Source organism: Miscanthus floridulus, chromosome 9 (assembly GCF_019320115.1).
Source record: "Miscanthus floridulus cultivar M001 chromosome 9, ASM1932011v1, whole genome shotgun sequence".
Taxonomy (NCBI): domain Eukaryota; kingdom Viridiplantae; phylum Streptophyta; class Magnoliopsida; order Poales; family Poaceae; genus Miscanthus; species Miscanthus floridulus.
The window spans coordinates 133,571,485-133,640,822 of NC_089588.1; the positions used below are offsets into that span (position 1 = coordinate 133,571,485).

Sequence of the window (69,338 nt, forward strand, 5' to 3'; positions counted from 1 at the left end):
TGGAAGGAATCATAAGCAATGTTCCTTAATTACCTGCATGTAGATGTCCTTGGCAACGTCGGTCTCAGGGTAGTGGAGCATCTTCTTGGCGTCCGCGGGTGGCAGCCTCTCAAGCTTCACGTCAGCGTAGTAGGTGACGAGGACTTGGACGTGCGCCTCGTAGTACATGTCCTTCACCCGCGCCATGGCGGCCCGGTCCTGCACCACCGACGCCCGGTCCTCGTACCCCTCGTCACATGTGAACCAGTCCTACATGTTTCATTAGTTCAAAAACGTCCAGCGAATGTGTATCGACAAAGCAGTGCAATAAGAACTCACCCAAAACTCCATCTTGATCTTTGTCGCGATGGGGACCTCGTGTGCGTCCTTGACTTTGTAGAAGTCCGACCAATGCCAAGGCACCACCTTGGTCCCGTCGTCGAGTTCGATAAGGCCAGGGTAGTGCTTCTTAATCAGGAGGCCCAGCATGCCATTCGGACTGCGTGCACCACCCCCGCTCACAATCTGCCAGCCTCTGCACAAGTCAGTAAGAAGAATTGTTAGTCTGAAGTTTTAATGTTAAACATGTCATATGAATAAGTCGTAAAAACATAAATGGTTACTTACTTAGAACCTTCAGGTCGAATCACAGGACGGTGCTCCAAGGCGATCGTCGCTCTAGGGAGACGTGTGATCCCACGCTGGTAGACCTTGCGCGAACCTGAGGAAGTCGAATCCCCTGGTGTCTCCTCCTCCCCCTCCTCCTCCTCCCCCTCCTCCTCCTCGCTGTCGTCTCCGGTCTCCTGCACGTCGTCTGAGGGAAAGAGCTGCTGCCTCGCTGTCCTACGACGTGACCGAGTCTCCTCTGACGTCGGCACCTCCAACGCCTCGTCATCGATGCCTGTCGGTGTCGGGGCCCGTGCGTAGATCGACTTTGTGTTTCGCCGCGGTCTACTTCCGCCCGGCATTTTGTCCTATGCCTGCAAAAACAAAGACAGAGATTAAACCAATTAGCACATGAATTAGAATAATAACAAAGTAATAATAACAAAGTAATAATTGCAAAAACAAAGTAATAATTAAACAATATAGTATATACATGAATTAGAATGCATCTCCACGAACGATAGTGGTTGGCTCCACGTCATCGCTATCATCATCATCATCATCATCATCATCGCTATCACTCCACTGGAAATCCTTGCGTGCCTGAGCTGTACTGTCCTCAACACCTAGTTCGCGACAAGCCCTCCATTTCTCTAGCATGATTATGTCTTCAGGATCTTGCACTACTTCACCCTCATCCTCATCAACCTCGTTGTCTACTTCCATGTCCATCAGCGATTCAATGTCTATCGACAAATGGCCATTTAGGCCCTCAGGAATATAGAACTCTCCGTTATCTGCCGTTGGGTCAAAGTTGTAATCATCATCAGTTGGGACAGGCAATTTACCGCGTGGCGATACCGAGTGCACAAGGAACCAACCCTTAAGCCTCTTATCGTCCTGGCACGCCCATGGGAGATAGTAAACTTGCGTGGCCTGTTGAGCCACAATGTAGACATCTTCACCAGCATAGACGGAATCCTGTCGAATTTCAACTTGCCCAATGTCATCTTGTCTTCTAACTTCATTAGGATCGAACCATTGACATTTGAATACCACTGGTTTAAGTTCTTTCATGCCCTCAAAGTGGAGCTCATATATTTCTTCGACTATGCCATAATAGTCGAGATTGTCGTTGCCGGACGTACGAACTCCTGAGCATGTGGTCTTTCGGGTGGGCCGACTATCCTCATAGCTCCTCGTGCGAACAACCGGGAGGTGCAACCGAAACTACGACTCAGACATGAGCAAGACATGGAAGCTAACCCATCTACGCATCCGTGGGCTGTCCAAAAAACGTGGACAATCCGAAACAGATACGGTTGGAAGTACTACTTCCAACTGTATCAATTTCGGACGGGAGACACCTAACTTGGTGACGCGACCTAGACCATGATACGGGAAGAGGGGTTATACCTAAGGTGCCGAGGTGACGCTGTGCAGGCCGACGACCAAGGCACGGGGCTACTTCGGATCCGCGCTTTTCTGAAACACAACAAAACAATATAAGTACAAATTTTCGGCAGAACCTCCCTTGTACGGAGAGGTTTCCAGAACCTGCAAAAAGAATTCAACATCACATACACGGCTCGATGGCCGACATCACATACACGGCTCGATGGCCGACATCACATACACGGCTCGATGGCCGACATCACATACACGGCTCGATGGCCGACATCACATACACGTTGACTGAATCACTAAATATTCAAAATCGAAAATAGAAGCTGATCTGGATCTCAGTAAAACAGTAGGCAGTAGCTCACCGAGATGTGCAGCTGCAGCAGAGATGACAGATGCAGGACTGCAGGAGCCAGGAGCAGGGGGGGCAGCCGGCCAGTCGGGAGCAGGAGCCTGGGCGTGGCCGCCGGCCGGGCCACGGCGGAGGGCAGCCGGCGGGAGGCGGCTTGCCGGCTTGGCCGCTTGGGGAGGAGACCAAGAGAAGGCAAGGAGGAGAACGGGCGGCGCCGCAGCGGGCAGCGACAGGGAGAGCCCGGAGGACGAGCGCCGGAGGCCGGACGGAGTAGCTGGGAGGGGAGATGGCCGGCGGGAGGGGGGGGTCTGGCCGGGCGCAGGGGGGACGAGGCCGGGGCAGGGCGGCGCTGCCGGCCGCGGCTGGCCACGGCGGGGCGGGCAGCGCGCTGCGCGCGGCAGCGGCCGGCGGCGGCCGTCGGGGCGGCCGGCGCGGCCTGGGAACGCGGCGGGGCGGGCAGCGGCTGCCTGCGGCCGCGCGCGGGCGCCGGGGCGCGGCGGATCTGGCCGCGGCCGGCCGCGGCGGGGCGGCGCAGGGCGGGCGCGCGTGCACGCGGGGGCCGGCGGCGGCGCGGTGAAGGCGGGGGTCGCGGGGGCGGGCGCGCGGGTCGCGGGGGTGGGCGGGGGTGTGGCGGGCCGGCGCGGCCGGGGGGAACCGCGGCGGGGCGGGGCAGCGGCTGCCTGCGGCCGCGCCGCGGGCGCCGGGGCGCGGCGGATCTGGCCGCGGCCGGCCGCGGCGGGGCGGCGCAGGGCGGGCGCGCGGCCACGCGGGGGCCGGCGGCGGCGCGGTGACGGCGGGGGTCGCGGGGGCGGGCGCGCGGGTCGCGGGGGTGGGCGGGGGTGTGAGTGGATAGGGTTATCCCTTCCTTTTTTTTATTTTTTTAAAACAACAGAGCCTTTCCCGACTGCCGTAAAGCGGCAGTCGGCAAAGGCTTTACCGACTGCATACAGTCGGCAAATCCTTTGCCGACTGCCTCCCCACGGCAGTCGGCAAAGATTTTTTTTTTTTTGGTTTTTTGGTTCCAATTTTTTCCTGTGGGCTAAACATATTGTTTCAAGTACAATGTACAAATTTGGGACCTTTTGATGATATTTTGCTATATTTTATACAATTATTTTATTTCCTTGCATTTTCTCGCATAGTCCAAATTTAAACTGCAGGTGCATAAAATAATCAAACGCAGCCATTCGAAAAATAATATTCATGTTGAAGAGTGTATTTTTAGACCATGTACATGAGCCCACCCAAAAATTAGAAGGTCTTGTCCACGCGAGATGACAATCCCGGTGCGGTAGAAGTATTTTTCAATTATAAAAAATTCAAACGTAGTCTGAAAATCACGAAACTTGGCAAGACATCATGATATCGTATGTGGAGACTATGGTAAAAAATTGAAAATGTTTCGAATAAGTTTCGTCGTCTGATGTCCAAAACTCTGATATCTCACATGTGATCACATATGATATCACATGTGAGATATGGGAGTTTTGGACATCAGATGACGCAACTTGCTCCAAACATCGTCCAATTTTTACCATGGTATCCGCATATGATAACATGACACCTCGCCAAGTTTCGTGATTTTCAGACTTCGTTTGGATTTTTTATAATTAAAAAATACTAATACCGCATCGGGATGGTCATCTGTCGTGGACAAGACCTTCAATTTTTTGAGTGGGTTCATGTACATGGCCTAAAAATACACTCTTCAACATGAATATTATTTTTCGAACGGCTGCGTTTCATTATTTCATGCACCTGCAGTTCAAATTTGGACTATGCGAGAAAATGCAAGGAAATAAAATAATTGAATGAAATATAGCAAAATATCATAAAAAGGTCCCAAATTTGAACATGAGATTTCAAACAATATGTACTGCCCACAGAAAAAAAACTGGGATAAAAAATAATAATAATAAAAAAATCTTTGCCGACTGCCTAACATGGCAGTCGGGAAAGAGCTTCTTTGCCGACTGCCTTTCCTTGGCAGTCGGCAAATAGGGCAGGCCTTTGCCGACTGCTAACGGAGGGCAGTCGGCAAAGCCGACGGCCCGGAATTCCGTCCCGTCCGACCACTTTTGCCGACGGTCTGTCTTTGCCGACTGTCTTTTGCAGTCGGCAAAGACCTCTTTACCGACTGCCAGCCTTTGCCGACTGCCTTGGAGAGGCTTTGCCGACTGCCAGGCTCTTTGCCGACTGCCAGAGAAAAACAGTCGGCAAAGAGCCCCTTTGCCGACTGCCTGGAGAAAGGCAGTCGGGAAATAGACTGGCAGTCGGCAAAGCCTGATTTTCCTGTAGTGTACCTAACACATGTTCCGGTGGCCGACGACGGCGATGTCATCACGATTGACATGATCTGGAAGCACGATGGCAAGCTTTTGAGTTCTATGGATGAACGGGCACGTGCACTTAAGGACACGTGTCTCTCGTTCGCATTGTTCAAGCTGCTCAAGCGGCGCTTTTGCAGCCTTGAGATCGCCGAGGCAGGCCACCCAAAGACAAGGGACTTCGTTCTACATGGGCTCCTCGCCGACAACAATGCACCTCCAAGCCGTCGTCAACATCAATGCGATGACAACCCGGAGGATCAACTCCGACGAGGCGCAGAGCGCGCCTTCCATATCATTGAGGTCGAGCTGTCCTTCCTGTACGACTTCTTCTACACCAAGTACCCAGTGCTCTTCCCCACCAAAAGAGTTGTCGGTGTCATCCGTTTCTTCTTCCTCCTTGTGTTCCTCGTGGTGCTCCTGTATTTCACCACCGACGCCATCTGGGTGGCTAGGCATCCTCGATTCGTAGCCCCCTACTACGCCTTTACCATCTTCAATGACTTTCTCTTTGTAGCCATGATCTTTGCCATAGACGTGTTGCAGCAGCTAGCCACGAGTTACTCCAACTGGGCGGTTGTTCACTTTGTGTGTGACTACGTGAGGACCAAGAAGAAGTCACGTTGGCATTGCTGGAGCTGGATCCGCCAAGAACTCATCAAGTGGGTGGCGAATTGCCGCTATCATAAGGTGAGGCACTGGGATCACAAGCTCGGCCAGTACTCGCTCCTCAAGTCCCTAGAGTACGACTCGTTCTTGACCAACACACTCTCTTTGCTCACCTTACGCCTAATGGATCCCAAAGGCATTGGTCGGAAGCGCGAGCCGGATGTCGAGCTCCCACCTGCTGTCATGCATGCGGTCGCGACTGCTCTCCGCCGTTCCCTCGAGGAAGGCAATGGCTGTCTCACCAATGGCACGAAATCCATAAAGGATGGGGAAGGCGAATTGCTCTGGGCATGCACGCAACCCACAACCACGCACATGGTCCTCGTGTGGCACATTGCCACCACATTGTGCGACTTTACCAAGGACAAGGATATTTCTCACGAGCTGCTCCCACAGTTGCATCGCCACCGCCTCATTGCAACATGTCTTTCTGGCTATTGTGCCTATCTGCTTGCTTTTGTCCCGGAGATGCTACCGGACCACAGCTACACGACCAAGCAAATCCTGGACGCCGTTGTGCGCGAGGCTCGACAGAATCTCGTCAACACCGAGAACAAGTCAAGGACCAAGCAGATTCTGGAGGCTAGTGTGCGCAAAGCTCGGGAGTATCTCGGCATCACAAAGGACATGTCGAAAATATTCGACAAGATGACAGAACTTGGTGGCATAGTTGGCGGCAGCAGAGACGAAGAAACGCCGATCCTAATCCTCGGAGCCAGGCTGCATAGATGCCTCATGGCGATCACCATGCCGCGGCGGTGGGAGCTCCTCGCGGAGTTCTGGGCTGAGCTGTTGCTCTTCCTCGCACCGTCGGACAACACGGACGTCCATGCCGAGCATCTCGCAGAAGTGGGGGAGTTCATGACGCACCTTTGGGCACTGCTCATGCACGCGGGCATTCTTAAACGACGGGACTTCACTGAAACCGCTGTTTGAGCTAAGGGTCGAGCTCATCACAAAGTGTATTGCATTGTTCCTCGGTACAACAGCTACTATTGTTGCTCCAACTATCCAACTTGGTACTTGTTTTATTTCCTTTCTCTTTTGTGTTTGTGCGTACACGCCCTGTTAAGATATGCTATAGTTGGATAGGGATCGGTTGCCTTATTTTGTAACCTCAGAATAATTAATTCAGATATATTCCGTGTATATCCTATATCATCTTGTTGTACCAGCCGTGTTAGGGGCTCTTCCCGGCTATATTAACACGCAACTTGCATTGAGCCCTCCAATAGAGTTAACTCATTCACCAAATTTCACATGGTAATCAGAGCCTCTTTCCCCAGGGAACTTTTCCAAGGTGCTCCCATCATCCTCTTTTGCACCTACCGTTCCATCTCTCTGTTCTCCCATGACCGAGAATAAAAGGGATGAACTAGATGCTATTAGAGATCAATTATTAGAGATAAGAAAGACTAATTCCAAATAATATAGATGCTATTAGAGATCAATTATTCAAAGGGAGAGCAAACAAGAAAACAATAAATACATTTAACTAGCTAATTAGAGGGTGTACTGTGAGGATGAACTAGACATTTGCTAGGTATAATAGAAAGAATAAAAGGGATGGAGAAAATAATAAGAAGACTAATTCTTAGTTGTATAAGATGATCAGAGGGTGTACTGTAGGGTTGAACTAGACATTTGGTAAGCACTAATAGAAAGAACAAAAGAGATGGAGAAAATAATAGGGAGACTAATTCTTAATTTTACAAGATGATATTAAAAATTAATATAGAAAGAGGATAAAAAACAAAAAAAACAAATAGCATTTTAACTAGTTAATTAGAGTATTATATGTAGCTAATTAAGGAGACATATTGTAGGAGGTATAGTAATGTTGGGGGTGCCAGGCCCCTCAGCCCTCCGTTCCCTCCGCCAATTCAATCTACTACTACAGTACAATAAAAAATAAAAAAAATAGATTCAATGGGTGCAGTTCTGCTTCGCGGACAGGTAAACGAGAGCACCAGCGATGCTAATGCTTACAAGCTGTCAAGTAGCAGCACGGCGGCACGTCGGGGATGAGAGCAGCCCCGCCGCTGGCACATGTTGATTGCACTCTTTCTCCGGGTCGGCCGGGTGTCGTGCTACCGAGCCACGCAATTGACCGCGCCCGGTTCGCTACCGCCGCTCCACCTTTCCGTTCCCCACACTACTCTGCCACTCGCCATCCCGCCGCAGTCGTCGCAGGGAGGACGGATGGCACTCGGCGGCAGTCCCGGTTTGTCTGGTCCCAATGATCATTGGGGTTCAACCCATCTGGATGCTGACAAGTTATTGGTAGTATGTCATGGCTCGACCTAGCGGGAGGCCCGCTTCGGCGCTGAAGGGATCAGACCGAGCCCGCGACCCATTTGGGATAGGAAGACCAACCTGAAGCAGACAGCCCGGAGTGGTGCAATTGAAGGAGGGCCAGTATCCAGCCCCGCACGGGAGCAAGATAGAGAATATAACGGCTTTGTGCTTTTAATTGTGGGCAACGTTTCCATCGACAGTGAGGCGTCTATGGTGACTTCGTCAATCTTGCGGATTTACTGGCCCATTCTTCAAAAGTGCTTACAGGGGTAGGATTTGCGTACGTGCATTCATAAGGGTGAGTGTGCGTGCGTTGTAAGGGTTTGCGTTATACTGTGTAATAAAAAAAAAACTACATCCTCAAAGATAGAGAATACAGCTACATCCATAGGTTTGACAAAGCAACAATTGTGGGTTATAGTGGAAGGAAGAAAAGAATCTGGCATGACACCTAATGCATATAAGTACGAGGCAGGCAAAGATCTATTGGAGCACGCGGAAGAGATCACACAATTACCGACAAGTTTGCGTTGACTGCATGAATGTTACAAAATAGAGACGGGTAAGAAGGAGCAAGAAATGTTCGGATTTAGTCGCAGCATGGGTACTTCATTTTAAAGAAGAAACAGTGTGGATCTACTTGGACTGCTTGTTTAATTTATACCAGAGGCGCCAACTCAACATTGAGAAACTTTCCTTGTTGACTATGTAAGTACGCTCACCACACATTATGTGACACCGTGTGCTGTCACTACCCCAGATCTGTACATCACTGTCGGTTCAAAAACCTCCTTCACTGTCGGATTTTGAACCGACAATGGCATACCGACAGTGATGAGGGGTTGACATCACTGTCGGTTCTTAAAAACCGACACTGATCTATAGGAAACAGTGTCGGTTTCTGGCTCCACCCGACAGTGTCTAGTTGAACAACACTGCCGGTTTGTAGTGCCAACCGATAGTGATGGTTGCTTCAAGAGTGTCGGTTCTTGGCTCAAGCCAACAATGTTGAGCAAGCCTACACTGTCGGTTCATGGCTCAAGCCGGCAGTGTTGATCTAGACAACACTGTCGGTTGATGGCTCAAGCCGGCAGTGTTGAACAAGACAACACTGTCGGTTCATGGCTCAAGCCGGCAGTATTTTGCAAGACAACACTGTCGGTTTGTTGATAACCGGTAGTGTTTTGCAAGACAACACTGTCGGTTCGTGGCTAACCGGCAGTGATGGTCCATTCGCATTTTATTATTTTATAATTGATTTTAATTTATATTTTTTCGTGGAATCGGGTTTTGCTTTATATACGCTACGTAGGCGATAGGTCCATCAATATTAAACATTACAAATGTTACGGTTATAGTTCAAATGTTTTTATCCAGATCTCGATCCCTAAAAAAAATTGTTCTCGGACTTCCCAGATTGTGCAATGCTTCTCAGACTTCTTACAATAATCTGGCGATCCGCTCTGGGTCATACTGGTCCTTGTACCTCACGGATTCTGCAATGGAAAATACTCCACCTTTTTCCAATACCTCGGCTAAGATCAATTTTGCGAGCTCCGATTGCAGTGCGACGATCTCCATGTCTAACAGCCTTTGGTGGTTATATTTTTTATGCTGTCGTTCAAAAAAGATGATATCCAAAGAGGAACATTAAATCATTTTGTTGAATTATTAACAGACATAAATGAAATGGGGGTTATACACATCAACTTATCGGCTTCTTCCGATTTTCCACCGATTTGTAGCGAAGCATTGCCCACATTACATAAAACCGCATTCATTGTTTCCCGCCAGCTGTGACAGGTACTTCCCCTCCATTTCGACAACCTTGAATGGGACCGGCGTCCCACCGATATGTCTTCTTCGGACACTGAGCAACATTAAAGGGAGAAACATTAGAAAGTTATGTGTGATTAGAAAATAATATGTTATTAGGATCGCTTAATAATTCAGCACTACCACCAGTGCATCTAGATGATGAAATGTTTTTTTCTTCGAGTCCCACACCTCGATCAGATTTTTGGCAAGATTGACACAAATGAAGACGAAATGGTTGCTACAATCACAGAATCCTAATTATCGAATAATCTTAACGAAAAAGAAGCATAAAATTAAAAGCCGAGAACACATACTCGTAGTTGTAGGCTAGAAGTATGTGGGTTTTCTTCTTTATTGTGAATTCATCGAAAATAGTAATCCATCTCTGTTTTAGGTCTTCCACATCACAGCCATAGAGGTCTAGACATGTCCTCTCATTGACTCGCAAGGGGTCTAAGAAGCCTATGTAATCCCATTTGCTTTTTAGAATGCAAAATTTTGCTATACACCTACATAAAAATCATAGAAAGTGCTCAAAAGTTAACAATTTGTCTCGAGAGAGTAGTTAATTGTAATATCGTGCGTGTAGGGTACTAACATAGTCCACAGCGTCAATATTTGAACATCGAGAGAGCGTTTCTAGTATAGCTGAAACAAGCACTCCCACTCGACATCGAACTTCTCTTTAGAATAATGGAAAACATGTGGCGAACGAATAATAACCTCAAAACCAAAGTCGTCCGTCTCTGTTGCTTGAGCCATGTAATATTCATGCAATTGGCGCATATATGTTGTTAGATTTTTATACTCCTCATCGAGAACCAAAAGATTACCCCTTTCATACTTCATTGCCGGTGTTGTCGTCCCTTGTACATCATAATAGATGGTCGCGGCCTCTTCCATGGTTAATCACGGGTTGTCTTTGACGTACTTCTGTATGTTCCTTAAATCTTTATTATGTATTTCTTCATCTCTTGTTGTAGCGTATTTATTCTGTGTTTGCCTTTCGAATTCGGACTTCAACAAATACGAAGGCAGTGAGGCACAAAGATTGAAGAAACTAACACAATCTTCCTTCGAGATGTGTGCTGTAAATTTTTCTTTCATCAAGGTGGTAACGCTGCCACTGAATGACCTTTTTCTTTTCTATTGGTCCACTTTGGGAGCATTAGCGATCGAATCCAAGGACCTTTTCTGCGACTACGAGGATGTCCTTGATCTTGTTTTGGGCTGAGGTGGAGGAGGAGGAGGAGGATGACGATGAGAATTTTTTTTCTCGGCGCTGATGAAGATGGAGGAGGAGGGGGAGCAGGAGTCTCTTTTCTCGGGGCAGATGAAGATGGAGTTGGACGAGGAGGAATAGAAGGAGACCTCTTGTTGATGCAAAACATGGATCTGCTACACAAAGGGCTAATACCCGAATCGATATCCAAAGCGTGCCAGTCGATTTGACCAGTTAATCGACAAGGATGAAGATACGAGCACTTTGGTCCTGACAACAGCGATACGCCCGGAAGTCACGGCCAAGAGGTACTCACGCGGAACTCGAGAATCACCGAAGGTCGCACTGAAGCTATGCAACTCGCCGAATCAATGAGAACTCGTAAAAAGGAAAAATATGCAAATTGACGAAGTCGCCGAAAAGTAAGTAGACGCAAATAGGAGTAAAAATTGGTTTTGATATTGATTGATATATATCTTATTACATTGCCCCTCACTCCATATTTATACCCTGATCTAAAGAGACACAACCAAAGACAACTAGGACACCAAGCCCATATCTAGGGAAACACGTGACTCTTACATGAATCATACTCTAACAAATATAGAAAAGGAAATCAACTCCTATCTATTTCCCTGTCCGCCTCAATTACGATGGAAATCTCACCGTCCTCCTTTCCATCGGCATACTCCCTGTTTCATCGGCAGTGGTCTTCAAGCCTTCCTTCATCGGCATCGATAATAACATCTCCAACCTTATCGGCAACGCCCGAGTCTAAATCAACCTTTCCATCGACCACCACCATTCATCGGCAACCATCTCTACAAGCTGATTTTCATCGGCTGTCAGCGTACACAGTAACTTTCCTCTGCCGATTAGCCCACTCTGATCATTTTGACACGTGCAAAAAACGGTGTCAACACATGCCCCCCAATTTCGGAGTATAAAACCATTAATGCTCCGAAATTTACTCCAGATAACGTTTGCCTTCACCCAATTACCGTAACTCATCCTTCAAGCCAAAACTTGATCTGTTATCAAATCTAATCCTGATTCACGCACCTCAGTAAATATCGCACAATTGCCAACCACTCTTGCCTTGATTAGGGTTAAGATACCGAAACAATAATCCATCGACAAGATCCTAACATAATAATGCCGCCACTTTTAGAATTAAAATATCCTGTACCGATATCTCTTCCAAGTCATGATTACTTGCCATCAAGTCATCTGTACAATCCCTTGATTATCGTGCGAACAGTTACCATATCCATCTGAACCACCTCGACCTACATGCGCGCTGTATAGAGATAAGTCCAAAATACCCCTACTCCAAGCGGCTTATAAATAGATTTCTCCGGAACGCTCATCTTCTACCCTCAGACCCTAATCTTTGACATTCTCTCTTTCCGGCGGCGGCTCCGACAAACAACTACGCGACCTCAACCAACAAGAACTTTTTCTCCAGTGTCAACCTCGAGTCTCCGGCTCGTGCCCCCACCTACCTCAAGATAATGGCAATCAACTTCGACGTCCATGTGGTTCGTTCCTCTTTCGTTACCTTTTACCTCGATTCCTCTGGTCTTTGCGAGTTCATACAGTCGGTAATTTTTCTTTTCTTTTGTTCTTTGGATTCTTTAAACTTAGGAACTGCGCAACAAATTAGTTATTCCAACTGATCAGCCACATGTCCAATGCCTAGGACCAATGGGTAACCCAGATACAACCGATCTGATTAATGCAGAAGTCAATAGAATCCCCTTTAGAGCCCAAAATTTCTCTCTGAATTTATGGAAAGATACATTCCGATCTTGGCCCAAAACCACCAAAGGGTGGAAAGATTGGTACTTAAGGGTCAATAGGTCGATGCAAGTATACTGGGCAGAACAGAAGCTAGACCAATGCATTAGGCTATCTATTGCCGATATGCAAAAGAATGAGTCAATGATGATTGCAGCTGCTTACTTCTGGTCAGACACAACAAACACTTTTATGTTTGGATATGGCCCAGCTACTCCCACACTTGCCGATGTCCACACGCTCACTGGCTTGGATATTTCAACTGTCGATGAAGGCTCCATCTATGGTAGAAAATCTGAACATAGGGTGAATACCCGCAACATCGGCGGTTGGACGGGATACATTCAAGAATGCCAGAAGATTGGGACGGTTAACTAGAGGGAACATGCCACATTCTTGAATATGTGGTTAGAAAAATTTATCTTCTGTGGTCGATCAGTAGGACCAACCAACGCCTTCCTCCCCGCAGCTGAACTCTTGGCTAATGGTGTAAGGTTCCCACTTGGCCGATACCTTCTGAGCTCCACTTATCATCTTCTTCATCAAGTGTCTCAGAAACTTTTGCTTGGCGAACCCATCGGCAACTTAGGAGGCCCGTGGTGGTTTATCAACATGTGGCTGAATGCCCATATGCACAAACGTTTGCAATGGGACTTCTTTGCCCAACAATTCCCACGAGAAATTACTGAAGACCACGTGCTTGGGGATGAGGAATCGGCAACACGCTCACCCCTCAATTTTGGTGAAGCCATAATTGTCCTCCCTGGAACAGAGGCCAATGAAGACCAGATTGGCAGATTCTTCCAAAGCTTCTACAATGGCCTTTCTCGTGATCATAGGGCCTGGGTACCTTATATCGACGAAGAAAACAGATTCCCCCTTCTTTTCAACTTTGCCGATGACACTCTGAATCAGGATAATGAACTCATGATGGCCATCATTACTCCCAGGGCAATCCCAGTAAACACATTCGGTAGCGGGAAAAACACCAATATCACGTATGAATTTTACAATCCATCGGCAGTATCCCGTCAATTGGCTTTTGGGCAACTGCCAATCAAACTTTGTTTTGCCGATGTGATCAAACCCAGAGAAACAATCACTTGCGGAACAGATTGGAACAGGGTAGTGCAACTCTCCCCCGATGCCGATACTACATATGTCGATCTATCCATCTGGACGCCAGTATCTTTCATCACCGAATCATATAAGCAATGGTGGCGAGAATGGAGGGAACAACTGTTCGCAACATCTGCTCACACATATCGGCACATGATCGACCCTGAATACGCCATTCCCGATGACGCAGTAAGTTTCTTTTAACTCCCTTCTGCTTTTTCCTTTCATACATCAGTAACTAACTTTCTCGTGATAGGTTAACAACCCAGCACCATCTATGAGCAAAAGTGGGAAACCCTTCGATCTTCGGCCTGTTTCCCCGATATCACCGATCAGCTACAACGCCCCCACCTTAGCTGCTTTGGCTCACCAGAAGACCCGTGCCAAGACCATCACCTCCAAGTCCAAATTGGCTACAGCTAGGGCCACTCCATTGGCTGCCGCTACAACCCTGGTCAAGGCATTCAAGGTAACAACCCTGTTTATTTCTATTCATGCCGATCACAAACTCTATTAACATTAATCATCAGGGTGTAAGAGCTGCTGCTGGATCGTCATCGGCAATTCCTCCAACATCAAGCACCACTACCTCTGGCAAACCTTCAGAGGTATTCCTTTGATTTTGCATTTTATCTGTTAAATATCATACCTTACACTTGTTTTGCAGCAACAAATGAGTACATCGGCAAGCGTACCAGATGTTCAATCTCCACAACCAACAAGTGCCGATGCCCCCCAGCCAACCGTTGTTGAAGCCCAAGCAAAGCGCAAAGCCTTGACAGATGCCGAGGCACAGCCAAAATGACAAAAGTCCATGCCGATCCCCACATCTGCCCCAACATCTGCAAGCCGGCCAGAATCAGCCGATGCAACTGAGCAAACAGTCAATCCTCCTGTACAGGACATACCACCGGTCATCATACCCCAAGGGCCAACCACCGATGAAGCCACAGAGGATATCCCATCGGCAAACTCAGCTGATCCTCCACACGGCATACTCCAGGCTGCTTCCTCCAGCCAAGTACAGGAAATTGCCTTGAAACAGGTAAGCCAATTGACCTGGTCGATTTATAATATTCATACTTATCCTCAACTGACCTCTTTTTCTTTTTCCCAGGAACAAGACTCCCCAAACAGCCTGTTTTCCTTTGCCATCGACGTTTCTGATGATGATGGAGAGGAAGCAAGTTCTTCCCTTGCACTGGGAACAATATCGGCAGAAATTAAGTCTAAGTTGGAAGCTCTCCTGGACTTGTTACAGCAGGATACCGCCCAACTGGTAGATGACTCGGACCCCGCAAAGGCAATTTTCAAAACAATCCGTGGCCAGGTCCCTGCCGATGTTGAAGAAGCACTCTTCCCAGCAGCCCATTTAGAAAGCTGCCAACTGCAATATCAACGGGCTGCTCAACGCATTGCCGATAGAGCAGCTCAGGCTCAACTCAAAGAAGAGATGCTACAACTGAAACAGATTGCCGATGAGAAGCACAAGGGCATCGGCAACTTGCAGACTTCGGGCGCTGAACTTAAACAGAAAATCTTAGATTTATCGGCAAAGAAGATGGCTCTATTGGCTGAATTGAAAGAAGTCGAGGCAGCCTTAACTCATGCCCAACAAGAAGAAAGCCAGCTACTCGATGCCATCAAGGCCCTTCAGCAAGAAAGAGACATCTAGGCTCGCAAAGCCTTGGCCATGAAGAAAAAACTCAAGCTGGTGGAGGGTGTTGTCGATGAAGACATAAAAGAAATGAAGGAAGCTGACCAGATTCACCTGCGTGCGATATTGGCTATCCAATCCTTGTTAAACTTATAAATCTTATCTATTGCATCTGCACTTTTATGAGATATTGACATCCTTATATAATTTTAGTCGATAGGACTGTTATCGGCACTTATACTTTTATGCATCCATCCAGATACTAGGGTAATATTTCTTTAAATATTTTCCATTTAATGCTCTGGGAAACACAACCCCTTCAAGGGTTTCTAGAATATATGTGTTACCAGGAACAGACTGATTTATCCGATATGGACCTTCCCAATTAGGAGACCACTTTCTAAACTTTGAACTTTTAGTCCCAATCGGTAAAATCAATTTCCAGACCAGATCTCCATCGGCAAACTCCTTTACCTTCTCCTTCTTGTCATACCATCTGGCTACTCTTTTCTTATTTTCTTCGATGCTAGCTAAAGCCCTTAACCGATGACCCGCCACATCTTCCAACTCATCCTTCATAAGAATATCATAATCATCGGCTGTCAGCTGATTTTGAGAACGTATTCGCCTAGAGCCAGTTTTAATCTCCCAAGGCAATACCGCGTCGTGTCCATACACTAACTGATAAGGCGTTACTTTGGTTACGCCATGACATGACATCCGATATGACCACAAGGCTTCATTTAATACTGTATGCCACCTCTTAGGATTTTCTTTAATTTTGCGCTTAATGAGTTTGATGATCCCTTTGTTAGAAGCCTCAGCCTGACCATTAGCTTGAGCATAATATGGAGAAGAATTTAAAACTTTAATCCCCATACCTACAGCAAACTTATCAAATTCTCCCGATGTAAACATAATACCCTGATCGGTAGTGATAGTTTGAGGAATACCAAATCGGTAAACAATATGCTCTTTCACAAAATCGATCATATTAGCCGATGTCACCTTCTTTAAAGGAATTGCCTCAACCCATTTTGTAAAATAATCGGTAGCAACCAGAATAAATTTATGTCCTTTGCTCGATGGCGGATAAATCTGACCGATGAGATCGATAGCCCATCCCCGAAACGGCCAAGGTTTAATTATAGGGTTCATAGCCGATGCAGGCGCTCTTTGAATATTACCAAACTTTTGACACCCCTGACATCCTTTAAAATATCTAAAATAATCTTCAAGAATAGTCGACCAATAGTATCCATTCCTTCTGATCATCCACTTCATCTTGAAAGCCGATTGATGCGCTCCACACACGCCTTCATGAATTTCACCCATCAAACTTTTCGATTCATCACTGCTAACACATCTGAGTAAAACTCTATCTATAGTTCGATAATATAATTCATCATCGAGGAGCACATACTTGGTAGCTTGGAACCTTATACGTCTTTCAACCTTTTTATATGGATCCTTTAAATAATCGACAATCTCCTTTCTCCAGTCATCGGTATCGACTGCCGATGTTAGCACTTCCTGAATAGGCTGATACCCTGAAGCATGTTGAGCTAGTCGATTAGCCTCCTCATTATGCAGTCGAGAAATATGTTCAAGACGAAAATCTCTAAACCCTTTCAATAATTGCAAACATCTTTCGTAATACGAAATTAAAACTTCACTTCGGCATTCATAAATCCCAGCCAATTGATTTATAACTAGCATAGAATCACCAAAGATTCCAACAGCATCGGCACGTATCTCCTTCAGCAATTCTAACCCTTTTATCAAGGCTTGGTATTCAGCCTGATTGTTTGTTGATGTAGCAACAATCGGCAATGAAAACTCATACTTCCTTCCTTGAGGTGAAATCAACACAATGCCGATCCCTGCTCCTTCACCACATGTGGACCCATCGAAGAAAAGTGTCCAAGGAGCAACCTCCAGAGAGTCCACTGTATCACAATGCTGAGTGACAAAATCAGCCATAACTTGCCCCTTAACTGCCTTAGTCGATTCATAACGTAGTTCAAATTCTGATAATGCTAAAATCCACTTGCCGATTCTACCACTTAATATCGGCATCGACAACATATACTTGACTATGTCGTCTTTGCATATGACCGTACATTCGGCAGATAACAAATAATGTCTTAATTTGACACAAGAAAAGTATAAACACAGACATAATTTTTCGATGGCCGAATACCTTGTCTCAGCATCCACTAATCTTCTGCTCAAATAATAAATAACACGTTCTTTCCCTTCAAATTCTTGAATAAGAGCTGAACCGATAACGGTATCATCAGTTGACAAATACAACCTGAAAGGTTTCCCGTGTTGAGGTGGAACTAGCACTGGAGGATTCGTTAAATATTTCTTAATTTCATCTAGGGCTAACTGCTGCTCAGCTCCCCATACAAATTCCTGATCAGCCTTCAATTTAAGTAACGGACTGAAAGCCTTGATCTTACCCGACAGATTAGATATGAATCTTCTAATGAAATTAATCTTACCGATCAAAGATTGCAATTCAGTTTTATCGGCAGGAGCAACCACCTTGTTAATTACATTAATAGACTTCCTACTGATTTCGATGCCCCGCTGATGCACCATAAAACCCAAGAATTGACCTGCCGATACACCAAATGCACATTTATTAGGATTCATCTTCAATCCATGCTTCCTTGTGCACTCTAGTATCTTTCGTAGATCGGCCAGATGTTTTGTGATATCTCCAGACTTAATCACTACATCATCAATGTAGATCTCCACTAATGTGCCGATGTATTCATGAAAAATAAAGTTCATAGCTCTTTGATAAGTAGCGCCGGCATTTTTCAAACCAAACGTCATGACTATCCACTCAAACAACCCTACATGACCTGGACATCTGAAAGCAGTCTTGGGAATATCTTCTTCAGCCATGAATATTTGATTGTAACCTACATTACCATCCATGAAGCTGATAATTTGATGTCCGGCTGTAGCATCAATCAATAAATCAGCAATCGGCATTGGATAACCATCCATCGGTGTGGCTTTGTTGAGATTCCTGAAATTAATACAAACATGAAGTTTTCCATTTTTCTTATAAACAGGAACCACATTAGAGATCCACTCTGCATATCGACACTGCCGAATAAACTTTGCCTCAATTAATTTAGTTATTTTGGCCTTAATGTCAGGAAGTATATTAGGGTTGCATCGGCGCGCTGGCTGCTGATGTGGCCAAAATCCAGATTTGATAGGTAATCGATGTTCAACTATCAATCGGTCTAATCCAGGCATCTCAGTATAATCCCAAGCAAAACAATCTTTATACTCTTTTAACAAATCAGTTATTTGCTGCTTACACTTGGAATCTAACTTAGCACTATTAAAAGTAGGTCTTGGCCTATCGCCATCACCAATATCTACTTTTAGTAAATCATCTGCCGATGTGAACCCTTGACCTAATTTTCCATCATCGGCAAACCTATCCATTAAAACTCTTCTTCAGAACCGACTGCTTGGATCGGTAGAATTTCATAATCAGCAACTCTAAGGAACTCTTTTTCCCAAACTTCTCCTGATATGCATTTAGTTCGCTCATAAGTATCTGATTCTGCTGATGCAATGATATAAGAAGAATCACCAGGGACAACCTCAATCTTATCCCCAATCCACTATACGAGGCATTGATGCATTGTAGAAGGAACACAACAATTAGCATGAATCCAGTCCCTCCCTAGAAGCAAATTATACGCACCCTTGCCATTAATGATAAAGAACGTCGTTGGCAAGGTTTTACTGCCGATGGTCAGTTCAACGCATACTGCCCCTTTAGCCGGTGACACATTGCCTTCAAAATCCTTCAGCATCATATCGGTTTTGGTCAAGTCTTGATCTCCCTTACCAAGTTTCCGATACATTACATAAGGCATAATATTAATCGCAGCCCCTCCATCGATAAGTATCTTGGATACAGGCTGCCCATCAACTCTGCCTTTCACAAACAAAGCCTTAAGATGCTGTCTCTCGTCATCGGTAGGTTTCTCAAAAACAGCCATCATTGGATCTAGTGTCAACTGAGCTACTTGATCAGAGAGAACAACTTCTTCCTCATTATCAGATAGTGCCAAAAACTCCATTGGCAACATGAATACCATATTAACATCTGCTGATGGACCCTTATTTTTGTGTTTTACCTGCCACTGCTGATGACCGGACCTCTCATTGGAGGAATTTTCCTCTTGGTATAAATCTTCCTGACGCTCACGTTGCATCCTCCTTCTCTGTGTCTTTGTCAGACCCTCCGGGCACCATCGAGGAAACTTGGTTTTCCAAACCGGCTGATAACAGGTCCTAGTTGACTCTACACGGCGTATATTAGGATCCCTGTAGAATATTTCCTCATCGGGAACTCTTGCATTTGCCATTTCCTCAAGCTCCTCTTGATTCCTTGGAAAATACCCAGCGCGTTTACCAAGCCTTTCATGTACACTAAGTCTGCCCCCCAGCCGATCATGTACTGATGCTCTACCTCTGATCGGCTCATTGATAAATAATCCCTGATTGCCAGGTTGAAACCTCCTTTCTGACCGATTGACCCCATAATAACCATTGCACTCAGGGCAATTTTCAACAGTTGGCAATTTAATACCATCTTCCTAGCAATGGATGAAAAACGGGCACCTCCAATGATCTTTATGTCGATGCCATTCTTCCCAACATCTCTCTTCTTGCTATTGTCGATATCGGTCATTTCGCTGACGCCAACTCTCCTGCTGCCTTCGATGAGTAATCACAATGCCAGGTCGAGGATGATTTTTGGAACTACTGCTTTCTCCCAGCAAACCCTTACTTTTTGCATCATCGGTAGTTATCCGATGTTGGGGATCCACTGATGCGTTTTTCTCAGCAGCCTCTGACGTCAATACCTTGGTCTTCCCCTTTGGCCTCCAACATATTTGCTGGAAAAGGGTGTTGATCAATTTTCATTGGCTTCTGGGCCTTGGAAGTACCAAACTTAATTCTCCTAGATTCAATAGCCGATTGTAACTGTTGCCTGAACACCTTGCACTCATTTGTACTGTGTGAAGTTGCATTGTGCCATTTGCAGTACAAGATCTTCTTCAACTCTTCTGCCGATGGGATCACATGGTTAGGTGACAGCTTAATTTGGCCCTCTTGAAGCAGAAGATCAAATATCTTGTCGGCCTTGGTGATATCAAAGGTAAACTTTTCTGGTTCTTTCTGACCAAAGGGACAAGATATCGGCTTTTTATTTTTAACCCACTCAGCTAAGCCGATAACTGGTTCTTCATCAGAATCAGAATCTCCTACTTCTTCAACAAATGATAATTTTTACTCCAATTCTTCTTAGGTTCAAAGACCCTAGTATCTTGATCAGAGATCCTTTGCACTAGATGACTGAGGCTTTCAAACTCCTGAGAAGCATATCTGTCTTTAATATGTGGCAATAACCCTTGGAAAGCCAGATCGGCAAGCTACCGATCATCCAGCACCAGGCTGTAGCACTTATTTTTTACATCTCGTAGCCTTTGCACAAAGCTTTCTACCGATTCATCATTACGCTGTCTCAATTTTACTAAATCGGTAAGCTTCTTTTCATGGATTCCAGCAAAGAAATACTTATGAAATTGTTTTTCTAGATCAGCCCAAGTAATAATAGAATTTGGTGGTAATGAAATGAACCATGTAAATGCTGATCCAGACAAAGATGATGAAAATAATCGAACTCTTAATTCATCTCTGCTAGCTGCCTCTCCACATTGAATAATGAAGCGATTGACGTGTTCCATTGTTGATGTATCATCTTGCCCAGAGAATTTAGTGAAATCTGGTACCTTGTACCGATTTGGGAGAGGAATTAAATCATATGCAGGAGGGTATGGAGTCCGATAAGAAAAAGTATTGACCTTGGGCTTTATCCCAAACTGATCCTTCATAATTTCTGCTATCTTATCGGCCCAAAAAGCATCAGCCTCCTGCTGACGAACTGGCTGAATTTCTACAGGAGGTACCTGCTGATATCCCTCCACATATATTTGTGGCCCACGATCTCCAGCAATTGGCATATTTGCCGTTACTTGTGGTCCATTAACCTGTTGGAAAGGATTCATCGGCTGAGCTGCCGATGCTTGATTCTGAAAACCAGCTTGCATATGACCTTGTTGAATCCCTGCAACCTGCTGATTTTGCTGAACTGTATGTTGAACAGGTAACTATCCTGACCAACCATTATTAGAACTCATCGGTACAAAACTTACCGATGGCTGGTAATTTGCTGACATTGTTGGATAATTATAACCAGCTTGAGGCATGAACTGAACCCTAGTTTGACTCATAGCAGGGGCTTTCTGCTGCATCAGCAGTAAACTTGCCAATGGACTTGAATTGGGTGTTTGAACCAAAGGCATCTGGAAACCTCCTGGAGTTGATTGCACAGTAGTTGCTGTGGCATATTGAGGCACTTGAGCCATCGGCGAAACAACCGATGGTATAGGAGCTTTTCCTACTGCATCAAACACTTGAGGTAATCCAGGATTGAAAGCAGATGACTCCGGAGGCATACCATATCCCCACTAATTAGCAGGAATCTGGCTATTCTGAGACACAGGGCCTGACATAGCTGATGCCGATAGATCTGTATTAAGCTGAATTCGTCCTCCTGGTAGTACCGGATCTGATCGTATCGGTGTAGATTGAATATTAGGTAAGCCTACCGATACTGGAGAAGAAGTAACTTCTGTACCCACAACGGCCGAGGGAGCCGATGGAGTATTGATAGATGCCGGCTCTGGTTGGTGATAGGCAGGCTGAAAGGTCCTTGTTTGGTTTTGGTAATTGAGTGACAACCTAGGTGGACTAATTGTGTTTATGTGAGATACACAGGTGATTAGTCCACAGGTACATGTGTGTGAGCAACATATGCCATGAAGGTGAAAATGGCTTGGAAATGTTGCAAAGCTCACACATGTGATGATGAAGGAGCTTAAATGCACATGAGACATGACATTGAGTCATGTGATCAAGGTGGAGAAGATCAAGACAAGACTTGGCTTGATAGACCGGTTGCAAGCGTGAAGGGCAAGTCGAAGGCTTTGGAGTGATGGACCGCGTGGCGGTGAAGCTTGAGCAAGACTTGGCGCCGATGGATGATAGCAACGGTGAAGAGCAAGTAGAGTCAAGATCGATGAACCAATATGATCATGTGATGATATGAAGTGGATCATATCATTGTTGATCGTGTTGGTGCATGTGTTGCATCGACATTGAAGGAGATGGAATGGAATGCGCAAGGCAAAGGTATAACCTAGGGCATTTCATTTCACCGGTCATAGGTGTGTAGAGAAGTTTATGACCGGGTTTAGGATAGATGGCCGTACTATCAAGAGGAGCAAACTTGTTTGCATATCGGTCATCTAGTGCCACTCGAGTGATCTAACTTTGCATTGTCGCTAGGATCGAGTGGCGTGGCAAGTTGAGTGGCTAACATCCTTTGGGAAATGATTGTGAAATGCTAACACACATACACATGGTGATGTACACTTGGTGGTGTTGGCACATTTACAAAGGAGGTGGTGCTTGCAGGGTTGAGATGGGTTTGGGTCCTTGGGGCTTTCGGGAAAATAGAGTGCCTATTTTCTATTGTGCCGGATGCAAATTCTTGTGGTTAGCACACTTGAGCAAGGGTGAAGAAAATGGAGAAGATGCCAGCGTCGGTCAAGTGACCGGACGCTGGATCCAAAAGCACCGGACGCTGCCTGCCTGCGTCCGGTCGCGCTGACGTGGAGTGACGCTGGCGTCGGTCAACTGACCGGACGCTGGGTCTGAAAGCACCGGACGCTGGCTGGCTGCGTCCGGTCAGGCTGACGTACGGTGACACAGAAGCTGGAGTGTGACCGGACGCTGGCTGCGTCCGATCGCGTTCGACCGGACGCGTCCGGTCATGCTCGGGAGCTTACTGGAAACGACCGGACGCTGAGGGTCCAGCGTCCGGTCAGTTGAAGCTGCTGCATCCGGTCAGGTCAAGTGACCGTTGGAATCGGGACATGTGGTCGTCTGCGGGCGACCGGACGCTGAGGTCCAGCGTCCGGTCAACACGACCGGAGCGTCCGGTCGGCCCGACCGTTGCCCAGTGAAGGGGTAACGGCTAGTTTAGCCCTTGGGGCTATAAATAGAAGTGGCCCTCGGCCATGGCTGGTGTGGAGCACCTCAAGGGACTTAGTGTCCATGCTTGTGAGTGCTTGGGAGCCCTCCATCACACATATACTTGATAGTGATCATCCGATTGTGTGAGTGAGCGATTCTAGTGCGATTGCATCGTGAGGTTGCATCGAGTGGCACTAGGTGATCGAGTTGCAAGCCGGTGGTGCTTGTTACTCTTGGAGGTTGCCACCTCCTAGACGGCTTGGTGGTGGTCTCCGTTGAAGCCCGCAAGAAGTTTGTGCGGTGCTCCGGAGAAGAGCTTTGTGAGGGGCATTGTGCTCGCCCCGCGGGAGCCGCGAAGAGCAACTCTAGTAAAGCGAGACGTGAAGGGCGACAAGTGGTCCGGCCGGGTCAAGTGCTAGAGCTTGTGGTAAGCACTCCACGTGGGAGAGTGTGACTTGCGAGTCACCACTAGCAAGAGGACCGGCGGCAACCTTGAAGCTTGTCTCAACGGGGACTAGCGTGTTGGCAAACACGTGAACCTCGGGAGAAAAATCATCGTGTCAACTTTGTTCTTCCCATTGGTTTGCAACCCCCTTACACAAGCTTGTAATTACTTTCACATACATTGTGCTTGTGTAGTTGCTCTTGTAATTAGTTAGCTTGTGTAGCTCACTAGTTACCTTCTAGCTTGTGTAGCATAGAAGTAGCTCCCTTGAGTGGCTAATTTGGTTTTAGTAACCTTGTTAGTCACATTGCTTAGTTTATGTAGCTAAGTATTTGCGCTCTCTAATTAGGCATTGGTTGCCTTGTTATTGAGCTTTGCTAGTGAGCTTAGTTGGCTTTGTGCTTTTGCTTACTAGCATGTGTAGGAGCTCCCTTGTTGCTTAAAGTACTAGTGGCACAGGTTTGTGTGACCTTGCTCCTAGAATTGTTTAGGAGAGCTCTAGCTAGCCCGGCACCTTAGTTGCATAATTAGTATCTTTGCAAGGTGCTAGTAAACATATATAGAGGGGTGTAGTCTTGGCTAGACCGATTGTTTTTATTCCGCATTTATATCGGTTAGCCGACGCGATTAATTTTAGAAAAGACTATTCACCCCACCTCTAGTCCGCCATCTCGACCCTTCACAGGCCCAACGTAATGCGGTGACGCTTGTCCTTCTTTGAGAGTTCGAACCACAGCATTATGAATAGTATTGGACAGTACATTGGAATGATTAATCAAAGCATGATTTACTGTAGAATTAACCATCTCTTGAAGTTTACCAGGATTAGAGTCAAAGGTAACTTGCCAAGACAACGGCAAATCTTGCTTCTGGATGATTTGTCCACTCTTGTTTAGGCTAAACGATTTCAGACAAAGCTGCCTGTATTCTTCTACAGCCTTTTCCATAGCCTGCCTCTGCTCTTCCTTAAGATCTTCTTCTGATACCGCGATAATGTTCCCCACATCGATCTTGGAATTGAACATATTGATCGGATTGATTGGTCCCACTGGGCGTGCCAAAAGATGTGTTGATGCAAAACGTGGATCTGCAAACACAAAGGGCTAATACCCGAATCGATATCCAAAGCGTGCCAGTCGATTTGACCTGTTAATCGACAAGGATGAAGATACAAGCACTTTGGTCCTGACAACAGCGATACGCCCGGAAGTCACGGCCAAGAGGTACTCACGCGGAACTCGAGAATCGCCGAAGGTCGCCCTGAAGCTATGCAACTCGCCGAATCAATGAGAACTCGTAAAAAGGAAAAATATGCAAATTGACGAAGTCACCGAAAAGTAAGTAGATGCAAATAGGAGTAAAAATTGGTTTTGATATTGATTGATATATCTTATTACATTGCCCCTCACTCCATATTTATACCCTGATCTAAAGAGACACAACCAAACACAACTAGGACACCAAGCCCATATCTAGGGAAACACGTGACTCTTACATGAATCATACTCTAACAAATATAGAAAAGGAAATCAACTCCTATCTATTTCCCTGTCTGCCTCAATTACGATGGAAATCTCACCGTCCTCCTTTCCATCGGCATACTCCCTGTTTCATCGGTAGTGGTCTTCAAGCCTTCCTTCATCGGCATCGATAATAACATCTCCAACCTTATCGGCAACGCCCGAGTCTAAATCAACCTTTCCATCGACCACCACCATTCATCGACAACCATCTCTACAAGCTGATTTTCATCGGCTGTCAGTGTACATAGTAACTTTCCTCTGCCGATTAGCCCACTCTGATCATTTTGACACGTGCAAAAAACGGTGTCAACACCTCTGTCTTCTTAGGGGTGATGGCTTCGAATGAGGAGGGGAGTGATCTCTGTTGGGAGATGGTGAGTGATCATCACGGGTGGGCGAAGACTCGCTGTTGTCCTCATCATCAGAGGACAATTGATGGTCAAGCTTAATGAAGCGCTTGTGCTAGGCCACTTGAGAGCCCTTATTTTGACCAAGTTTTGGCCTGTCTTCCGCTACGGGGTACTCAATGGGTATCTTGTTAAACTTCTTGTCAAGTAATCTATCAATGGTGATGTGAGCGTACCCCAGTGGAATTAGGCGGCCATTAATTGTCCCATCTCCCGCAGGCCATGCTTAGCCGAGCGCCACCTTGTCCTTTGTCCATTCCTAACGGATGTACAACATGACATTGACGGGTTCAGTGATGTTGTCCACCGGATGAGGCACATTTACCTCTTCTTCGTCGAGCGGGGTCAATCCACAGCTACTGCGACCTTAAACTGTGGGCTAAAGGCAGTAGGAGTAGGGTTTTGTGGTACTACTGACCTCTTGGACACCAAAATTTGCTCGACTCGCGCTTCAACGGTCGCCTCAATCCGTGCTTCCATTCTGTCTTCCATTTCTTTTAGTCTCCTCAAATACTCTGCCTCCTGTTCCGCTCTACCCCTTGAGCGGCTCTGGTAAGTGTAAGATTCTTGGGGGAATGCTAGTTTACAAGGAACAACACCAGTTCCTCTAGTGCGACTAGGGTGCTCCTTTGTTCCAAGTGCTTAGGTGAGCACGTCTTTCTCCCTATTAGAAGTGTGAGTCCCTTGCCTCACCTCCTCAGTTACCTGGGAGATCCTCTAGATGAGTTCGCTCATGGGTTGATTTGAGGAGCTAAAGCTCCCATCCTTAGCGTGCCGTACATTTCTCCCCATACAGTATAAGACCGATCTGGGCTCCCAATCGATGGTCTCAACCTCAACGCCTTCCTCAATAAGGCGATCCATCTTTTAAAGTTCTGCTTCAAATTCTGGCATCTTTTTAGCGTAGCCACGAGAGCCGAGATGATGAGGATTCATCGCTTTCTGTGAATTCTCCTTATTCTTCCTGCTCAGTTCTAAGTACTCCTCGGATAACCTATATTTCATGAAATCCTACCAGAAGTCCTTTTGCTTGCTAAACTGCCCACCATTGAAATCTAGTTCGTTATTTTGGAGGATAAAATTCTTGTACAATGTCCCCTTGAAATTCTTGAAGCATGTCCCTATGATTTCTTTTGCTTTTTTCTTAACTAACTCCCTGTCATACTCGGCTGGGAAAGTGAAATACTCTGGGATCTTGACATCCCATATGTAATCCTTCTCGCTTTCGGGAACCCTCCACTGGTCATCATCTTTCCCAATCCACTTCCTTTACTTAATCGGGATGAAGTCCCTAACCAGTAACCTAAGGATAGTCAAAGCTATAGGCGGTGAGAGTGGGTCCCTGAATTCATCGAACTCAGTAATGTGCTAGTGTGCATTCCTACCAACAGGAATCTTTGACATGCCTCGCTTGGATCTGGCCTTCATACTACTCGAACCCTCTGGCTCCTCGGTCGGCGGAGGCTCCTACTAGAGATGCCAAGTAAGCTATGACCCTCTCAATTGATTAGCATATGTGGCTACATAGTCACATGATACCAAAGTTACCTAGCCATCTTGGTCATTTTGACCCAGATAGAGCAGGCCGAATGGGCTCCATGGCTACTCGTTCTCGCCGACCTGATTGACACCGTCACCGTTTGTTGGATCACGAGGCTCTCCCGTCCCAGCGATATCAGTCGCTTCTTGTTGCCGATCTGTTCTTCGGCGATGGGGTAACAGGCGACGATGAGTCATGGCTGCGACACGATCATGGTTAGTTTTGGCCGCGGACAACCACTAATATCATATGTTCATATATATATATATATAAAATATGTTTAATGCAAAGTCTAATAATAAGTCAACATACAACAAAGTTAAATAATAGCATATGTTCACCTAGAACAAATTCATTGTTTGATTGACCACATACAACAAAGTCCACCTACTGTTCTACGAAACTAAGCCTACATCAACTTCCAAATAAGAAAAGCGATGACCATAGCCATAAAATAAAGCATGACATCTTTCCAAGACCAATGAGCAATTCTCCTAACCTTCACATCTCCGGCGGGTAGCTTCTCTTCGATCTCCAGTGCCAGCGGATGGCCATGGTTTGCATTCATTGGACAATAGAAGGCTGGTTGCCCATGGTTTGTAAGGTAGGTCGGATGACTATAGCAGGCCCTCAAAGCTTTAGCTTCTATGTTGTATTTTTTGTGCAAATTACCAGGGTAGCGATTGACTTGAGCATAGCAATCTTCCCAAGTTCGATAAATCCCTGGCATGTGACCAACATGCACAACATACCATGCCATGGTTGCCTATACATTTAAGTAAATTAGGCATGTGGTAAGTGGTAATGGTAACTCACTGAACCAGAGTTATTATTCAAGTTATATGGCCAAACTAAATCTATTTAATATTCTTTATCCTTGACATGATAAAAAATTACCTCAATAATTGGAATGTTTATTATTCAGAGATCAATATGGTTTAGTAATCATACCTGCTGCTGCTGCCGAGCCAATTTTAAAAGTTGTTTTTAACTTTTTTTACAGAACAAACATCTATAGATGCCTTTTTGTAAGCATGCTATACATTCCATCAAAATCAATTAACACTCTACCTATAGCGATTATACCTGTACACATTTGACAAGAATCCATCATTGCTTAAGCAAGAGTAGAAATTCTTATCTAACTCTTACACAAACAGAACACTTCCTACCGTCACAAATAAGATGTCCACAGTCATTAACGTGTACCTTTGACTGCTAGTTTCCATTGCTTGCAATAATTACAAAGTAGAGAGATATCATAACATTATGCAACTACTATTCGAGATAGATATGCTCATATCATTATCACATATTCAATCTAACTATGTCAAGAGGTGTTGATGATCAATGTTTAAATACTTAGACTGCACACAGCGCAAAAGGTCACTTGGTTGTGACTCGAGGGAATAACTTGTTGCGACAACATGCAAATAACACCAATGGTTCTTAAACAGTTTAGGCCCATGATTACTAGGTCCTCAACAAATCTGTAGGTAGCATAATTTCTTCAGGAAAAAACTAACTGGTTTATGTAACAACATGTACATACAAGGATAGCTAAACCAAGGAGTAACAGAATGTAACTCAATCGAATAGGAATCGACTGCTATTGGGATGACAACAACTGTGGGGCATTTCATCAAACACTTAGCTGGCGTGTGAGCCATGCACTCACCATGAGGGTGGGAAAGCAGCTGTCCGCGCGCTCCTAAAGGCCTCGGTGGTGCTCCGGCGTGGGGCGGTGGACGACGTGTGGAGTGCTTTGGCGTGGGGCGGTGCCTGGGTGTCGGCGTCGAAGAAGAGGAGCACGGGGCTGGGAACGGCGGCGTGGGGGCGGTGGACGGGTGCTCCGGCGTGGGGCAGTGCATGGGCATCGGCATCGAAGAAGAGGAGCACGGGGCTAGGAATGGTTGGCGCGGGGTTGCCGCATCGGGCTTTTATACAAGACCTCATCACTACCGGTTCTAATTATAAACCGACAGTGATGGGGATACATCACTGCCGGTTGTAAGTCTAAACCGATAGTGATGTTGAAATATTACTGGCGGGCCATTCTTTAAACCGGCAGTGATTGCCGTGTAGCGGTTCCAGCATAAGTAAGTTATCTTTTCCACTTCTTTCGAATACCTCCTACTGGCTCAACGGTTAAGACCCCGCAACTTAGCCCCCGATACCCGTGTTTGAATCCCGGATGGCTCAATTTTTTTGGTTTAATTTTATAATTTATTAAGCGGTCTAAAGGTCAAAAAGAAAAAAATAAATAAACCTTGACACACATCTTATACTAGCGCAGTGGTTAAGTCTCTAAACTCTACAGCCCGAGACTCGAGCTCAAACTCAAGGGCTGGCACAATTTTTTTAATTTTTTATATATCACTGCCGGTTTTCAAAATAAACCAACAGTGATAACCAGCATAACTGTCGGTTTCTTCTCATCACTACCGGTTTTTTGAAACCGATAATGATGTTTATATATATTAAAATTTTTTTATATACTGAATAAATAAAAGCATATGTATTCCTATGTCGAAATGGCTTGAAATTTTTTTGGCATGCTTGTACACCCAAATTAAGATCTCACAAAGGATCTTAGGTTATTCTAATCATTTTTTTATTTGTTATATTTTTCTGTGTGCTGAATGAGACAAAAGAGGGTGAATTTCATCTTAGACCCTATAGATTTTTTTCATCCACCTTCACAAAATTCTTATCCCTAGGGCATATTAGAGCCTATGTAAAAGTTTGGCACCATTCCGGATCTTTTCATGGGTAGACTCAGTTCAACCTATAATTAATGGGTGTCGTTGCGCGAAAATTTAATTAAACCTTAGAAAGTAGCAAACCATCTCCGAAAATCCCAAACTAGGTGTTTCCTTCGCACTTGGCACATGCCAGCCTAAAAAAAGTTTGAGACCAATACGACACCGGAATGCGTATGAACCACAGAAACCTTGATAACCTATGTGTATAGTCATTGTTCGATGAAAGGGCACATGTACCTCTATGAAGCATGTATACTCCGCTTATTTCAAAATGGCTTGAATTTTTTTGACAAGCATGTACACCCAAATTAAGACCCCACACAGGATCTGAGGTTTTTCTGGTCATTTTTTTATTTTTTATATTTTCTCAGTGCCGAATGAAACAAAAGAGAGTGAATTTCATCTTGGACCCAATAGATTTTTTCAACCACCTCCACAAAATTTTATTCCTAGGGCACATTAGAGACCGTGTAAAAGTTTGGCACCATTCCGGATCTTTTCGTGGGTAGACTCAGCTCAACCTATAATTAAACGGTGTCGTCGCGCGAAAATTCAATTAAACCTCAAAAAGTAGCAAACCATCTCAGAAAAATCCCAAACTTGATGTTTCCTTCACACGTGGCACGTGCAAGCCTGAGAATAATTTTGTGACCAATACGACACTGGAATGCATATGAACCACAGAAACCTTGATAACCTATGTGTATAGTCATGGTTCAATGAAAAAGCAAATGTACCTCTGTGAAGTATGTATACTCCGCCTATGTCGAAATGACTTGAATTTTTTTTGGCAAGCATGTACACCCAAGTTAAGACCCCACACAGGATCTTACATTTTTCTGATCATTTTTTATTTATTATATTTTTCTCTGTGCCAAATGAGACAAAAAGAGGGTAAATTTCATCTTGGACCCAATAGATTTTTTCATCCACCTCCACAAAATTCTTATCCCTAGGGCACATTAGAGCCTGTGTAAAAGTTTGGCACCATTCTGGATCTTTTCGTGGGTAGACTCAGTTTAACCTATAATTAATAGGTGTCGTCACGCGGAAATTCAATTAAACCTCAGAAAGTAGCAAACCATCTCCGAAAAATCCCAAACTTAGTGTTTCCTTCAAACGTGGCACATGCAAGCCTGAGAATAATTTTGAGACCAATACGACACCGGAATGTGTATTTCTAGTTGCCCAACAAATGTTACACGAATTACATGCATGACAATAATTAAACACACAAAGCTGTACATATTAAAATTAGAACCCAATTAAACTATGACCTTGAAAACCTAGCTAAATAAACATTAATTACTATCGGAATCACTGCCAGGATCAATCGGGCCACGCATACTAACATGCCTCTATAGCCATATGTGGTAATTGATGTTACGGATTATGTATCCGCTTGTATCGATGAAGTCCAATGCCCGTATGAGTGCACTCTCTCGTGCCTCACAATACCGAAAGAATGGTCGGCCATAGATGTAACCTACTAAACGACAACTGCCCCTATTAGTAATCCTTATGCAGTACTAGCGTTCTTCTATAGTGAGCTGACCGAGGTTTTCATTACAGAAGTCCCAATCGTACCCGAGTTGCTTCGTAGCTTGGTCTAGAACAGCCCACAAGCCACATGCAGCATAGGTAAGGTCCTGTAGCGCAATCTGCATACTGAGAAAAAGAAAAAAATTAGAGAATGTTATTACAATAATAAACAACAAATAACCACGACTCAGGTATAAGTGACTATTTTACCACATCCGCATGGTTATAGCTCGCAAACCATTCGCTTGCTTACGGGACGGGGATATCACCAGCACTCAAAGCAAGTGCCTTGAAGTGTGAGAAATCAGGCACATCATAGCAAATACGTCGAAGTGCCTCTAAACAGATGCGCATGACACTTAATTGGGCGCTTATCACGTCCGGGCTCCTAATTCCCGTCCCGTGGATATGGTTTCGATGATTTGAACCCCTCACAGGGATGAAAAAACTGAGTTCACACGTCCATAGCCGACCACTTGCATTAGATGCCATGTTCTCGACGATGTCCGAGATAAAGAACCAGCTAAGTTCTGATCGTAGCCAATCTATTGGGGATATAGTCTGCGACATATACGCATGCAACAATGATATTAAACTAATTACACTTATTTGTTAGCAAAAGATGCTCTATGAGAGGAGAGAGGAGAGAGAAAAATAGCTCCTATGAATAGTGTAACAGTGAATGCGCCAGAGAAGCTAGAGCCGGTAGAAGCTCTACCAAACGGGGCCTAAAATAGTAACTTCACTCAACTTCCTTGCGCTCCGTGGGTCCAGCGCGCGATCGTGGCACGATTTGCCCTAATTGGCGCGAGGTGGGGGCAAGGTGGCTTAGAGCGGAAGCCAGTAAAGCATAGAGGCAGTGCGAGGCGGATAGGCCGGTAAGGGGTTGAGGCGGTGCGACCACATGAGGCAGAGAGGCTAGCGAAGGCGGTGGCGGCGCGAGGCGAAGAGACCGGTGAGGGGCAGGGGCAGCATGATGCGAGGCTGTGGCAGAGGAGATCTGGCGACGGTGTCCTAGGAGCGGAGGTCTGCTGCCGGTGTTGCTCAGGCAAAAGCATGGTATGTGTTGGACGGCCAATGCGTTTAGTCATGCGGAGGGTCCAAATGGCCTATGCGAGTGGATAAGGTCAATTCGTGGAGAATAGAGAAATAAATAAGGCCATGTTTGACATAGCTCAGCTGTGCTAGTGAAGCTGTTTTTTGGGGTTTTAGATTTACGAACTGCTTTCTCGGGGAAGCCGAATCTGTTTTGGAGACCTATTTGGTAAAACAGCTCTGCATTTAGATTTCTTAAAACATGCTGTCACAGGATCCCACACAGGGCCCATAAGTATGAGGTGAAGTTGTGAAAAGCTACTATTTTTATGTTCATCCCACCTGATTCCCATGTGCGAGCATGATCTAAGGAGCTTCATGGGTGAAGCTATTTTCAGAAGACCCGTTTGGCTAAAAAACAGCTCGTGAAGCTGTACCAAACATGACCTAAAGTTGGAAAAAAATAAAAGAAAAAGAAGGAAAAAATAAGAGAGTATTTTGAAAATTTCACTATGTTCAAACATCACGAGAAATTGTTTTACCATATGATTTTCTAACTAGAGAAGCTAGAGCGATAAGAAGCTGCTTTACATAAGAAGTCACAACGGAAGCTACTTTGACTAGATGTGAAGCTCAACCAAAGAGTTCTTATATTTAGTTAATTAGTGCTGACGTACGTAGATACTTTCCAAAATGGAGAGCCCGATTTATACATTTTGGTGTCGAAGTTATGTATTTTGATTGTGTAAATATATAGTTTTAGAGACCTAGATTGGATATCCAAATCTAAATATGCTGTTTTTATTGCTTTAAAAATAGTTTTATATTACATTACAGTGGTAGATACTAGATAATTAGAGTGATTAAACAAACACAATGGAAGGACTTCTCAGGGGCCCGCGTGCTTATTGGATTGGAGTGGACACACATAATTCGCAAAAAAAAGGTACGAGTAGAGATAAAATAAAAAGAGATAAAGAAAAACATAGCATGCGTTTTGGGGGATAGTAAATTGAAATTGGACCCGAAATAATATAAAATTGTGGTGGCGGAGATGATCTTCTCGATGGCCTGCAGCGCCTGGATGGCGTTTTCCAGGTAGAAGCCGAGCGGGGCGGAGATGGCGGCGAGTGGGTTGGTAGCCATCTGCTGCTCGACGTCCTTGTCCGCGGTGGGCACCGGCGCTTGCTGATTCTCCTCGAACTTACTTGACCTGCTCTAGCCTACACTACTACAGGATGGCCTTGTTGTCCTGGGCGGTAACAACCTTTAGTCCCGGTTACTGCGTTGGGACAACGATCCCAGAACTAAAGGTAGAACCTTCAGTCCCGGGTCATTGAGCCGGGACTAAAGAGGGACCTTTAGTCTTGGTTGGTGTTACCAACCGGGACTAAAGGCTCTCCAGCCGAGCAAACGTGGCCACACCCTTTAGTCCTGGTTGGTAACCTCAACCGGGACTAAAGGTTTCTTTTCTTTTTCTTTTTTTTTGTTTAATTTGTTTTCAGTTCAGTTACACATATTTGTTTAATATATAATATGTTTTTATGTACGTATTCTACGCTGCTAATATAAATACACGCACGCATATAATTACATCTAATTCTCATCTCGAGCATTATTATATTCGAATAAAGTATGAAACTATATATATTATAGATATATATGTATATATACAATACTTTCATAATCTTGTTCTCTAAAATAACGATATCAATAAACATTTAATTTACATCATTTATTCCTTAGGATCAAAGTAGAACTCGCCGTTGGGATTTAGCACTTTTTCTAGAAGAAATCCTGCTATTGACTCTTGAACTGCTTTCAGATGGTCTTTTTGCATGACCCTTTGTTTCAACCATTCAGTCTTGCATTTGAAATAAAAGGAAAAGTATTAATACATATATATATATATATATATATTCATTTAAAAATAAATAAAAAATTGATATATACGTACTCTGAGGACATCTTCAGGAGTTCTTCTTATGTGTGCAGTGATAAATTCACAAACGTAGTATCCACACAAGTTATTACCTGGTTGCTGCCGCAAGCACCACTGTACGAGAAGAAGATTATTCTCATCATCTCACACGTAAATTGAAGTACGATATAGTAATTAAACACGTGGGGAATTATATATAGTACAATTTACTGGTATTTCAACTACATTAAGTGGTGCCTTGCAATCCTTGCGGTGTTGCCGAATAAACTCTTTCCAAACCCTGTGCGACTAATAATGTAAGATCGTTAATAAATTATGGCAAAGTCTATTCAATAATAGTTGTGCGCGAGAGATCGAAATTACCACTGAATAATGTCTATTATATCTTGGTATAGTGCCCGCTCTTTTCTCAACGAGTCCAAGATTAGTAACCAATTTGAGTTTAACTCAATGACAATGAGTATCCAGTGAAACCTGCATTGGTTTATACACACGCGTACATGCATATAAGTTGTATTGATATTACATAAAATGTGTAGACTACATTATTATTAACACTTACTCAAAGTTATGCGGGAAAAGTATTATTGTCTTGTCGTGCTGCTTCACGAAGAACCTCATGATATTCTTCTGTGCTTCAGATACCCACTGCTCCTTGACAATAATATCGGTTTTGAATACGATATAAGGATCAATGAAGCCAACACTGGTGTCTTGTATTCTTTGGAGCTCTGACATCTGGAATCTGTATATAAATATAAGTTACATGTCAGGATAATTATATACACGTACGCATGGAAGTGAGTTTGTTAAATAAAAGTAAGAATCACTTACAAACAAAAGCAGCTAATGATTGATTTGTCCAGAGCGTCCATGTGGTATAGTTGATGCAATTCTTCGAAACTAATATGTAAGATGTCATCGCCACAGAAGTAATGATGGTATCTAAATATAACAAAGATCCACTCCTCACCCCTACCACACGCCTGCATGTACCACTTGTTGAGCAAGTACATTTGCGTTCCCAATTCATTCAGAGCCGCAGGGTTGTACAGACTTTTGCCAAATTTATAAGTCTTCCAGATATCAACTTCTAGGTTCTGGATTGGAGCTTTGCCCGTCAATTGATCCAAGGTTAAACCAGTTAGTTCAAAAAAAGCATTAAGGTCTTGAACCGACACTTCTCCAGAGTTGTCTAGTTGATAGACTTCTATGTTGGAACCATATTCATTAGCAACAACAAGATTTTGCATTGGTTGCTTCTGTTGTCCGAGCTGTGGGACATCCTTCCCTGATGCTCTTTTCCTTTTCTTATCTGCATCATGTGACTTCACGAGGGAGCGGTCATAGTCTGATAGTGGCAGAGGCTTACGAACTTCAAGCATCTTTTTCTTGTGAGCTTCGACCTTTTGCCTCAGCAGATCTCGTGGTATGTAAAAGTACGGCTTCTTAAGCTTCGCTTGTCTCTGCTTTTGGATATCTATAAAAAAATCTTTCACTTTTTTGTCTTCTTTAGCTGCTATTTGCTCATCAGTCTTTTCAGGAAGTATTTCTTGAGAAATAACTCTTTTTTTCGGGGTCTTCTTTGCCGCCGGAACCTTAGACGTCTCTGTAGTGCGTCGCTGTGGAGGGGGTGGGGGCGGTGTTGGAGATCGGCGTGGAGGCAATGAGGCCGGTGTTGGAGACCGGCGTGGAGGCGTTGGAGATCGTTGTGGAGGTGGTGGGGCCGGTGTAGGAGCTGGAGATCATTGTGGACGCGATGGGGCTGGTGTAGGAGCTGGAGATCGCCGTGGGGATGAAGTCATCTCGCCCCCCGCGATGCTGTGATGAGATGGGGAATGAATGATTGGGCTAGGCTGGGGGGAGACCCTGCTACAAAAACAAGTTGTGAGTCAATTATTTTTGAAGCCAATATAAAATTAATGGAAAATAATATTTCATTCACTTTCATTCATACCTAGGGTGAGGTAGGGGAAGCGGTGGTGCCCCAGGAATGATGATGAAGCATTTGCGCCATTGAATAAATGTCTTCTCTGCTTCTCGTAGTGTCTTCTCCCCATCACCGCCTTCAATGTCAAGAGGAACATTGCTGTAACCTATGAGCACTCTATCGACCGAGACGCTAGCATATCCAGGTTGAATAACGGACCCCTGGATTCTTGGTGTTTTCGTTCGGTCTATTGGAGATACAACCCCGACAGCCACCATGATTGATGCGTTATTACCATCTGGAGATACAACCCCGACAGCCACCATGATTGATACAACCCAGCGTCATCTTGAATAACTGGCAGCTCCGTGGAAGCACAACTGCTTTTCATCTGACCAACGGGGCTAATGGTGACTCCCGACGTTGATTGCGATTGCATTTGACTCATTGCTAGCTACACTTGCCTCTTGATCTCCTCCTGCATTCTTGCCTCAAGAGATTTTTCTCGTTCACGTGATTCAAGCAATGCTTGTCGTGACTCATTAACAAATTGCTCCAATACATGGATTCGGTCTGCCTCCTCATCCTTCTTTCTCTGGCGGCTTCTGTAGGTATCCTTGTCTGCTGGGAATGCTTGTAGCCATGGAACCGCCACATTGGCTCTTGTTCGACCACCGTGTTCGGGATTCTCTAGGGCATATGTCAATTCATCCTTCTCTCTATTGGGCTTGAAAACACCACTATCAGCTTCTTCCCTAGCACGAGCTAGTCTCTGTGTTGCTCTCTCAAATTTTTGGCCAAAAATTAGCTTGCCAGTGTCTGGGTCTAGGCTTCCCCCATGAGCGTAGAACCAATTCTTCATGCGTTGAGGCCAGTTCTTCTCTATTGTTTCAGGTATGATTCCCTTGGCAGTAATCTCTGCTTCTAGGTTCTGCCACTTGGGAATAGCACTCCTATAACCACCTGATCCCATGCGATGATGGTATTGCTTCTGTCGGGCATTCTGCTGATTCCTCATCACACGTTCCTCACTCTCTTGAGATGACTTGTATTGTACGAAGTCATCCCAATGGGACTCCAACAAGACAAACGCCTTAGCATTGAAATCCAGCGTATCATTCTTCAAGATAAACTTTTTATACAATGTCTTCTTCCAACTCTGAAACAATGTTGCCATCTTCTTCATTGTCCAATCCCTCACTAGCTCCTTCAAAGCATCATCTGCTTGTAATGTGAAATGCAGAGTGATATCTCTCCAAGCTAGGTTCTTGTCATGATCAGATACAAAACTAACATTAGGAGCGGATATCTTCTACTTCCATTCATGAGCACTAATTGGGATCCTATCCCTTATAATGAACCCATATTGATTGACATATGTCTGAGCATGTGGTCCCAATGGTTTTTCGATGTCGGTGTCGAATTCTGATATTATAAAACGGCCCTCTAATGGCTTTTTTGGCCCTCGGACTTTCCTACTCTTGCCGGTGGTTGATGTAGATCCAGAGACCGGCTACATGAGTAGAAACACAACGATTAACAACAAATATACGTACGCATGCATCTATAAGAGATGATAGATAATCGAATATACCTCGCCAGTATTTTCTTGCGTGATAATTTGTTGATCTTCAACCACCGGGATATTCAGGATATCCTCATAATCAGCAAAGTATTGACTCGTGTCATCTACATCCGCATTGGTGCCGGCATTGATAATATCCGCCATTATGTCATCATTCAAGTTATCATCTGGAGCAGCCATTTGTATCTTCAAGATAACACATAGATAGAATTACTATGGCACATAACATAAGTACATGTGATAACGCATATAGAATTACTAAATCCAATTAAATATAATAACACATAATATTTCATAAGGATAAACAACAATAAGGTATAGGCTTTGGAATCGAATCAAAAACACTTTCGATCCAAAAACATGAAAATAAGTACATGTATATATACACATAGAATGATACAATTTTCTCTCTCTCTCTCAACTCATAGAAATAAGTGCATATGTATATATCTCTAGATATGCATGTGATAACACATAGAATGTCTCTCTAGATACAATTTTCTCTCTCTCTCAACACATGGAAATAAGTACATATGTATACATATAGAATCTCTCTCTAGATATGCATGTGATATAGATAGAATTACTAATAAAATATCCAAGTGATATATAGATAGAATTACTAAAATAAAATATGCATGTGATATAGAGATAGAATTACTAATAAAATATGCCTGTGTCAATTACTAAAACAAAATTAAATCTAACATATATATAGAGAGATAGAATATATTTACTAAATCTAATTAAATATAATAACACACATATATCTAGATAGAATTAATTACTAAATCTAATTAAACCTAACATATATACATAGATAGAATTACTAAATCAAAATTAAATCTAACACATATATAGAGAGAGATAGAATAATAATTACTAAATATATCAAAAACTATAATAAAAACCTATCTAAATAAAGTACCAATTAAATTTTAATATATTTAAATCTAATTAACATATATCAAAAACTATCTAAAAAACTAAGAATAAACTACTAATTAAATTTTAATATATTTTAATCTAACATATATATCAAAAACTATCTAAAAAACTATCTAAATAAACTAGCTGGGGCAGATGGCGGGCCGAGCAGGGCGTGCTGGCCGGCCATGGGGCCGAGCTGAGCACCTCGCGCGAGGACGACTATGGCGGAGACGGCGAGATCGCGCGGCCGGACGAGGGACGACGACGGCACGACGCGGCAGACGAGCTCGATGGCCGCCGGGCGGGGCTCGACGACGAGGCCGGGCGGGAAGCGATGCGGGCGGATTGGCACGGCCGGGCGGGGGTAGACGACGATGGCGGCGCGGTAGAGACGAGCTCGACACAGCCGGGTACGGTAGAGACGAGATCGACGTGTAGATCAAAAAGTAGAAGATGAACAAAACATGAACCGTTCGATATATATAGACCGGGATCCTTTAGTCCTGGCTGGTAACACCAACCGGGACTAAATCTCCTTTAGTCCCGGCTGGTAAGCCGAACCGGGACTAAAGGTCTAACCCTTTAGTCCCGGCTCGGCTTACCAGCCGGGACTAAAGGAGCTTTAGTCCCGGTTGGTGTTACCAGCCAGGACTAAAGGTATTTTTGGGTGGGCATTCCGCCCACCCTTTAGTCCCGGTTCCTGGCCTGGGTCGGGACTGAAGGCCTGAAAATTTTAGCAGCCCGCCAGAGTAATTGGAAAGGCCTGGGATTTTGATTTTGTTCTCCTTGTTTAATACTAGGTTAATCAATTAATTCTATAGCAACTTCAATACTTTGCAATATTTATTTTAAAAAATACTATTGATTAACTAATTATTTATTGTAAATAGGAAAATTTTATAACCTAAAGTTTTTAATTTTTTTTATGAATATAGAATATAAATGTTACTAATACTAAGTATTTTGTTAATGCAAAAATATATTTGTAACTTAAAATTAATAAAACTAATATTATTCGATAGGAAATTTATTATCATATTATTGTAACGTCAATGTTTCAATTTTTTCTCGGTTTTTGACCAAAATGACCGAAAAATTTTGTTGAACCTATAAAAATAAAGAAAATGTAGTATTTTTGTTCTACAACTTTTCAAATGAAAAAATGGCCTATATAAGGATTGTAGATCTTGATGAGTTAAACAAACTTAATATTCAAAACTTTTCAATTTGAGACAATCTAGGGTTCCGAAAACTAGTTTGTAGGCGTTGAAATTTAAAAACCACAAATTTGAGCCATCTAAACTTTCTCAAATGGAAAGTTAAACAAAACAACAATTGTATATCTTGATGAGATGAACAAACTTGGTATTCAAAACTTTTAAATTTGAGACAATTTAGGGTTCCGAAAACTAGTTTGTAGGTGTCGAAATTTAAAAATCACAAATTGGAACCGTCCAAACTATCTCAAATAGAAAGTTGACCAAAACAACAATTGTAGATCTTGGTGAGTTTAACAAACTTGGTATTCAAAACTTTTCAATTTGAAGTAATTTAGAGTTCATAATACTAGAGTCAAAGTGTTGTTTTTTTCATTTGACCAAATTTGACTTGGTCAAACTTGCTCAAATGAGACAGTAAATGACCTCAGATGAAAAAACTCTGAATACCAAGTTTGATCATCTCAGCAAGATATACAATTGTTACATAGCTCATTTTCCCATTTGAGAAAGTTTTATCAAACACTAGTCACAAATTCTTGAATCTCAGACTTTCTAAAACTATGTTACACACTTGTGAAATTTGAACAACATTTTGTTCAAACTTTCTCAAATGAAAAAATGGCCTATATAAGAATTGTAGATCTTGATGAGCTGAACAAACTTGGTATTCAAAATTTTTCAAATTGAGACAATCTATGGTTTCGAAAACTAGTTTGTAGGCGTCGAAATTTAAAAATCACAAATTTGAACCATATAAACTTTCTCAAATGGAAAGTTGACCAAAACAAAAATTGTATATCTTGATGAGCTGAACAAACTTGGTATTCAAACTTTTCAATTTGAGACAATCTAGGGTTTCGAAAACTAGTTTGTATGCGTCAAAATTTAAAAATCACAAATTTGAACCGTCCAAACTATCTCAAATGGAAAGTTGACCAAAACAACAATTGTAGATCTTGTTGAGTTTAACAAACTTGGTATTCAAAACTTTTCAATTTGAAGTCATTTAGAGTTCATAATACTAGAGTCAAAGTGTTGTTTTTTTTATTTGACCAAACTTAACTTGGTCAAACTTGCTCAAATGAACACTAAATGACCTCAGATGAAAAAACTTTGAATACCAAGTTTGATCATCTCAGCAAGATCTACAATTGTTACATAGCTCATTTTCTAATTTGAGAAAGTTTTATTAAACACTAGTCATAAATTCTTGAATCTCATATAGACTTTCTAAAACTATGTCACATACTTGTGAAATTTGAAACATATATTAAACATATTACAATGTGAAGTCATAACATATTACATAATATCCATCTCTAAAACATAATATATTAAACATGCATCGTTGTATCATACAGGCACAACAGTGAATTTCTTCTTGACGTATGACTCTTGGTTATGATCTTGTCGTAACCATGGAGTGTCTTCATCATTTAACATGATGCTTGGATCTTTCTTCACTATGAAGGGTGGAATTCAGACATTTCTTTCATAATCTTCTGACATGTCTGACTTGTCTTCAATTCCCACTATATTTATTTTTCCAGAAAGAACTATGTGGCGCTTTGGCTCATTGATCATTGAGTTGATGTCTTCGTTTTTTCCTCTCTTTGATTTTAGAGACATGTCTTTCACGTAGAACACCTGACTCACATCGGCAGCAAGGACGAATGGTTCATCTTTGTACCCAATATTGTTGAGGTCCACTGTTGTCATTCCATACTCTTTATCGACTATTACCCCTCCTCCGATCAGCTTCACCCATTGGCACCGGAACAAAGGGACTTTAAAATTAGGTGTGTAGTCTAGTTCCCATATCTCTTCTATGCGGCCATGATATGTTTGTATATTCCCAATTGGATCTGTGCCATCTATGCGAATACCACTATGTTGATTGGCGCTCCTTTTATCTTGGGCAACTGTATAAAATGTATTCCCATTTATCTTGTACCCTTGGTACGTGAGGATATGCCATGATGGTTGCCTAGCCAACAAATACAGTTGCTCATCAATATTGTCATCGCCTTGACATTCTTTTCACAACCAACCACTGAAACTTTCCATGTGCTGACGCCTAATCCAAGCTTCAGTCTTCCCTGGAAACTTGGATCATAAGAACTCCTTATGTATCTCGATGTACGGATGCACCAATGACGAGTTCTGAAGAACTATGTAGTGTGCTTTATTGAAATAATCGTCTTCCATGCCGATATATGTTTTCTTTCCTAAAGTTCCTTTACCACTGAGTCTCCCCTCGTGTCGTGATTCGGGAACGCCAATCGGGGCAAGGCCAGGAATAAAGTCAACACGGAACTCAATGACCTCCTCTGTTCCATAGCCCTGGGCGATGCTTCCTTCAGGCTTAGAACGTACTTTCACATATTTCTTTAAGACTCCCATAAACCTCTCGAAGGGGAACATGTTATGTAAGAACACAGGTCCAAGAATACTAATCTCCTTCACCAAATGAACTAGGAGGTGTGTCGTGATATTAAAGAAGGATGGAGGGAACACCAACTCAAAGCTGATAAGACATTGAACCACATCATTCTGTAGAGTAGCTAGTTCCACTGGATTGATTGCCTTCTGAGAAATTGCATTGAGGAATGCACATAGCTTCATGGTGGCTAGACGTACATGTGGAGGTAGAATTCCTCTTAAAGGAACTAGAAGCAATTGCGTCATAAGCACATGGCAGTCGTGGGACTTTAAGTTTAGGAATTTCTTCTCTGGCATATTTATTATACCTTTTATATTGGAGAAGAATCCCGAATGGACCTTGATGCTGCTTACACATTCGAACATGTTGTCCCTCTCTTCTTTGCTAAGCGTGTAGCTAGCAGGACTTAAGTAATGACGTCCATCATCTGTCTTCTTTGGATGAAGGTTGTCTCGTTCTTTCATGCCCTGCAAGTCCTGTCGTGCTTCAAGTGAATCCTTTGGCTTCCCGTACACACCCATGAATCCTAACAGGTTCACACAAAGATTCTTTATCAGGTGCATCACGTTGATTGCGTTGCGGACCTCTAGGACTTACCAATAGGGTAGCTCCCAAAAGATGGACTTCTTCTTCCACAGGGGTGCGTGTCTCTTAGCATCTTTGGGAACAGATTCGCTACCTTGTCCCTTTCCAAATACTACTTTCACATCCTTGACCATTGCGAGTACATCTTCCCCGGTTCGGTTATGAGGCTTCTTCCGGTGGTCTGGCTTACCTTTAAAATGCTTCCCTTTCTTTCTTACTTGGTGATTCAAAGGAAGGAATCGACGATGGCCAAGGTACACGACCTTTCGGCATCTTTTCAATTATATACTGTCAAGGTCATCAAAATAATGTGTGCTGCATTATATCCTTTGTTTGTCTGACCTGAAAGATTACTTAAAGCAGGCCAATCATTGATTGTTACGAACAACATTGCTCGTAGGTCAAAGTGTTCTTGTTTGTACTCATCCCAGACATGTACACCTGGTTTGTTCCATAAAACTAGAAGTTCTTCAACTAATGGCTTCAGATAGACATCAATGTCGTTGCCAGGTTGCCTCGGACCTTGGATGAGGATCGGCATCATAATGAACTTCCGCTTCATGCATAACCATGGAGGAAGGTTGTAGATACATAGAGTAACTGGCCAAGTGCTATGACTAGTGCTCTGCTCCCCAAAAGGATTCATACCATCTGTACTTAAGGCGAACCTTAAGTTTCTAGCCTCATTTGCAAACTCTAGAAATTCCCTGTCTATCGCTCTCCACTGGGACCCATCAGCTAGGTGTCTCAGCATATTGTCTACCTTACGGTCTTCTTTATGCCACCGCAACAACTTTGCATGGTCTTTATTTCTGAACAAACATTTTAAGCGTGGTATTATAGGAGCATACCACATAACCTTGGCAGGGATTTTCTTTCTAGGACGTTGTTTACCCTCGACGTCACCAGGATCATCGCGTCTGATCTTATACCGCGATGCTTTACATACCGGGCATTCATCCAAATTCTCGTATTCATTGCCATGGTAGAGGATGCAGTCATTAGGACATGCATGTATCTTCTGGATTTTTAATCCCAAAGGGCAGACAACCTTTTTTGCTTCATACGTAGTGGTGGGCAATTCATTTGGCTTCGAAAGCATCTTCTTTATGAGGTTCAATAAATTCCCAAATGCCTTGTCGGTTACGCCATTCTTTGCCTTCCACTGTAGCAATTCCAGTGTTGTACCCAGCTTTTTTTGCCCCTATTTGGCCATCGGGTATAGCAACTTCCTATGATCCTCAAGCATGCGCTCGAACTTAATTTTCTCTTTATCACTTTCGCATTCTTGTTGTGCATCACGAATGGCATCGCCAAGAGCATCACCGAGATCATCTTCTGCCGCTACCACTTCTTCATCTCCCCCCATTGTAGTATCATCAAAGGCACCATACTGAGCAATAATGTCATCAATGTCTAAATCTTCTCCTTCACCTTCTTCCATCATGACCCCGCTTTCTCTATGCTTAGTCCAACATATATAGTTTGACATGAAACCTGACTTAAGCAAATGTGAATGAAGACTCATTGAGCTTGAATATTCCTTTAAATTCTTACATAGGGCACATGGACAGCACATGAAACCATCCCGCTTATTTGCCTCGGCCACACCTAAGAAATAGTGCACGCCCTCCATTAAGTCTTGGGAGCGGCGATCGGCATTGTACATCCAATGGCGTGACATAATCTGCATTACACGACAAATTATAAAAACCTTGAACATAATTAAGTATTTTATTAGACAACATAGATGACACACACAGGTTGATTAATTAACTAAGCCTGGCTACAACGTAAGCAATCCCAACTATCACTAAACAAACTAAAACTACAATGCACTTCAGTAACATAATTATTTCGTGATCGTACGCAACTAAAACAGACAAATCATTCGTCTGTTGAATATCAATAAGCTTCTCCTGCTGGCTCACTGCCTCATCATCAGCAGCCGCTACCTCAAGCGCACCCGAATTTTGCACGTATGTAGCATAATCTTCCTCCCAGTACCAACCATCGCATCCGTTGCCCTCCCACTAAAATTAAAGCCAAAAAATATTTAGTCAAAAATATTCAAGAAAAGCAGGTCAATTAGCCATAATAATCAAATGCGTAAGAAACTCACATCGTGATCCGGGCACTTGTAGAAAACACGACCCTTGTTGGGTCCCTGTCTCTTGACTCGGTACTCCATCACAATCTTCTGCTTACACTTGCCGCAGATAATGAGAGGGAGTTCTGGCCTCAGTCGTTTCGCAACCGAACGAGAGGCCGAGGATCCGGTACCAGTTGTCATCTACTTTCTATACTTATTTTTGCAAACTAGTGTAAATTTCACATTTTCTAAAATAATATATTTAAACAAAACTAAAATTATTTATTTATCTAACTAAACCATGAAATATGTACTATGTATAATAGTAAAATACCAAACTATCAAGTGATTTTACTATTGTAAATCATCATGTGATTTTGAGCTAAAAATGACATAGAAATCATAATCAAATCCACCATATCAAGTTACTTTCTATACTTATTTTTGTAAACTATTGTAAATGTTTCATTTCTAAAGTAATATATTAAAAAAATAAAAATATTTATTTATCTAACTAAACCATGAAATGTACTACATATACTAGCAATACTAAATTATCAAGTGATTTTGATGAACTAATTTAACTTTTGTTTATCTAAACATATATGCAAATCATCATGTGATTTTGAGCTAAAATGACATAAAATCATAATAAAGTGCAACATATAAAGTTACACATGCATCTACATCGCAAAATAAGATAAGCTAATGATAAAACATAAGAGGATTAAGTTTGTTACCTCCAAAATCGAAGAGCAACACCAATGGAGGGGGAGAGAGCAAGAAAGCAAGCTGAAGAACAGAGGCAGTGAGTTTGAATAGAATGGCTCGGGCTCGGGGAGGAAGAAATGAGCTGGTCTATAGGCCGGGATAATTAGTCCCGGTTAGGGGGTCAAACCGGGACTAAAGATTAATCTTTATTCCTGGGGCATCACCCAAACCGGGACTAAAAGCTTTAGTCCCGGTTGGTATTACTAGCCAGGACTAAAGGAACCTTTAGTCCCGGGGGCAAAAAATGTCGAGGCAATGCTAAATTGGACATCGTTCTAAAGTCTGTTCTCTAGTAGTGCTAGGTAGGCGATCATGCGCGGCGTGACGTAGTGGGAGATGACCTCCTCGTCGCCCCTTCCAGCGACACGCTGGCGGCCATGTGAGATGAGGGTGGCGAGCGCGTAGGGGTGGCCCGGCTCATTGTAGAGCTTCTGCGACTCCATGTACTCCAGCAGCCGCAGCAACTCGGCTCGGAGCACGTTCACCATCCGATCGCCGTCGTCCAGCATGATGTCCTCCAACACGTTCTGGGAGTCCCTAATCTTATCCCGCACGCGGTCCAGTTTGCCACCATCCGCCATTGGGCCTTGCTGATCATGTCGACATGCTGCCTGCGTACCTCCTCGGCCTGCACCGACCGCTCACTCTGCCAGCGACGCCGGGAGGGCTCGGGTCTGGGGTGCGCAGCCGCTGAATGTTCTGGGCAGGCTGCCGCTTTTCCTCGGTGGCGTAGCTGTGCCTCGCCATGGCTAAGGTCACGTTGTAGGCCTCGGTCTCGGAGCTTTCCTTGAGAGCGAAGTTGACGGCGACCTTGCGCGTCTCTCCGCTAAAGAGGGTGGCGAACTTGATGGTGATCACGCCGTTGGCGTCGGTGGTCTGCGTGTAGTCCGTTTTGGGGGCCACCGCCATCGTGTCCGGGTCGTCGTCGGTTTTTTTTAGGGTGAGGGTCAGCTGCACGTCCTGTGCCACTACAGTGAGGAAGCCACCCAGCAGCTGCGCGAAGGGCGCGCTTAGGTTCGTCCCGTCGAGCACGGTGCTGTACGTTCTGCCGGGGGATTTCTTGGCGATGTCGGTGAGCAGCTATAGAAGTGGCATGCATCCAATCCAAGGTATAGGTTGCTTAGCTAGCAGTAATGATCGACACGGACGGTAGCAGTAGCATTGGTTGGAGTAGCAATTTGTTTTATATAGGGCTGGCAGTAATGATCGACACATGCATGTGGCTGGCAGTAATGATCGACACATGTATGTGGCTAGCAGTAATGATCGACACATGTATGTGGCTGGCAGTTTGTTTTATATAGGGGGGGCATGGACATCACTACTGGTTTTTAAATAGAACTGACAGTGAAGGTGGCTATCACTGTCGGTTTCTAAATAGAACCGACAGTGAAGGTGCATATATGTAAAGAATATATTTATTTAGATACTACAGTGGGAAAGTTTTAACAAGAACGATATATTTATTTGTTGTGAGAAAAAAATATTATATCATGGTTGATAAGGCCTGGCTGAAACCAACATGCATGGAGAGGCTAGCTCTTGGCCGAGGGCCATTTTATAGGGGCTAGCAGTCGTGGTACATTTTTATTTCTGAACTAAAGTTGTCGGGGTAGGTGGGAGCAGTGTTCCAACTGTTGTGGTCATCGGAGCACTATTGGCATGTGAGGAGCATCTACACATCACTATCAGATTTAGTTTAAAACTCGACAGTGCATTGGGCCTTCTGTGTTGGTTTGAGCAACCATCTGTGATAGAAGCTATCACTGCCAGTTTTAAAACTAAAACCGGCAGTGAAGGGCCCTGCCGCCAACTTTTAGTGAAAAATATAAAAAAACACGGTCGGTTTGGAGCCTGCCATCGCAGCATTTTTGTAAAAAATATTAAAAAGTTTGGCCCGCCTGAGATTCGAGCGCGGGTCTCGAGGTCAAGAGTGCGCGGCCTTATCCGCTGAGTTAGGATAGGGAGTTCGGTTAGAATGATTTTATTTTTTTCTTTTATTCCATCGTAATGCACTACTAAATAATAAATGCAAAATCAAAAAAGTTTGGCCACCTAGGATTCGAGCGCAGGTCTCAGAGTACAGAGTGCGCGGTCTTAACCGCTGAGCTAGGATAGAGGGTTCGCTTAGTTTGCTTTTCTTTATTTATTTATTAATAGAAATAATGCAGTTAGTTTATATTCTAAAATAACACAAAAAATTTGTGTCTTGATTATTTAATTCTGTGATAATTAATTAATGGTCTATAATTATCAAATAATAGTGTTTGTGAACATCATCTTAATATTTGATTACAGTCAATAATTAAATTGTAGAGATGCACACAAAATATAAATTAAATATTCAGTCCGAATTGCTGAAACAACGTCTGCATAATGATTACATAGTTATCAATAATCTAACTATCTTTAGGTGCATCAACAATGAGGGCCTTATTGTGATGAATTCGTATGTAAGCAGGTTTGTCACCCTCTTGAAGGATAGGTAGGGGTACATTCGCCCCGAATGGAGGCATTTCCTGATAGCCCCTATAGTATTCTTCGTCCGTCACTCCATCGACACCGACAATCTTGCTTTTCTCTTCTAGGACTACTTTTAGCCTTCCTTTTGTCTTGTTGTCCCTTGCATAGAAGACTTGCATAACATCTCCTACAAGGACGAAGGGGTCATCTCTGTATGCGGTCTTAGTGAGATCAACGGTAGTGAACCCTTCGCTATCAGTGTTGATTTCCTCGAGCCAGACCCACTGGCAGTGAAAAAGAGCTACATTCAATGGAACGTAGGCTAGCTCCCATATCTCCTCTATGAAACCATACTATGTCGCCTGCAGGTTGCCGTTTTCGTCGTGAGCATCAAAATGAACACCACAATTTTGGTATGTGCTCTTTCTATCTTGCTTTTTTGTGCAAAATGTGAATCCATTGATCTCATACCCTTGGTACTTAAGATATGTACTCGAAGGTCCCTTGGCTAAGGCATCCAATTGATTATTCAACTTTATTCTAAGCAAGCGACGTCGCAACCAGCTGACAAATTCCTCCTTATGTTTTTATCCAACCAAGCCTGTGACCTACTCGGATACAAAGTTTGCAGCGATTGCCTGTGCTCGTCAATGTATGGCATCACACCCTCGACTTGCTGGAGAACAGCGAACTATGCATGTCTGAAAGAAATAGGGTCGACTACTATAACAGATTTCTCTCCGATCGTTCCTTTGCCACGTAGTCTTCCCCCATGATGAGATCCTAGAACTTCGACCCTTTTGATGTCTAGATAATATGTGCAGAACTCAATGGCCTCCTCCGTTGACCATCCTTCAACCATGCCCCCTTCTAGATTGAATCTATTCCTAACATACCTCCTAAAAACTTTCATCAATCTTTCAAAAGGGAAAATCTGATGTAGGTACATTGTGCTAAGGGCTCTAATTTGGTCAACAAGATGAATGAGTAGATGCAATGAGATATCAAAGTAAGTTGGCGGGAAATGCATCTCAAGCCTAACGAGAGTTTCGGCTATGTCCCGCTGCAGCTGCTCTAGCGTGGACACATCAATGACCTTTTGTGAGATCGCATTGAAGAACGAGCAAAGCTTTATGATTGGGGCATGGACCTTTGGGGGGAGGATACCATGCTAGAAAACAGGGAGCAGCTAAGTCATAATGACATGAAAGTCATGGGCCTTCATAGGGCCATAGTTGAACTTGAGTTCTCTCATGTTCACTAGCCTCTTCGGATTCGCACAGTAGCCCATCATGACTTTGAGTTCATTGAAGAAAAAAATAAGCGCACGCTTTTCTTCCTTCTTCAATGTCCATGGCGCAACCAGAAGTTCGAACTGTCCATTCTCTAACTCCACGGGATGCAGCTCCTTCCTGATTCCCAAGTGTTGCATGTCCAGGCGTGTGGCTAGTAAATCCTTCAATGTCCCCCCGGTGTCCTTCAAGGTGTTAAGAGTGTTAGCGCACATGTTTTTAGTGATGTGCATGGGATCAAGACAGTGGCGTACACTCAGAAATGGCCAGTAAGGTAGCTTCCAGAAAACCAATTTTTTCTTCCAAACGCTCCCATCAGGCATTGCTACTGCATTGTCCCCCTTCCCAAGGACAACCGCCAGTTTGTTGAGTTCTCGAAGTATCGTAGGCCCATCTCGATATTTTAGAGCTAAGCGTTTCTCAATAGTACCGTTGAAATCTTTTCTATTCCTGCAGTAACGGTGATCCTTAGGTACAAACCTATGGTGTCCCATATAAACTATCTTTGAGTTATTTGACAGATTTACCATATCAGTGTCGTCCAAGCACTCGACACATCCAGTATAGCCTTTTGTCTTCTCTCTAGATAACAAACCTCGACCTGGCAGGTCGGTGACTGTAGCGATAAGTACTACCTTGATCGTGACATGTTCCTTTTGTACTCGTCCCAAACATTCGGCACACCCTTTTCAAACATCTCCACTAGTTCATCGATCACTGGTTCCAGAAACACATCGATGTCATTCCCAGGTTGTCTTTGCCCTTGGATTAGTAGTGGCATCTGGATGTATGACTGCTTCATACAGACCCAAGGTAGATGGTTGTATATACAGAGTGTCACTGGCCAGGTGCTATGATTGCCTCTAACCCGGTCAAAAGGATTCATCCCATCTGTGCTCAAAGCAAACCAAAGGTACCTTACCTCTCCACCGATGTCCTTATAGAACATAGTATCGACAGTCCTCCAGTCATGCCCATCGGTGGGGTGCCTCATCATTGTATCTTTCTTATGCTCTTCGCCATGCCAGTGCAATAGCTTGGCTGACTTTGCAGATGCAAACAACCTATGCACCTGGGGAGCTATAAGGAAATACTAAATGACCTTTACGAAACCTCCTCTGGTCTTGGTACCCTCATCTGACAGCCCTTCCTTGTACCGTGGAGCTTCACACTTGGGGCACTTGTCCAAGTCTTTGTATTTTTCTCCACGGTACAATATGCAATCATTGGAACACGCCATGGATTTTTTTCAACCTCGAGGCCGATGGGTAGATCATTTGCTTGGCCAAGTATGTCTTTTCTGGCAACTCATTTTTTTCTGAGAGTATTTTTCTTATTATACATAACAACTGATCGAAGCCTTTATCGCTCAATCCATTTGTCGATTTGAACTCTAACAGCATGATGTCGTCTTCTAGTTTGCTGATTGGACAATTCCTATACAATGGTGTTTTACCATCTTGTCTTATTTTCTCTAGCTTTCTCAGCTGTCTTTCACTAAGACATCCGGTCTCTACATTACGTAGCAACTGAGAGATGCCATTGTTATCCTCGGTGTCGTCAGCTAGCGTGTTCCTAAACACATTATTAACTATGGCCATAGGTTCCGTGTTGACACCGGGTTCCTCGTCAGCATCGTGGATGGCTACGTCAGGCATGTCCACATCATCATCGTTTCCCTATAGAACATTCACACCAACCTCGCCATGCACAGTCCATATCGTATAGTTTGGCGTGAACCCCCTGGTAATCAAGTACGATCGTATAGACTCGATTTGACGAAAGTTCCTATAATTCTTGCAATCTTTGCATGGGCAGAAGATAGGGTTCCCATTCCCAGCATGGGCTTTGGCATCGGTGATAAACTGGCTGACGCCATAAATGTACCGCTTGTCCGTTCGGGACAGATGCATCCACTCTCGATCCATCTCTGCACAAAAAATACTAAGATAGTAATTACAAAGAATTAATAAGAAATCAAGCTTCATGAACAACAATTGTAGCTCAAAAGTACCATTTTTTGGAAAACATTATTGTACACTAATTATTGAAAAATTGAAATTGGTAGCCCCGGCCCTGTAAATTAAAAATCGTAGTAAAAAACAATTATTGCACAATATTGAAGAACAACTATTCTACTCTACTTCTAAGAACTAATTATAGCATCACATACTAATAATGATGATCTTGACCCCCATGGAATAATTAGCTAGGAATTTAAATGTATTCATAGACACCAACCTTTTGGATGATGGATTCACCATAATTTGAGCCTTGCACAAATGTCCAATTGGAAAAGTGCTCTCTAGAATGGAGAAAGAACTAGAATGAGAATCAAGCAATGTAGCCATCAAAACGAAGCTAATTAAGCAACAAAAACAAAGGAGTGGATGTTTGTTACTAACCTTAAAGCAAAAAGATCAAGCCATTCTTCAAAATCCAAGTACTAGCATCATGGTGAAGAGCAGCCTCAACAATGGAGGGAAGGGTCCAAACGCGTGCCTCTGTTCTCGGGACGGAAGAGAGGAGGAAGGAGAGGATGGCTGCAGCCTTTTTGTGTTGTAGACTTATCAGCATCGGTTCTTGGCTAGAACCGACAGTGATAGTGCCAATCACTGTCGGCTCTTGGCTTAAACCGGCAGTGATGAGTGCCCGCCAAAACACTACCAATTGAAGCCAAAAACCGGCAGTGATGTGGTCCTTCATTGCCGGTTTTAGCCCAGCACCAATTATTTTTTCATTTTCAAGCTCATAACCGGCAGTAAAGGTACATCACTGCCGATTCTCACAAATCCAGCAGTTATGAGGCCGGCAGTGATGTGCAAATCTAGCGTAGTGTGTAACAATGGATACATATAAGAATTGATCATTTCTTGGTTATGGAGTATGGAGGTAGAAATGTGCAGGGCCCGAGGAATAATGATGTGGCCTTCGTTGACCCTGCACTACTGGATTTAGGTTCTTTGCCGAGTGCCTGAGGCACTCGGCAAAGGCCAGATTGCACTCGGCAAAGCCTTTGCCGAGTGCGGCACTCGATAAAGAACATACGGCAAAAATTGATCGGCAAAGCCCTCTTTGTCGAGTGTCTTTTATCGGGCACTCAGCAAAGGCTTTGCCGAGTGCCCCGGGGACACTCAGCAAAGAAAAGCGACCGTCACGGCACCAGTCCCGTTGACGGTCACTTTGCCGAGTGCCAACCCTGCAGGCACTCGGCAAAGATTTTTATTTTTTTTTTAAAAAATTCTTTGCCGAGTGCGAACCCTTCAGGCACTCGGCAAAGAGTTTTTATTTTTTTACAAAATTTCTTTGCCGAGTGCCAACCTTTAGGCACTCGGCAAAGATTTTTTTTTTAAATTTCTTTGCCGAGTGCCCTCTGTTCGGCACTTGGCAAAGTTTGAATTTTTTTTAAAAAAAAATCTTTGTCGAGTGCCCTTTGTCTGGCACTCGGCAAAGTTTCAATTTTTTTTAAATTTCTTTGCCGAGTGCCCTCCGCCCGGCACTCGGCAAAGTTTGAATTTTTTTTTTAAATTTCTTTGCCAAGTTCCCTCTGCCTGGCACTCGGCAAAGTTTGAATTTTTTTTTAAAAAAATTCTTTGCCGAGTGCCCTCTGTCCGGCACTCGGCAAAGTTTGATTTTTTTTAAAATTTCTTTGCCGAGTGCCATGGTCACAGCACTTGGCAAAGCTAGAAAAATGGTTTCCTGGACACCCATTTTTCTAGCTTTGCCGAGTGCTGTGACCATTGCACTCGGCAAAGGGGTCCTTTGCCGAGTGCAACACTCGACAAAGTGACCCAAAACTGCAATTTTTAATTTTTTTACATTCCATCGTGACAAATAAATTCATACAAACATATATCACATATATATATCATCCATCACATATATATCTCATCCATCCACACATTCATCCGCACATATCATATCCATCACAATATATATCACATATATAATAATAACTGCTCAAGTCCATCCAAATAAATCCACAAGTCCATCAAAGTCCACAAGTGCATCACAAGTATATCACAAAGTGAACAACAAATGAAAAAAATACAACGTGCACTCATCTCGGCCAAGGCCATTGTGGTAAAGGCCCAGCTCCATCATTCGGAGGTGCATGTGGTGGATTATTCGAACCACCGTCAGATGGAGACTGCACAAAGGAGAAAAGATTGCATGTGAGACAAGATTATTTGGATAGCTAATCTAGAAAGGTAGAGGCCATACAAGCAAAGCATAAGCGAAAGTAAAAAACTTTCATACTTAGAGGAGTAGCTATAGCTGTAGGACGCGGAGGCAGAGGTGGAACCAACAACCCAGGTGGTAGAGAGAAGCCCACACGTTGCCCAAGTCCTTGTAGGAACTTCGTAATGTCCGTCAGCCTCTGCGCCTGGGCCTGCCGCTCGGCCTCCAGCTGGGTCGCCATCCTCTGGTGCCCAGCCTCCAGCTCCAGACGTTGCCTCATTTCTTGTTCCAGTCGGGCCTGCAATATTTCACTCCAATGTTTCAGTAATGCAAAGCTAATTAAGGTGTGTAAGGATCAATGTGTGATGAGTAAAACAGGAATAACCTCGAGTGCGTCGACCCGGTGCTGTGCAGCGGTCGACTGTGTGCGAATGGTCGGGCTCTCGCTCGTTCTCCGTGCTTGGATCTAGGAGAGAGGGGGAGTAGAGGCCGTGTCGATGACGCCGTCGCCAAGCCAGAACCGCCCATGCTTCTTGCCTTGCCCCACCCTCATGACGGCCTCTCCATCAAAGTCCTGGGTGCTCGGATCGTGGTCTGACCCATGGAGCGACCTTGCCACCTCAGTGTACTCACTGATACGGGAGTGGACGCTCAGGTTTGTGGATGCCTCGGGCGGGTCCTCTAGGTTGAAGGAGACGTCGGACGTCGCCTTGCCCTTGTGGGCCATACACCATGCCTAGAAGTCCGAGCAAGCTTGGCCACTATGTGACGCCGACTAGGGGAAAGACAGCACGATGATTAGAAATCATGCAGAACTGAGCATCACAATAGATAAATGAATTCACGTACCCATACTTGTTTGTATCCGGCGAGGCTGCGGCTGCCTTGATGGTGTGCTGGACCTTGCATCTACAAACGGCAGTCCCAGGCATCCCTGTGCATCTTGAGGTACTCCTCCGTGAACCACCTGTCCACCATCATCGCCCAACACTCGGGATACGTTTGGCACCACCAGGGAATCATCTACACATCATCAAGTATTGGACATATAAGAAGATCAAATTAAACCAACTTAATCTCAAAACGAATCAATATTGATGTTCTTCATTTACCTCAAGGTACTGCTCCCGAGTCAGCTGCATCTCTCTTACGTCTTTCTTGGTTTTCCTCTCTCCAAGCTTTGACCCATAGTAGGTTACGATGGCCTAGATGCGCAGCTCATGATGCATGCCGGAGACAAGTTTTTTACAGGCTTTTGTAGTCACCTGCTCCGCCCTAGCCTCAAATCCCTCCTCGCATCTGTAATAAGTCTGCATACAAAAGCGATGTATCCATTCATTATTTCAAGAAAAGTCCAATGAATGCAACGTATTGAGCAATGTTGTGCGAGGGAGACTTACCCAAAGCTCTGCCTTCACCCGTGCCGCCTTGTTGGGGTACTCCGCGTCGGTGGCAACGGCGTAGTGGTCAAACGAGTAGGCTGGCTCCGTCTTCGATGCATACGTGACAATGCCGGGGAAGTGTTGCCTGCACCGAAGACCTAGGATGCCGTTGACTAGCTATGCGTTACCACCCGACACAACCACCCAGTTCCTGCATAAGTGATTAAGAAAAATTATTAGTTTTTTCATCATATCATATGAAGTAGTGGTGATAACATATAAAGTTACTTACTTTTGCCCTTCGGGGCAACTCACTAGGCGTTGGTGAGCAAGCGGAACATGTGGAAGGCTCACGGGATCTTGCAAGTAGACACTCAAAGAGGAGTCGGAGGAAGCAGAACCCGTGCCTGCCGCCTCCAACTCGTTGTCCTCGTGTGGCCCCTCCTCCTCGTCCGTCTACCAAACCAGCTCATCGTCCGACTCGTCCATGGGCGCCACCTCCTCCTTCGGCTCCTCCTCACGCGGCGTGGGAGGAGACGGCCCCCTCCTACGCCTGGCAGTCCTCCTCCTCCTCCTGTTGGATCCCTCTGCCGCCCCTCCGCCTCCTCCTGCAGCCGGCGTGGTCTTTGGTATATCGAGTTCATGGACCTATAACGGTCGCCCGCTATCTTTGTTCAATCACCTGCAACAAAAAAGAAAAACAAGACGTAGTAAGAAATAGGTGAAAAAGTGAACAAAACATAATTACAAAAAACATAGTAATACATGTATTAGAAATATTTGCAAAAATGAACAAAACATAATTACAAAAAACATAGTATTACATGTATTAGAAATAATCTTCATGATTGAGATTAGGTCTCGTCATCACTATCAACATTGTGCAACTCATCAACACTATCCGAAGGAGGAATGTTGTCTTCATTGTCATCGCCTAAACGTAATCGCTCAAGCATTTGTATGTCCTTCAGATTTCGCACCTCGTCTCCAGCGTCCTCGCCATCATCCCTTTCATTGTCTACTTCCCTTCCTATCTCTTCGGTTAAGTCTATGTCAAACCTTCCTTGTAGTCCCTCTTCTTGATAGAACTCTCCATCATATGTGTTTGGGTTGATGTTGTAATCTTCATCGTTTGGGACAGGTAGTTTACCGTGTGGCGATACCTTTCGCACAATAGACCAACCCTTAAGATGCTCGGCGTCTTTGCACACATATGACGTATAATAAACCTGGACGACCCATTGAGCCACAATGTGGACATCTTTTCCTGGATAGATGGAATCCTATTGAATCTCGACTAGCCCAAGCTTAGGGGTCCGTCTCGTTACTACAGGATGAAACCAGTGGCATTTGAATATGACAGGAGTAAGAGGTTTGGAACCATAGAATGATAGTTCGTAGATTTCTTCAATTCTTCCATATAGTCGAGTCCATCAGTGCCGGACGTAACAACTCCACTGTTTGTGGTTTTTCGATTGGTCTGACTCTGCTCGTAACTTGCTGTGTGAAAACGATATCCATTCACATCATAACCGGTAAATGACTTGACCCTAATGGCACAACCATTTGCAACCTATCTCAGCTCATCACATATAGAAGCATCAGTGTGGGCTTTCTGTTTGAACCAATAGATGAAATCAGGGCTCCCTGGTCCCGCACCCCATGAAAGAAGGGTATCATTTTCTTGCGGGGTAGGTTGCCTTAATCCATGCCAGGATTGACGAAGAAATTCCCTGTACCAACGGGAAACAAGGGGGTTGGACGAAGAAACAAGGACATACGGTGAAATAAAACAAGTTCGTTCAGAACTTACCCAATGAACGGTTGCACCTCGACAAGGTTGGTCAACACATATAGCATGATACTGCGCCACTCTTCATTTTTCGATTTCTTAGTGGTCGATGCACTTGCGCTTCTGAGTTGCCCTTGGAAAAGGCTGAGGTTCGATTCATTTTTGCCATCATTGTTATGAGGGGGTGGATTATAAATGCTAGGAAGTTTCTCAGTGTAGTATTTCTCTATAAAGTTGGACACCTCCTCTAGAATGTTTGCCTCTGCAATGGAAGCCTCAACTTTGGCTTTATTTCTACATTTTTTGCGAAGAGTCTTCAGACATCTCTTGATTTGATAGCACAAACGGTTCTGCATGGGCTCCCCCATCCGTGCCTCATACGGGAGGTGCATAATCAAATGCTGCATCAGCAAGAAGAAGCCGGTTGGAAAGATCTTCTCCAACTTACAAAGCAACACGGGTGACGCTTTTTCCAAGTCATCAATGACTGTCTGAGATAGCTCCTTGGCACAAAGCTGGCGGAATAAGTAGCTGAACTCTGCCAGCACTTGCCAGACATGCTCTGAGACATAGCCTCAAACCATCGCTGGAAGAAGCCACTCAATCCATATGTGGTAGTTATGACTCTTCATTTCGTTTACTCGCAGAGTGCCTAAGTTCACTCCCCTCTTTAGATTCGCTGCATACACATCAGGGAACATTAGCATCTTGATCCATTCAAGTACTTCCCTCCTTTGGTCCTCTTTCAAGACAAAATCGGCCTTAGGCCTTCTCTAGGTCTTACCACGACTAGGAGGCTGCATCTCTTGATTTGGTCTATCGCACAATGTTGCCAGGTCCACTCTAGCCTTAGGGTTGTCCTTAGACTTTTCAGTGTCCATGAGTGTTGCCCAAAGTGCCTCGGCGACATTCTATTCAATGTGCATTACATCAATGTTATGTGGCAGAAGAAGGTCATCGAAATAGGGGAGCCTCGTCTTGCCCGAGATATGAGTCCACATATGTTGCTCACCATATCCCACAAAATCACCTTCTTTATTAGGCACGAGAGCATCTATCTGAGCATGAACCTCGGCACCAGTCATCATCCGCGGTGCAGGGTTTGTCACTTTGACACCTTTCGTAAAGTTCTTGATGTCTTGTCAGAATGGATGGTCAAGAGGTAGGAATTGACGATGTCTGTCGAACGACGAATACTTGCCACCCTTCTACAACCAAATGAACCTAACACCTTCCTTGCATATTGGGCATGGGAACTTCCCATGAACACATCAGGCGCAGAATATCCCATACGCCAGGAAGTCATGCAGGGAGTAGTGGTACTAAATGTGCATTTTGAAGGTTGTCTTTGTAGCTCGATCGTATGTCCATACCCCTACGTCCCAAGCACGGACCAGTTCATCAAACATGGGCTCCATGAACACACCCATATTACTCCCTAGGTGTCCAGGAATTATCAATGACAAGAATATGTAATGTCATTGAAAGGAGACACTGGGGGGAGATTAAGGGGGATAACGAAGACGGGCCAACATGTGTATGGGGCAGCCATCATTCCATATGGATTGAACCCATCTGTTGCCAGCGCGACACGTACATTACGAGCCTCATCTGCTTTGTCACGATGTTTGTCATTAAAGCGGATCCAAGCTTCACCATCGGATGGATGTACCATCTTGTCAGGATTGTACCATTTGCCATTTTGGTGCCATGTCATCTGTTTCACGGATTCCTTGGTCATGTATAGCCCTTGGATCCTCGGTAGGAACGGAAGGTACCGTAGGATTTTTACGGGGATCGTAAGTTGCCTCTTCTGGCCATCATCAGAGTCTACCTCCTGGTACCTGGAGGATTTACACTTTGGACAGAACTTTGCATGCTCATATTCTTTCCTAAATAGGACGCACCCCTTCGGACAAGCATGTATCTGCTCATACGACATCTTAAGTGCTCGAAGGAGTTTCTGTGACTCATACATGCTGTTTGGCAGAATGTGGCCCTCTAGAAGCAGGGTGCCAATCACGGCCAACATCTTATCGAAGCCAGGTCAACTCAAGTTTAACTCGGACTTCAACCCCATTAAGCGTCCAATGGCATCCAGTTGAGACACCGTTGACCGATCGTGAAGGGGTTTCTATGTCGAGTCCATCATGTCGTAGAATGCCTGTGCAGCTGCCTCCATCTCCTCCTTCTCACATCCCTCATCGAACTATCCTTGGTGAAAGTCATCTAACATGTCTGGTACCCTGGCATCAGCATCAAAAGCCTCCACCCATGGTCTCAGCACCTCCTCTCTCATACGATGGGCTTCACCATGGTGGACCCACCGAGTGTAGTCTGGCGTAAATCCATTCTTCACAAGATGTTTACCCATTTCCACCTTGTTTACCCTCCTCCTATTTCCACTTTTGCTGCAGGGACACAAAACTAGGCAATGTCCTTTAGCAGCCTTACCAAATGCACCGTTCAAGAAAGCATCGGTCTTGTTCATCCATTTCGTGGTGTAATCACTCTGACTTCTCTAGCCCGTGTACATCCACTGATGGTCATCCATCCTCTAACATATGTATCAGCGAGTAATGTAACCATCAATTGCATCTACATAGTGTTCCTACTATCTAATAGGTGATGATAGGTCCTAATCCCACCCACGAATACGTAGATGAGGTTAGTTTCCATGCTCTACTCCTATCCGATATAGAATTTCGGTAGCACATCCCGGCTGTTCTCCAGATACACGTCCTGCCAAAGAAGAGTGCGTATCCGGAGAACAACAGGGAGGTGATGCCGAAACTCTGTCTCGGACCGGAGCAGACCATGGAAACTAACTCATCTATGCATCCGTGGGCTGTCCAAAAAACGTGGACAATCCGAAACAGATACGGTCATAAATATGCAAAGATCTGCATACCTCCAACCGTATCTCTTTCGAACGGGAGACGCCTAACTAGGTTACGCGATCTAGGACCATGATATGGAAAGAAGAGTTATACCTAGGGTGACAGCGAAGTCAGGCTAGCAGGGCCGTGGCGAGTCGGTGCAGTGGCGAGGCGGCGCGGTGTAGGCAGACCGGCACGGCGACGGGAACTCCGACTTGGCTCCGACGGGCTCTCCTCTACAAAAATGGAATAAAATGATATCACATGTAGAGATGTTCTAGTTTGTAAGCATCGTACATGACAACATGCACGAAATCTTCTGAAATTTTTATCATAGCCTCCACATATGATATCACGACATCTCAACAAGTTTCATGATTTTTGGACTTCGTATCTTTTTTATAGTATTTAAAAACACTTCGCACGCAAGTTCGCAGTCATGTTTCGTTAACAAGATGTCCGAAATTTCATGTCCGTTCTTGGATATGGCCTCACACTACACTTAGTAACATGACTATCATTTTTTGAATCATTAAATTCCATTATTCGTACCACGTGCAGTTCAAAATTATATTTTTTGAAAAAATTCAAGTAAATGAAATAAAGTAACTAAATATATCAAAAAGCCATAAAAACCCACAAATTCTAACTAGGAGTTTCTGGTGCTTTAAAAGGGCTGCACAAAAAATTTAGAGGCCAAAAACAAAAAAAAAAACTTTGCCGAGTGCCGGGGCATGACACTCGGCAAAGGGGGTCTTTGCCCGAGTGCCACGAATAAGGCACTCGGCAAAGAGGGTTTGAATTTTTTTTAAAAATTTCCTCTTTGCTGAGTGCCTTCATAGGGCACTCGGCCAAGACATTTAAAAAAAATTAAATATTTGCCGAGTGCCGTGCCAGGGGCACTCGGCAAAGTATTTTTTCAAACAAAAATTAAAAAAATCTTTGCCGAGTGTCGTGCCAGGGGCACTCAGCAAAGTATTTTTCAAAAAAAAATTGCCGAGTGCCAGATCTAGGACACTCGGTAAAGAATTTTTTTTAAAAAAAAATTTAATCTTTGTCGAGTGCCAAATCTGGGACACTCGGCAAAGAAATTTTTCTAAAAACAAATTAAATCTTTGTCGAGTGCCTAACAGCAGGCACTCAACAAAGAAGGACGTGGCCGAACACCGTTATGCGGGTCATCCTATGCCGAGTGCCGCGCTTTTGCCGAGAGTCTGGCACTCAGCAAAAAAGTCCTTCGCCGAGTGCATTTTTTTGCCGGGTGCCCAGCACTCGGCAAAGAACTCTTTGTCGAGTGCAATTCTTTGCCGAGTGCAGCACTCAGCAAAGAAGGTCTTTGCCGAGTGCTCGATTTTTGACACTCGGCAAAAAATTTTGTACTCGGCAAAGTCTCTGTTTCCAGTAGTGCTGCCAATGTAAAGCAAAACATATGCAAAGGAATTACTCGCGATCCACATGATATTATCAGGGACGTGACAGATATTCCTAAATTGCCAAATGAGTACCAAGCATACTCCTGTCTACCATTGCGAGTGCGTGAAACATTTTCATTTTAAGGATCACATATATTCAACCTAATCAGATCGTAATAATCTCATGCAGTGTCATCACGGAGTACATTAAGAAAAGCATGTATTATAGACAGTACAGAAAACTTTGAAGATAAAAACTATAAAGAAGTGTACCCTAAATCAGCCACCACTACGGGAAACACGTGATTTGCCGAGTGCAAAAATCTTTGCCGAGTGCCAAATTTCGGGCACTCGGCAAAGACCTGCTTTGCCGAGCGCCGCACTCGGCAAAATATGACACTCGGCAAAGAGGCCTTTGCCGAGTGCCTGGCAACTCGGCAAAGGCAGACACTCGTCAAAGATTGGTAGGGCTTAACAGCATCCAGTGGCGTCCTCTTTGCTGAGTGCCCCCCGTTTGGCACTCGGCAAAATAATTTTTTTTTTGTTTTTTGCCACCAATTTTTTTTGAAGCTTTAGTACACTACCACAAACAACATGTTTAAATTTGGGACATTTTCATTGTCTTTTGGCATATTTCTATAGTTTATTTTGTTTTGTTGAATTTTTCCAGAAAATGTAAGTTTGAACTGCAGGTGCATCGAATAATGGATTACATTCGTTCAAAAAATGTTATCCTTGTTTCTTAGTGTAAATTTAGGCTAAATCCAGGAACTATCTCGAAATTTCGATCAACGTGCTCACGGGGCAACGCCGCCAACTTGCGTGGGAGTGGTTTTTTAATTGTATAAATGCGAACGAATTCCGAAAATCATGAAACTTGTTGAGTTGTCGCCGTATCGTATGCGTATGCTGTGGAAAAAAATTTGAAAATGTTTCAACCACCCCGCCCGGCCACCGCGCCACCCCGCCTCGGCCACCGCACCACCCCACCCTGGCCACCGCGCCACTGCAGAAGAGAGGAGAAGGACGTAGGGGAGAAGAGAGGAGAAGTGGAGAAGAGAGGAGGAGGGGAGAAGAGAGGAGGAGAAGGAGAAGGAGAGGAGAAGGAAGGTGTCGGCCTAGGCCCGTCGACCCTCACGCCGCTGCGGTCATCCTCGCCGTCGTCGCAGACCCTCGTCGCTGCCATTCTCGTCGCAAAGGTATGCCCTACACCTGTAGTAGTTTAGTAGTAGTACTTAGTAGTGTTAGTAGTAGTTAGTAGTTAGTAGAGTTAGTAGTATTGTTAGTAGTAAGTAGTGATAGTAGTAGTGTTAGTAGTAGTAGTGTTAGTGTTGGTAGTAGTTGTAGTGGTGGTAGTACTTGTTGTTGTACTACTTTGATACTTTCATCTGCATGGAAAGAGAACTAAAGTACATGGCTCGTCTTGGTATATATATGTTTGTTGGCCTTCGTGCCTATGTTTGGTATATATGTGGTTGTTGGCCATCGCGCCTACGTTTCTTGCAGGTTTTGGAAACCTCCCCGTGCAGGGGATGTGCTGCCGAAATTTTCAATGGATTCTAACCTATTGCCTTTTTATGTAGGAGAAGGACCCATGGGAGGGACTCGGCGACCCCAATCGTCTTCGTCGGCGCTGCTGGTCTGCCTGCACCGCATCGCCTCGCCACTGCACCGACACGCCACTGCCCCGCTAGCCTGACTCCACCGCCACCCTAGGTATAACCCCCTCCTCCTTTGCATGCATGTTTTATATGGTCACGTAGCCCAGTTAGGCGTCTCCCGTTCGAAAGAGATACGGTCGAAGGTATGCAGATCTTTGCATATCTGCGACCGTATCTCTTTCGGATTGTCCATGTATTTTGGACAGCCCGCGGATGCGTAGATGAGGTTAGTTTCCATGGTTCACTCCGGTCCGAGACAGACTTTTGGCATCACCTCCTTGTTGTTCTCCGGATACACACTCTCCCTTATAGGACGTGTATCGGGGAGAACAACGGGGAGGTGCTGCGGAAATTCTATCGCGGATAGGAGCGGAGCATTGAAACTGACCTCATCTACGCATCCGCGGGTGGGATTAAGATCTATCCTCACCTATTAGATGGTAGGAATGCCGTGCAGATGCAATTGCTGGTTATATTACTCGCTTACATATATATATGCCAGAGGATGGAGAACCATGATTGGATGTACACGGGCCATGCAAGTATGACCCCAGAATGGATGACTAAGACTAATGCTTTCTTGGAGCATTCATTTGGCGAGGCTGCTAGAGGGTCGAGTCGGATACCGTGTCCCTGCAGCAAATGTGACAACCATGTAAGAAAGAATAGGAAGAACGTGGGGGAAGATCTTTGCAAGTATGGATTCACGCCAAACTATACCTTGCTGGATCCACCATGGTGAAGCCGATCGTATTAGAGAGGAGGTGGTGAGACCACACCTCGAGGCTTTTGATGGAGATGCGGGGGTAGCAGACTGGATGGATGACTTTTAGGAGGCATAGTTCGGTGAAGGATTAGAGGATGAGCTAGAGGAATCCGCAAAGGCGTACTATGATATGCTGTCTTCAACACAGAAGCCCCTTCACGAAAAGACAATGGTTTCGCAACTGGATGCCATTAGACGCCTAATGGCATTCAAGTCGCAGTGTAGCATGAGTCAAGACAACTTCGATGGTATGTTGGTAGTTGTTGGATCCCTACTTCCGGAGGGTCATATTCTGCCGAAGAACTTGTACGAGTCACAAAAACTTCTTCGTGCCCTTAAGATGCCGTATGAGCACATCCACGCTTGTCCAAATGGTTGTGTCCTATTTAGGAAAGATCACGAGAAAGCAACGCACTGTCCAAAGTGCAAATCCTCTAGGTATCTAGAGGTCGACACTAGTGATGGCAAGAAGGAACAGCTTGGTATCCCCGTGAAGGTCCTATGGTACCTTCCTGTCATACCGAGGATCCAACGGCTGTACATGACAGAGGAGTCCGCGAAACAGATGACATGGCACAAACATGGCAAAAGATACAATGCTGACAAGATGGTACACCCATCGGATGGCGATGCTTGGACCCATTTCGATGGCATACATCATGGTAAAGCTGAGGAGGCTCAGAATGTACGTGTAGCGCTGGCAACAGATGGGTTCAACCCCTATGGATTGCTGGTGGCCCCGTACACTTGTTGGCCCGTGTTTGTGATCCCCCTCAATCTTCTCCCCGACGTCATGTTTCAACCCAAGAACGTATTCTTGCACTGATAATTCCTGTACACCCGGGGAACAAGATGTGTTTGTTCATGGAGCCTCTCATTGATGAATTGATCCTTGCTTGGGAAAAGGGGTACTGACATACAACCGAGCTACAAATAAGAACTTCACAATGCATGTGTGGTACCACTACTCCCTGCATGACTTCCTGGCGTATGACATATTCTGCGTGTGGTGTGTTCACGGAAAGTTCTCATGCCCAATATGCAAGACAGCTGTGAGGTTCACTTGGCTGAAGAGGGGTGGCAAGTTTTCTTCGTTTGACCAACATCATCAATTCCTCCCTCTTGACCATCCATTTAGACGAGACGTCAAGAACTTCAGGAAAGGGGTTCAAGTCACCGACCCTGCACCTCAGATGATGACCGGTGCCAAGGTCCGTGCTGAGATAGAGGCTCTCAAAGATGATAAAGAGAAAGGTGGTTTTATTGGATATGGTGAGGAACACCAGTGGACTCATAAATTGGGCTTGACTAGGCTCCCCTATTTCAATGACCTTCTTATTCCACACAACATTGATGTAATGCACATAGAAAAGAATATTGCTGAGCCGCTTTTTGCAACACTCATGGACATTCCTGATAAGTCAAAGGACTACGTTAAGGCTAGACTGGACCTGGCAACGATGTGCGATAGGCCAAAGCAAGTGATGAAGCCTCCCGCGCCCGGCAAGAAATGGAGAAGGACTCCAGTCGATTTTGTCTTGAAAAAGGACCAAAGGAAGGAAGTACTGCAATGGATCCAGACGTTAATGTTCCCTGATGGGCATGCGGCGAATTTTAGTAGGGGAGTGAACTTGTCCACTATGCGAGTCTTAGGGATGAAGAGTCATGACTACCACATATGGATTAAGCGGCTCCTTCCTGCGATGACCCGGGGATACGTCCCTAAGCATGTGTGGCACATGCTGGCAGAGTTGAGCTATTTCTTCCGCCAGCTTTGTGCCAAGGAGTTATCTCGGGGCATGATTGATGACTTGGAGAAAGTGGCATCTGTGTTGCTCTGCAAGTTGGAGGGCACAAAGCTGGCGAAATAAGTAGCTCAACTCTGCCAGCACTTGCCAGACATGCTCCGGGACATAGCCTTGAACCATCGCCGGAAGAAGCCGCTCAATCCCTATGTGGTAGTCATGACTCTTCATCCCGTTTACTCGCAGAATGCCTAAGTTCACTCGCCTCTTTAGATTCGCTGCATACCCATTAGGGAACATTAGCATCTTGATCCATTCAAGTACTTCCCTCCTTTGGTCCTTTTTCAAGACGAAATCGGCCTTAGGCTTTCTCCAGGTCTTACCACGACTAGGAGGCTACATCTATTGATTTGGTCTATCGCACAATGTTGCCAGGTCCACTCTAGCCTTAGGGTTGTCCTTAGACTTTTCAGTGTCCATGAGTGTTGCCCAAAGTGCCTCAGCGACATTCTTTTTAGTGTGCATTACATCAATGTTATGTGGCAGAAGAATGTCATCAAAATAGGGGAGCCTCGTCATGGCCGAGATATGAGTCCACATATGTTGCTCACCATATCCCACAAAACCACCTTCTTCATTAGGCATGAGAGCATCTATCTGAGCATGAACCTCGACACCAGTCATCATCCATGTTGTAGGGTTTGTCACTTTGACACCTTTCATAAAGTTCTCGATGTCTTGTCTGAATGGATGGTCAAGAGGTAGGCATTGACGATGTCTATCAAACAACGAATACTTGCCACTCTTCTGCAACCAAATGAACCTAACACCTTCCTTACATATTGGGCATGGGAACTTCCCGTGAACACACCAGGCGAAGAATATCCATATGCCAGGAAGTCATGCAGGGAGTAGTGGTACCAAACGTGCATTTTGAAGGTTGTCTTTGTAGCTCGATCGTATGTCCATACCCCTTCGTCCCAAGCACGGACCAATTCATCAAACACGGGCTTCATGAACACACCCATATTACTCCCTGGGTGTCCAGGAATTATCAATGACAAGAATGCATTATGTCGTTGAAAGGAGACACCGGGGGGGGAGATTATGGGGGATAATGAAGATGGGCCAACATGTGTATGGGGCAGCCATTATTCCATAAGGATTGAACCCATCTGTTGCCTGCGTGACACGTACATTACGAGCCTCATCTGCTTTGTCACGATGTTTGTCATTAAAGCGGATCCAAGCTTCACCATCGGATGGATGTACCATCTTGTCAGGATTGTACCGTTTGCCATTTTTGTGCCATGTCATCTGTTTCACGGATTCCTCGGTCATGTATAGCCGTTGGATCCTCGGTAGGAACGGAAGGAACCATAGGATTTTTACGGGGATCGTAAGTTGCCTCTTCTGGCCATCATTAGAGTCTACCTCCAGGTACCAGGACGATTTACACTTTGAAAAGAACATTGCATGCTCATGTTCTTTCCTAAATAGGACGCACCCCTTCGGACAAGCATGTATCTGCTCATACGGCATCTTAAGTGCTCGAAGGAGTTTCTTTGACTCGTACATGCTCTTTGGCAGAATGTGGCCCTCCGGAAGCAGGGTGCCAATCACGGCCAACATCTTATCGAAGCTAGGTCAACTCAAGTTTACCTCGGACTTCATCCCCATTAAGCGTCCAATGGCATCCAGTTGAGACACCGTTGACCGATCATGAAGGGGTTTCTATGTCGAGTCCATCATGTCATAGAACGCCTGTGCGGCTGCCTCCATCTCCTCCTTCTCACGTCCCTCATCGAACTGTCCTTAGTGAAAGTCATCTAACATGTCTGGTACCCCGACATCAGCATCAAAAGCCTCCACCCATGGTCTCACCACCTCCTCTCTCATACGATGGGCTTCACCATGGTGGACCCACCGGGTGTAGTCCGGCGTAAATCCATTCTTCACAAGATGTTTACCCATTTCCACCTTGTTTACCCTCCTCCTATTTCCATATTTGCTGCAGGGACACAAAACTAGGCAATGTCCTTTAGCAGCCTTGCCAAATGCACTGTTCAAGAAAGCATCGGTCTTGTTCATCCATTCCGTGGTGTAATCACTCTGACTTCTCCTGCCCGTGTACATCCACTGACGGTCATCCATCGTCTAACATATGTATCAGCGAGTAATGTAACCATCAATTGCATCTATATGGTGTTCCTACTATCTAATAGGTGAGGATGGGTCCTAATCCCACCCGTAGATGCGTAGATGAGGTTAGTTTCCATGCTCTACTCCTATCCGAGACAGAATTTCGGCAGCACCTCCCCACTGTTCTCCAGATACACGTCCTGTCAAAGAAGAGTGCGTATCCGGAGAACAACAGGGAGGTGATGCCGAAACTCTGTCTCGGACCGGAGCAGACCATGGAAACTAACCCATCTACACATCCGCGGGCTATCCCAAAAACGTGGACAATCCGAAACAGATACGGTCATAGATATGCAAAGATCTGCATACCTCCAACCGTATCTCTTTCGAACGGAAGACGCCTAACTACGTTACGTGATCTATGACCATGATACGGAAAGAGGGGTTATACCTAGGGTGGCGGTGGAGTCAAGCTAGCGGGGACCGTGGTGGGTCGGTGCAGTGGCGAGGCGGCATGGTGCAGGCAGACCGACACGGCGACGGGAACTCCGACTCGGCTCCGACGGGCTCTTCTCTACAAAAATGGAACAAAATGATATCACAAGTAGAGATGTCCTGGTTTACAAGCATCGTACATGACAACGTGAACGAAATCTTCTGAAATTTTTATCATAGCCTCCACATATGATATCACAATATCTCAACAAGTTTCATGATTTTCGGACTTCGTTTGCTTTTTATAGAATTTAAAAACACTTCGCACGCAAGTTCGCGGTCATGTTTCGTTAACAAGATGTCCGAAATTTCGGATCCGTTCCTGGATACGGTCTCACACTACACTCAGTAACATGACTATCATTTTTTGAATCATTAAATTCCATTATTCGTACCACGTGCAGTTCAAAATTAGATTTTTTCAAAAAAAATCAAGTAAATGAAATAAAGTAACTAAAATATCAAAAAGCCATAAAAAACCCCAAATTCTAACTAGGTGTTTCTGGTGCTTTAAAAGGGCTGCACAAAAAATTTGGAGGCCAAAAACAAAAAAAAACTTTGCCAAGTGCCGGGGCATGGCACTCGGCAAAGGGGGTCTTTGCCGAGTGCCACGAATAAGGCACTTGCCAAAGAGGGTTTTGAATTTTTTTAAAAAAATTCCTCTTTGTTGAGTGTCTTCACAGGGCACTCGGCAAAGACATTTTAAAAAAAATTAAATATTTGCCGAGTGCCGTGCCAGGGGCACTCGGCAAAGTATTTTTTCAAAAAAAATTTAAAAAAAATCTTTGCCGAGTGTCGTGCCAGGGGCACTCGGCAAAGTATTTTTTTTTAAAAAAATGCCGAGTGCCAGATCTGGGGCACTCGGCAAAGAAATTTAAAAAAAATTAAATCTTTGCCGAGTGCCTAACAGCAGGCACTCGGCAAAGAAGGACGTGGCCGAACACCGTTATGCGGGTCATCCTATGCC

General features: G+C 44.4%; 1 protein-coding gene and 1 pseudogene across 1 annotated transcript; one reads left to right on the top strand and one right to left on the bottom strand.

The window, feature by feature from the left end:
• Positions 1-4,692: 4,692 nt before the first annotated feature.
• Positions 4,693-6,273, top strand: LOC136480985 (uncharacterized). Its single transcript, XM_066478389.1, has one exon. It carries the CDS (start codon positions 4,693-4,695, stop codon positions 6,271-6,273), a length of 1,581 nt encoding a protein of 526 aa, XP_066334486.1.
• Positions 6,274-32,172: 25,899 nt separating this feature from the next.
• On the bottom strand, positions 32,173-55,968 carry LOC136480986 (uncharacterized; annotated as a pseudogene).
• Positions 55,969-69,338: the final 13,370 nt, after the last annotated feature.

What these genes read in the sequence shown, in the direction of transcription:
- LOC136480985 (XM_066478389.1), top strand. Translation starts at nt 4,693, where the DNA reads ATGATCTGGAAGCACGATGGCAAGCTTTTGAGTTCTATGGATGAACGG.